The 56,971-nt window shown below is 43.7% G+C and overlaps 2 protein-coding genes across 3 annotated transcripts; one reads left to right on the top strand and one right to left on the bottom strand.

The window, feature by feature from the left end:
• Window positions 1-2,337: 2,337 nt before the first annotated feature.
• LOC115074684 (membrane-spanning 4-domains subfamily A member 4A-like) lies at window positions 2,338-41,921 on the bottom strand. 2 transcript variants are annotated; one of them, XM_029574375.1, is made up of 7 exons: window positions 41,703-41,921; window positions 37,379-37,549; window positions 34,957-35,085; window positions 28,011-28,067; window positions 22,704-22,859; window positions 18,191-18,313; window positions 2,338-8,470 (listed from the first exon to the last, which is right to left on the bottom strand). In XM_029574375.1, exons 1-7 carry the CDS (start codon window positions 41,904-41,906, stop codon window positions 8,378-8,380), a joined length of 933 nt encoding a protein of 310 aa, XP_029430235.1. In that variant the 5' UTR covers window positions 41,907-41,921; the 3' UTR covers window positions 2,338-8,377. The 2 variants fall into 2 exon arrangements, with proteins under 2 accessions (XP_029430235.1, XP_029430237.1); XM_029574377.1 differs by lacking the exon at window positions 22,704-22,859.
• A 6,583-nt stretch (window positions 41,922-48,504) lies between these two features.
• LOC115075185 (actin-85C-like) lies at window positions 48,505-49,764 on the top strand. The gene has a single exon (XM_029575421.1). It carries the CDS (start codon window positions 48,599-48,601, stop codon window positions 49,757-49,759), a length of 1,161 nt encoding a protein of 386 aa, XP_029431281.1. The 5' UTR covers window positions 48,505-48,598; the 3' UTR covers window positions 49,760-49,764.
• The last annotated feature ends 7,207 nt before the right edge of the window (window positions 49,765-56,971 follow it).

The following is a 56,971-nucleotide window of genomic DNA, read 5'->3' as shown; positions in this document are numbered from 1 at the left end:
TGTTAGTGCAATGAAAAGATATCACTTACTTGTTTGTTGATTCTACATACACCTAGAAACATGACTGCAGAAAAAGGCCATACAGTCTCTCTCATCTGCCCGTTCATACCAACTTCTCATCCCTACAGTCCTACCCCTCCTTCAGAGACCCTCTGATTACCCCATTCCTTCTTGAATTCCATACTCCTGGGGGAATTCTGCGCACAACAATTTAAAAATCTGCAAAATTCTGCACACATTATATTAGCCAAAATAACGAAATATACATCAACATTTGAGTCATTAATGTAAAATGTAATACAGAAACGTTTTTACTCAAAGATGCAGAGTTTTACATATTTTGAGTAGAATTCCCCTAGAAATACACGGTAAGAGTGTCCCTTTCTCCCTCTTTCCCTACTCTTCTGGCTGGACCCCTTTCACTCTGCACTCTCAAGCCCAAACTCCTCTGCTCCTCAAAATGATAAGGGGAATGGAACAGCTCCCCTATGAGGAAAGACTAAAGAGGTTAGGACTTTTCAGCTTGGAGAAGAGACGACTGAGGGGGGATATGATAGAGGTGTTTAAAATCATGAGAGGTCTAGAACGGGTAGATGTGAATCGGTTATTTACTCTTTCGGATAGTAGAAAGACTAGGGGACACTCCATGAAGTTAGCATGGGGCACATTTAAAACTAATCGGAGAAAGTTCTTTTTTACTCAACTGCACAATTAAACCCTGGAATTTGTTGCCAGAGGATGTGGTTAGTGCAGTTAGTGTAGCTGTGTTTAAAAAAGGATTGGATAAGTTCTTGGAGGAGAAGTCCATTACCTGCTATTAAGTTCACTTAGAGAATAGCCACTGCCATTAGCAATGGTTACATGGAATAGACTTAGTTTTTGGGTACTTGCCAGGTTCTTATGGCCTGGATTGGCCACTGTTGGAAACAGGATGCTGGGCTTGATGGACCCTTGGTCTGACCCAGTATGGCAGGTTCTTATGTTCTCCCTCACTTCCCCTTTCTCATTCACCTCGGTCACTCATCCTCCTCCCCCTCGGTTCTCACCCCCCCCCCCTTCCCTTCCCCCACTCAAACTCCCTTCCCTCAGTCTTTTTCACCCTCTTTCTCCCACTGCCTCCCTCCCCTCTCACTGAAACCCCCTTCCCTCACTCTCACCTCCCTCCCCATTCTCACTCCCATTCCCTCCCGAGTCACTCCCCACCCTCTCCCAATACCATCCCTCACGCTCATCCCCTCCCAGTCACTACGCTATGTGACTCACTCCTTCCCCTGCGGCACATCTGTCAGAGCTCTCGTCGTCCCTCCCGTCCAAACACCCCCCCCCCCCCCCCGATACTCCTTGTCCACGCGCTGAGCTTGCGCGGTTCTCGTCTCCATGGAGAGAGATGCACGGCACGTCGGTCAGAGCCTATCCTCTTCCCTTTCCTTCCCCTCTCACCTCATCCACAACCCCTTCCCTCTCCCTCAGCTCTCCTCCACTCCCTCTTTTTCTCTTCTCCACTCCTTCTCTTCTCCACAACTTTACCCTTCCCACGTACTCACTCACATCCTCTTCCTTCTTTCCCCTCTCATTTCCCCTTTCCTTCCCCTCTCACCTCATCCACAACCCCTTCCCTCTCCCTCAGCTCTCCTCCACTCCCTCTTTTTCTCTTCTCCACAACTTTACCCTCCCCACTTATTCACTCAAATCCTCTTCCTTCCATCCCCTCTCATCTTCCCTTTCCTTCCTCTCTCACCTCATCCACAACCCCTTCCCTCTCCCGATGTTGTCGCACCAGCGGCAGCAGCTGCTCGGGTCCCTCATTCTTGCTGCAAGATGTCGGCCGCTCGCCCGCCACCCCAGGGTCCCGTTAAGCGCGGCCCCGCTGGACGGTGCAGACATGGAGATGAGAGGTCTCCGGGAGTCTCTCTCTCGCACGCGCCTCACCACCGAGCTCGTTGCTGGCCCACCCGACGCTCGGATACCACTGCTGCCGCTGCTCCTCCCCACCACTTCCAAGGCAGCCCTCACACGGCTCCATTTTCTCCCAGCGCCATGTTGCTGCGCTCTGACCGACGTGCTCTCTCTCCCGTGCATGCTCGGTAAAGCTGCTCTCTCGCCCGTGCATGCTCGGTAAAGCTGCTCTCTCGCCCGCGCATGCGAGGTAAAGCTGCTCTCTCGCCCGCGCATTTGTGGGACGTCGGTCAGAGCCCATTTATAATATATTGTAGATGTTCTTTGTTATAGAAAAATTGTAATTTAACTGAGAATGTTCTTATAGGTTGTGGTATACACTGGCATCATGTAAATAATATTGTTCAATCATAAATAAATGAGACGTACACACTGAAAAAGGAATGTACAGAAATATTTTATTATTCATAACTTTTTTTTATAGTATAGTAAAAGGATACATTTAAACCTACAGTGTGAGTAGTGAGGTGATAGTTTGTTCTCATGATGTTCCCTGTACGTACCCAGATCAGTCCAGACCCTGGGTTATCTCCCTCTTCCAGCAGATGGAGTCAGAGCAAAAATCCGAGAGGCCACCCATATATAATAAGCAGGCTCCCTCTCTGCGGGCCCTCAGCATTTCCTCTGACTCCGCAGATGAGGGTTGCACCTGCGGTTCCCCCTTTGCTGTCAGAGAAGAGAGTTTTCTTTTCTGGTTGTTTCTCTCTACTGTGGATGGATCAAGTTTGATTTAAAAATAAAAAAAAAGGAAAAGTAGAGCATGAGAGACGCCTGCCTTCCTCCTCCTCTCTGCTTCAGTTTGCAGACTGATCTGATGCTGACTCATTTACAGCAATAAATAACTTTTAGCGCCTTGTATAGCGCTTGAGGTCGAAGCCCTTTTCAGTCGTGCTTGAGCGCTCCTGCTGCCATCTCCGGCAGTTTTCGGGGGCTAACATTTTTTCTCTGTGTGCCGGCGCCTTCCCCCATGCCGCGGTCGCCGCGATGTAGCGCTTGCAGAGAGCTCGCTTTGCGGCTCTCCCGGGCGGGACTTTGCTCGCGGTGTCTCCCCAGTGGGGAAAGACCCTCAAGCCCAGGAGCATGCTCTTCATCCCGCGGCCATGCATGGTCTGAGTCTGGTAGGCCAGCCCCGTCCCCGCTTTGCGTGGGAACAGCGGCCATTTTGCCGGCAGGGGATTCAGTCTCTCCTCAGCATGAGGAGATGGGAGATTTTGGCCGGTCGCCTTCCCCACCGGTTTTGCTCCCAACCAACCTCCCAGCCATGGAGGCACCTTCGGGGGACCCTCCTCGGATACCTCCCGCGCCCTTGCCCCCCACCCCCCCAGGGGTCCACCGGAGCCATTTTCAGCAGAGTTCATCCTGCTGATGCATAACGTTTATTTGGCTAGACAGAGCCAGCCACCAGACCTAACTGCCATCCCTACTCCACCTAAGATATCCAGGCTGGAGGTCTTGCTGCCTGTGCCACCCTTGCCGGTTCCACAGGACACCGCTGACTCAGTCCACATTCAGGGTGCAGGAGGCTGTCCGGGACCAGCGGACCCTCAGAGTCCCTTCCGTGTTCGGGTGGTGTCGTCCTCTGTCGTCCCGATCATAGATCTGGCTCCGGATCCTCTCGTGGACCCAGATCTGGATGATCTGGGGTCCCAGACGCAGTTGGAGGGAGATGATTCACGCGTGTTGTGCCTTTTTCAGCGGGACAAGCTGCAGCCTATTATCCCGCATGTGGTGCAGGAATTGGATATGGACCCGGTTCTGGAGACTCCGGGTCCACAGATGGGGAATAAGTGTGGAGACCCCATCCTAGCAGGCCTTCGGCCCCCCGGCCAGGTCATTCCCATCTCATGGTTTTGGAATTACTCTTTCGAGAGTGGGACACTCCGGAGGCTTCCCTCCAGGTCGGCAGGGTGATGAATAAACTGTATCCGCTCCCTGAGGACTTCCTGGAGTTCCTCAAGCTTCCAAAGGTTGATTCTTCGTTGATGGTGGTGACAAAGAGGACCACCATCCCGGTCACGGGGGGTGCCACCCTGAGGGACGTTCAGAATAGAAAGCTGGAAGTCTATCTGAAGAGGATTTTTGAGGTCTCCACTTTGGGTGTCCGAGCGGCGGTCTGTAGCTCGTTCATGCAGAGAGCAGGTCTCAGATGGGTACAGCAGCTCCTGGGGACTCAAGAGCTACCTCTGGAGGAGGCACAACTGGCTGAGCGCCTGGAAGTGGTCCATAGCATATGGGGTGGATGCTCCATATGACCTTTACGAGTACTGGCCAGATCCATGGTCTCGGCGGTCTCGGCCAGATGTCTCCTCTGGCTCCGTAACTGGTCGGCGGATGCTTCTTCGAAGGCTCAGCTCGGATCCTTGTCGTTTAAGGGCAAGTTACTGTTTGGCGAGGAGCTGGACCAGTTGATTAAGTCACTCGGGGAGAACAAAGTTCATAAGTTGCCGGAGGATTGGCCTCGTCCAACAAGAACATTTGGTGCTACCCGCAGCTGTTTACGGAGTCAGCGACGTTTTTGGCAATCCAGACTGGTTAATCAGAGGCCTCCCTCCTCTCAATCCCAAGCCTGGCCTTATTCTTTTCGGGGAAGACGGCCATCCCGAGACGCTTTGTCCCAAGGGTCAGCTTCCAAGCCTACCCAATGAAGTCTTGCCGGTCCACTCTTCGGTTCCTCGTATAGGGGGTCGCCTATCTCTCTTCTACGAGGAGTGACCAGGATAACTACCGACCGTTGGGTCCTGGATATTCTAAGAGAAGGCTATGCCTTAGAGTTTGCTCGACCCCTTAGAGACAGGTTTGTATTCTCTCCTTGCGGACCTCAGAAGTAGGCGATCGTGCACCAGACGCTGGATTGGCTCCTCGGCTTGGGGCTATCCGGCCGGTTCCGATGTCGGAACTCGGGTCAGGCATTTATTCCGTTTACTTCATGGTCCCCAAGAAGGAAGGCTCCTTCCGCCCGATTCTGAACCTCAAGCTGGTAAACAGGGTGCTCAAGATCCCACATTTTCGCATGGAAACGTTGCACTCTGTCATGGCTGCAGTGCATTGCGGGGAGTTCCTAGCATCCTTGGATCTGACAGAAGCCTATCTCCATATTCCGATTCTGCCAGAACATCAGAGGTTTCTTCGCTTTAAAATCCTCAGCCAGCATTATCAGTTTCAAGCTCTGCCATTCGGCCTAGCAACAGCACCTTGCACCTTCACCAAGGTGATGGTGGTAATGGCATCGGCACTCCGGAGAGACGGGATTCTGGTCCACCCGTACTTGGATGATTGGCTCATCTGAGCAAAGTCCGAAATCCAGTGTCAGCAGTTGGTCAACAAGGTTTTACATCTTCTTCGCTCTCTCCGCTGGGTCGTCAACTTGGCCGAGAGCAGTCTCGTGCCATCATAGGAGCTCGATTTCCTGAGGGCCCATTTCAGCACCAAGCTGGGCAAAGTCTTCCTCTGACAAGAGCGGGCACAGAGTCTTCTGGCACAGCTACGGCGATTTCTTTGCCTCTCACTCCCGACTGCGTGACTACCTGCAGGTTCTGAGTACTATGGCTTCCACTATAGATGTGGGCCCGTGGGCTTTTGCGCATATGCATCCTTTGCAGAGGGCATTGCTCTTCCACTGGAAGCTGGTCTCCCAGGATTATCAGGCACCCCTGCCGCTGCCAGAGGTAGCCAGACACAGCCTCTCCTGGTGGCTCCACCTGGATCACTTGCTGCAGGGGTTGGAGCTGGAAGTTCCACAATGGATCATGATCACCTCGGATGCCAGCCTCTCCGGTTGGGGGGCAGTGTGCGGGAGAAACTCAATTCAGGGTCAATGGACGGAGGGGCAGTCAGCGTGGTCCATCAATCGATTGGAGACTAGGGCAGTTCGCCTATCCCTGCACCAGTTTCTCTCTCTGATTCAGGGCAGAGCCGTCAGGGTGCTCTCGGACAACGCAATCACAATGGCTTACATAAATTGCCAGGGAGGCACAAGAAGTCGGCAAGTCTCTCTAGAGAAGGACCGCCTCATGGACTGGGCGGAGTGCCATCTGTCTTGCTTGGTGGCTTCCCACATAGCCGGGGTAGACAATGTCCAAGTGGATTTTCTGAGCCGACAGCGCATAGACCCAGGGGAGTGGGAACTCTCCCAGGAGGTGCTGGATCTTATTTTCGGCAGGTGGGGAGTTCTCCCACTTCGACTTCATAGCCACCCAAAGGAACGCGAAGGCTCCACGCTTCTTCAGCCGCAGAAAGGAGCACGGCGTGGAGGGCGTGGATGCCCTGGTTCTTCCATGCTCCAGAGCTGTTACTCTATGTGTTCCCACCGTGGCCTCTGATCGGGAAAGTGCCGCACAGAATAGAGTACCATCGGGGACACGTTATTCTAGTAGCGCCAGAGTGGCCTTGGAGACTGTGGTATGTGGACTTGATCAACCTAGCCGTGGACGGTCCTCTTCGGATCGGACATCTGCCTCATCTGCTTCACCAAGGTCCCATATTTTTCGACCAGGCAGATCGCTTTTGTCTTGCGGCTTGGCTTTTGAACGGCGCCGGCTGAGGCGTCAAGGATATCAAGAAGATATGATTGCAACGCTTCTCAAGGCTAGAAAGACTTTTACTTCCATCTCCTTTGTCCGGGTCTGGAAGATTTTCAAGGCTTGGTGTGAGGCAGTACCGGTTCTTCCCCATCAGGCATCTGTTCCTTAGATTCTTTCCTTTTTGCAACAAGGTCTGGATAAAGGTCTGGCCTACAATTCTCTGAGGGTACAAGTGGCTGCTCTGGGAGCTCTCCGTCCTAGTCTCCCAGGGTCTTTACTTTCAGCCCATCCGGACATAGTCCGTTTTCTACAGGTGTAAAGCACGTTAAACCACCGACACAGGCGCTTACGCCTTCATGGGATTTAAATTTGGTTCAGCGGATCCTTGCTGGTCCGCCTTTCGAGCCTTTAAAAAGGGCATCTCTGAAGGATCTCACGCTTAAGACTGTGTTCTTGGTGTCCATTTCCTCCACTCCAGGATTTCGGAAATTCAAGCCTTGTCATGTCGAGAACATTATCTTTGTTTCACGGACTCAGGAGTTTCTCTGACCATAGTGCCATCATTTCTACCTAAGGTCGTCTCAACTTTTCATTTGAATCAGTCAGTGGAGCTGCCCTCCTTCTCAGACGAGGATTCCAGGGAGCTCAGGCAACTTGATGTCAGGCGTGTCCTCATTCGATATCTGGAAGTGATGAATGATTTCCGCCTTTCAGACCATCTGTTTGTCTTATGGCATGGACCCAAGAAGGGCCACCAGGCGTCGAAAACTTCCACTGCACAGTGGTTAAAAGAAGCTATTCTTCGGCTTACATAGGAGCGGGTTCTTCCCCTCTGGAGGGTGTTAAGGCTCATTCGCTCCGTGCTCAAGTGGCGTCTTGGGCAGAAAGTCATTCTGTGTCTCCGCAAGAGATTTGTCGAGCAGCTACTTGGAAGTCTTTGCACACTTTTGCTCATCATTACCGGCTAAACCTCCAAGCCCTGGTCCTTGGGCCTCAGGTACTGCAAGCAGGGCTAGCTGGGGCCCACTCTAAGTAGGGAAGCTTTGGTATCTCCCAGGGTCTGGACTGATCCGGGTACATACAGGGAAAAGAAAATTATTCTTTACCTCTTATTTTCGTTCCTGTAGTACCACTGGATCAGTCCAGAATCCCACCCTAACGCTACCAGCTCAAATATGCAGTTACTATATGATTCAGTACTGTTTGGACATTGTTGTTTGTTCTTTTTGCAAGTTGCTGTTTCGGGATGTCTTGTTCTCATCCCAGGTTACCAATTATTATCTTTGATACCTTGCTCCATCCAATACTATCTTTTCTTCTTGCTTTGATATGCTTCATACTGAGGGCCCGCAGAGAGGGAGCCTATTTATATATGGGTGTCCTCTCGGATTTTTGCTCTGACTCCATCTGCTGGAAAGGGGAGATAACCCAGGGTCTGGACCTGATCTGAGGTACTACAGGAACGAAAATTAACAGGTAAGGAATAATTTTCTTATATGCACTGCTACAACAGATATATATTATATGTAAGCATAAAGCTGGTCAGTGCTTGCTACATACATTTTACACCAGCAAGCAGAGGTATCATTACTGAGATAAGGACAAGTTGGGAACCAATTAGAAGCATTCATGATTCTTTCTATGCTCCTCAGCACTTTCACAACTCAAGGCATAAAGTACAAGTGTGGGGTTTGGAGTGAGCAGTAAGTTCACATCCCCTGCACCTCATACATCTCATGTATATAGAACATTAACTGTAGAGCAGTCACAGTGGCCTGTACTGAAGACAGCTTTGGAATATGACTTCCCGGGATGAGAAAAAGCTTACAAAAGATGCTGGAGGTCTCAGCTCCCTGGGGATCTCCTCTATGGCTCCAGCATAGTGCCCCTCAAGTAACATCTCACAGGCTCTTTGCTTCTTCATAAGTAGGTGGAGAACTGCTGAGATTTGTGACAGCTGGACTGGGAGCAGTGTTCTGGTAAATTACTACGTTCTGCAAAACAAAACAAGAGAAATCAGGGCTCTGCAGGATGGCTTGCTTTTTACATCATGAAGGGAACAAAGATCTCAGGGCAGCCTGAATCTTTAGCATAGAGGCAGGGGGTTCTGGCATAGGGTTTGGGTTTATCCCGGTATTTTTCTAGGCACATTGATACCTGGTCTTACTTCTTTATGTTTTATATGCTATTTATCGCTGAATCTTGGCATTCAGATACAGATGATGTACTTTTGAAAGGTTTATGTCCTCCAGACTACACCTATACAGGGGTATCTTGCAAAGAGAGAAAGAAGGTGGGGTATTAGTATTATTTAAAAAGAAATTAGGTTTAGTCTCCTTCGATTACTATGATTATTGTGAAGGCATGTTATTAAGATTTGAAACATTGATATTTTGTTTACTGTATTTTACTATGTAAATGTTGAAATGTATTCAGAGTTATTGAATCTGTTTGCCTGTTTGCAATTACAAATTGGGAGATTTTCATTTGCAATATGATGATGAGTCATCATTAGTTAAAACTAAGAAGGGAAAAGAAAAGAAAGAAAAGGAAGGGAAAAGAAGCGAGAAGGGCAGGAGCACCAACAAGCCCCGCCCCCACCGACATCATCAACAGGAGTCGCTCTTTTAACAGTGACTACACCACGAACAACTCAGCAGCAGGCACCCGACCCCTTCTAATTCAAAAAAGAAGGGAAAAGAAAAGGAAGGGAAAGGAAAGGAAAGTGAGAAAGGCAGAAGTACCAACACACACCTGACCCGGAGCCCCGCCCCCACCGACGTCATCAACACCGGAGAACACCCTCTACCAACAGGGGTCGCTCTTCTAATGGCGACTGCACCGCAAAGAGCTCAGAGGCAGGCACCCGACCCCCTTCTAATTCAAAAAAGAAGGGAAAAGAAAAGGAAGGGAAGGGAAAGGAAAGGAAAGTGAGAAGGGCAGGATCACCAACAAACACCCGACCCGGAGCCCCGCCCCCCCACCAACGTCATCAACCCTGGCGAACACCCTCACCTGAATCTCACAATTCAAAAGAAGAGTGATACCTAGGTGTCGCACTCCCCTTTGTGCACCCCTTAGTGCAAACCTTAGGACTTCACAAACCAGAAATTCCTACTATCAATACCTCTTCGCAACCTTCCACCTAACCAAAATGGAAACCACCAGCTCCCTCCTAAAAATACTTCAAATGAAAAAAAACAGGATTTACAAGAAAACAAGTAAGTTCATTCTCTCAAATTCAACATACAGAAATCTAAATACATACTCAAAATGCATATTCTTATCATTCATCCTTATTAATGCACAATCAATAGTTAAAAAAATGCCTATCATCTCAGACTTACTCTTTGATAAACCAGATTTCATAGCTATCACTGAAACCTGGATAAAAGACTCTGACAATGTCCTAATTAACCAAATAGAAGACCCATCATACAAATTATTCACAATCCCCAGACCAAAAAAAAAGGCGGTGGTCTAATGCTAATCATCAAGAAAAGCTTTCAAATGAAACTTACCACAGCTAAGTCATGCTCCCCTTTTGAAATAGCCCTATTTGACTCTTCAAAACTACAAATCTGTCTAATCTACTGACCTCCCGCAACCGTGGAACGAAATTGCTCCCCATTTATTGAATTCATGATTGCCAACCTAACCCTCAATAAACCAATTATTATCCTTGGCGACTAACTTACACATGGATACATGCCCCCTATCAAACACATGTAAAACAATCACAGATGCTCTTTCAACAATGGGAGTAGAACAAATAGTCAACGGATCAACACACAAAGCAGGTCACACTCTTGACCTAATTTTCATTAACACCAACATCTGGAACTCACATCACATAAAAATCACCGAAATCCCATGGTCAGACCACTACCTCATCCATACCACCCTTACTCAGAACAGTATACCCACCACAACAGAAAACTACAAAAAAAAAATTCATATCGCCCGCCCTTTGATAGCGAAATACTGCAACAAAATCTCCAAGATGAACGCAAGAATATTGATCTTACAAACACTGAAACAGCAACAACATCATGGATAAACATTACCAAATCCATAACTGATAGAACAAACCCAATCATCACAAAAACATTTAAAAAATCCTAAATATAAAATCAATGGTACAACGACACCATAAAATCAGCTAAATGAGAACTCAGGAAAAAAGAAAGATTCTGGCGACAGAATAAAACCTCTCCATCACTCAATGCATACCGATCCCATTTAGCAAATTGCAAAAAACTCATCCATAATACAAAGAAAGAATTCTACTCAAACAAAATAATCAAATACCAACAGAACCCTAGAATGCTTTTCACCATAGAAAAAAACCTCATCAAATCACTTAATGAAACAAGAGCACCTCCAAACACATGCAAAAGCAATGACTTTGCAGAATACTTTACTGAAAAAAAAATCAGAAAACTATTAAACAACTCTAACATCTACACCACTTCACACACCCAATTTCCTATACCATCTCTGGAAATAACAACACGAATGAATGAATGAATGAATTCGACTTTGCCTCAATACTTGAAATCCAAAAAATAATCAGAAAAATGAACCCAGAAAACCACTCCATTGACAGCATCCCCATACAAACAATTAAACTACTTGATATCTCAATAATAAAATCATTAACGGACATAGTCAACCTCTCCCTCACTGAAGGGATATATCCTGAATGCCTAAAATCTGCAATCATCAAACCACTAATAAAAAAGATCAACCTAGATCCAGAAAACATCCAAAACTACAGACCCATATCTAATCTACCTTTCATTGCAAAAATCATAGAAAAAAACGTTCACTCCCAACTATCAGAATACTTAGAAACGAACAACATACTTCAACCCACTCAATTTGGTTTCAGAAAAAACTTAAGCACGGAAACATTACTCCTTTCACTTAAAGACACAGTTCTTTGAGGATTCGACAAAGGACAAAGTTACATTTTAATAGACCTGGATTTGTCAACCGCGTTTGACACAGTCAACCATGCCATTTTACTTGACAGATTGTCTGAAATAGGAATATCAGGCACTATTCTAAAATGGTTCACCTCATATTTATCCCAAAGAAGTTTCCAAGTAATATTCAACAACAACCTATCAAATAACGTGAACCTAAATACAAGAGTCCCACAAGGATCTGCACTCTCAGCAACACTTTTTAACATCTATCTCCTACCTATTTGTCACACACTGGATCATCTGGGTTTGACCCATTTCCTTTACTCTGATGACATTCAAATATTAGTCCCAATTCAAAATACGCTCGAAGAAGCCTACAAGAAAATAACCTCTTATCTCTAAAAAATCAAGCAATGTCTCTCCAACTTAAAACTCATAATTAACATTGAAACAACTGAATTAATCATCCTTGACAAAAAAATCAATGATTCACCCAGACAATCACTCAAAACAGAAAACCCAGAAACAATAATCTCTCCTGTTGACCATGCCAGAAACCTCAGAATTACAATTGACAAAGAATTATCCTTCAAAACCCATATAACTAATAAAATCAAAGAAGGTTATCACAAATTATTGACACTCAGACATCTCAAACCCTTCCTCAATCAGAATGACTTTAGAACAGTTCTGCAACTATTACTATTTGCAAACCTGGACTACTGCAACGCCCTACTCCTCGGCCTCCCTTTTACCACCATACGTCCACTACACATACTGCAGAACGCAGTCGCCAGGATTCTTTCAGGAACCAAGAAACAAGAACACATTACACCTACTCTCATATCCTTGCACTGGCTCCAAATTAAATACAGAATACAATACAAAGTTTTATCAATCCTCCACAAATTAATCACAGGACAACAAAACTATTGGCTAACTGAACACATTGAACTACATGCTCCACAAAGGAATCTTCGCTCAATGAATAAAGGCCTCCTTAAAATCCCTCACGCAAAAATCACGCATCTAGTATCAACCCGAGATAGAGCTATATCCATCGCCAGCCCATCTCTATGGAACTCATTACCCCTCAATCTAAGAACTCAATTTGACACCAAAACTTTCAAAAAAGACTTAAAAACCTGGCTTTTTACCAGAACCTTCTTAGATGATCTTAACTACCAATACCAACAAGCTCCCAACCAGACAACTCCAAAGAAAACAGACACACCACCCTATCAATCTATGATGGATCAATAAAACCACGAACTCTACAATAGACATCTAAGAACTTTTTTCCTTTATAAACTAACCCCTCTATTACCCTCCCAATGTTACCAAACTTTATCTTTGAAATTCTTTGTTAAAACTCTAATGTTACTCTCCTAATATTTCTTGTCCTGTAAACTGTTATGATGGCAAAACCGAATATATGGTACAAAAACATGTTAAAATAATAAATAAATAAATAAATAAAACTTTAAAATCTGCTATGTTAACACTGGGTTTACAACAACTAGTTTCTTTTCTGACTCAGAGTGGGACATATTATTGATAGGTTTTCAGTAACTAATACCCAATCTTCTGATGAAAAGTATTATTTTTACACAAAGCATCTTAGTACCATGGTCTGATCACCAGTTATTGTTGTTTATCATTTACCAGTAAAAAAATAGTAGCCGGATGCATTTGAGGCTGCTCCTATCGGGTCCTTGTTTTTTCCTGGATATGCCTCATTCAGCTAGGAAACTGTGGGCCAGAGAACAAGAGGCCTTGTCCATTTCTTCAATGACTCAAGTTCTGGGCCCGATGGATGCCCATGTGCAACGGAGAAATCACTGGAGAATGTTTGGGAGGAAGTTGGACCTGACACTCTCCCAAAGTTAGAAACAACTTTTTCACCAGAGGAATGGACAGCTCCGGCTATAAATGCTGAGGCAAGATCTTTAACTCAGCCCTGAGGAAATGAGTTGCCCAAAAAAGGGGAAGGCATCTGTTAGGATTTGTAGGTATGTGGGCCCTGGGCCGAGGTGAGAGATGGTACCACCCACAGGGAGGAGCCCTGTGAGCCTCACCGTCGGGAGGTGAGGTCTCAGCGGACATCAGACACAGCTGTGGAATAGAGTCTTTATTAGAGAGATAGAGAGGCACTGCCCGTGAAGCAGGGAGTGCAGGAGAAAGACACAGAGTCTGTGCGATGGGGTATACCCAAGGGGAATACCTCTGTAGTGAAGATACAGCAATGGTCCATGGAGCGGAGTGGATGAGGCTCCACAGTAGAGATGATAGAGTAGTGGTCCGTGGAGCAGAGCACACCAGTGAAGGGTCCTCAGAAGAGATGATACGGTAGTGGTCCACAGCTGTTATTTCATGTGTTTTATGGATCCTTGGGTGGTGTGGATGTGACCACGCCCACGGGGAGGAGCCCTGTGAGGAGCCATAGCATTGGGCTAGACTCAGACACAAACACCAGAATTAATTCTGTATTTATACAGCTTGTAGATGGCCACAGGGTGGCAGTAGTGAGTTGCAGTCTCAGGGACCTCGGCAGAGGGAGCCCTTCTCTCCTGGAGTGACATCATGAGATTCTGCAGCAGGTTACCCAGCGAGGAGATACTGTGGATGACACAGACTAAGCAGTTGGCGTACTCACACGGTGTTAGCTGTAGATATGCAATTCCTCCAGATACGTAGGAAGTCCAGGCACCAAGGCAGGGAGAGCAGGCCCTCGAGGAGCGAGTACCTGTTTCCTGAAAGGCACCTGAAATAAAGCAGAGGGCCCCCGAGGAGTGGGTACCCAGGTTAGTAGTTACCCCGAAGGGCAGAGGGAAAGCATCCTGCTTTCTTACCACAGAAGAACGCAGGAGGGTATTCCTCTATGTCCATGGAATCCTCGGTTTTCCCTAAGTATACGTTCAAGATGGCTGTGCCTCTGCGCATCTTGAATTCACAAGACGGGGAGGACGACTGGAACACAGACCACTGCAACCCTCCTGGGGAGGGCCTTGAGGAGAGGGTACTGTTACGTCAGTCGGCCACGAATGCCACAGCCGACCATGCTCACCTATTTCTCGAGCCTGCCTCCAGTTTCACTGCGGCCGGGGAAAACGCCTGCAGCGCGTCGCTTCTGCTCGCGGCCTACCTAGCGGACAGAAGACCTCGCTCCGCGGCAGGGTCGGCTCCACCCCTGAGTCTCCTAGGCGCGTGTCGTCTGCAAGTTATTTAAAGGGCCCAGGGCAGGAGCCTTCGGCCGGACTCAATTAATGTCGTCAGTACTGAGGAACTATATATTTCCTCCCCCCGCTCTCTTCAGATGAGTTAGCAAGGAGTTTCCTATTTGCCTAATTCCACTCCAAACCTGGACTTCCTGTTCCTGTTGCTCTTTGGGTCTCGGCGCTCGGAGTATCCGCTCCTCGGGGTCTCTTCTGCGTTCCTCGGAGGGCCTTCCTGCTTGTGACTCTGCCGACCCATTGCTTCGGAGCTACTCTGGGACTGCCATCTGTGAGTAGTACTTTGACTACAACCTTGCCACTTGCTGGTCCTTCTGCGGTGTACCCCGTGCCAAGGGCCATTACCGCTCCTCTTCAGCTTAGCCGCTCCTGGACATCCTGAGCTGAGTGATTCCACTGCTTCATCTACCGCATTCCTCGGACTGCCTACACCTCAGTCATCAACATCAGTGCAGACTCCTCGGCATACCCCGCACTGCGGGCCACTACCGGATCTGTAACCTGAGGTATTCCTACTGTCTGAGGGAACTTCCTGACATACCCCGCACTGCGGCCACTACCGGATCTGTAACCTGAGGTATTCCTACTGTCCGAGGGAACTTCCTGACATACCCCGCACTGCGGGCCACTACCGGATCTGTAACCTGAGGTATTCCTACTGTCCGAGGGAACTTCCTGACATACCCCGCACTGCGGGCCACTACCGGATCTGTAACCTGAGGTATTCCTACTGTCTGAGGGAACTTCCTGACATAACCCCCGCACTGCGGCCACTACCGGATCTGTAACCTGAGGTATTCCTACTGTCTGAGGGAACTTCCTGACATACCCCGCACTGCGGGCCACTACCGGATCTGTAACCTGAGGTATTCTACTGTCCGAGGGAACTTCCTGACATACCCCGCACTGCGGCCACTACCGGATCTGTAACCTGAGGTATTCCTACTGTCTGAGGGAACTTCCTGACATACCCCGCACTGCGGCCACTACCGGATCTGTAACCCTGAGGTATTCCTACTGTCTGAGGGAACTTCCTGACATACCCCGCACTGCGGCCACTACCGGATCTGTAACCTGAGGTATTCCTACTGTCTGAGGGAACTTCCTGACATACCCCGCACTGCGGCCACTACCGGATCTGTAACCTGAGGTATTCCTACTGTCTGAGGGAACTTCCTGACATACCCCGCACTGCGGGCCACTACCGGATCTGTAACCTGAGGTATTCCTACTGTCTGAGGGAACTTCCTGACATACCCCGCACTGCGGCCACTACCGGATCTGTAACCTGAGGTATTCCTACTGTCCGAGGGAACTTCCTGACATACCCCGCACTGCGGCCACTACCGGATCTGTAACCTGAGGTATTCCTACTGTCTGAGGGAACTTCCTGACATACCCCGCACTGCGGGCCACTACCGGATCTGTAACCTGAGGTATTCCTACTGTCTGAGGGAACTTCCTGACATATCCCGCACTGCGGCCACTACCGGATCTGTAACCTGAGGTATTCCTACTGTCTGAGGGAACTTCCTGACATACCCCGCACTGCGGCCACTACCGGATCTGTAACCTGAGGTATTCCTACTGTCTGAGGGAACTTCCTGACATACCCCGCACTGCGGCCACTACCGGATCTGTAACCTGAGGTATTCCTATTGTCTGAGGGAACTTCCTGACATACCCCGCACTGCGGGCCACTACTAGATCTACATCATCAGTGGTATCTCCTGGGTATACCTCACTGCTCAGAACTGTTACACTTCATTCCCGCTCTGGGGGTCCTAACATTCTTTCCCTTACCGTAAAGCCTCTCTCTGTAGCTGTCTCCTGTGCTCCTGAGACCAAGCCTACCGACGGTGAGACATCCCTCATCTCGGCCCAGGGTTCACATCCATACAAAAACATAACAATTTGTTACCAAAATCATCCATTGTACCTGAAGACTGGAGGGTGGCTAACCCCAATATTTAAAAAGGGCTCCATAGGCAATCTGGGAAACTACAGACGAGTTAGCCTGACATCAATGCCAGGAACAATAGTGGAAACTGTTTTTAAAGTGCAAAATCACAGAACATATAGAAAGACATGGTTTAATGGAACAAAGTCAGCATGGCTTTACCCAAGGCAAGTCTTGCCTCACAAATCTGCTTCACTTTTTTTTAAGGAGTTAATAAACTTGTAGATAAAAGTGAATCAGTAGATGTAGTGTATTTGGATTTTCAGAAAGCATTTGACAAAGTTCCTCATGAGAGGCTTCTAGGAAAAGTAAAAAGTCATGGGATAGGTGGTGATGTCCTTTCGTGGATTGCAAACTGGCTAAAAGACAGGAAACAGAGAGTAGGATTAATTGGACAATTTTCTCAGCGGAAGGGAGTGGACAGTGGAGTGCCTCAGGGATCTGTATTGGGACCCTTACTTTTCAATATATTTATAAATGATCTGGAAAGAAATACGACGAGTGAGGTAATCAAATTTGCAGATGCTACAAAATTATTCAGAGTAGTTAAATCACAAACAGATTGTGATAAATTGCAGGAAGACCTTGTGAGACTGGAAAATTGGGCATCCAAATGACAGATGAAATTTAATGTGGATAAGTGCAAGATGATGCATACAGGGAAAAATAACCCTTGCTATAGTTACACAATGTTAGGTTCCATATTAGGAGCTACCACCCAAGAAAGATCTAGGGGTCGTAGTGGATAATACATTGAAATCGTCAGTTCAGTGTGCTGCAGCAGTCAAAAAAGCAAACAATGTTAGAAATTATTTGAAAGGGAATGGTAAATAAAACGTAAAATGTTATAATGCCTCTGTATCACTCCATGGTGAGACCGCACCTTGAATACTGTGTACAATTATGTTCGCCGCATCTCAAAAAAGATATAATTGCGATGGAGAAGGTACAGAGAAGGGCTACCAAAATGATAAAGAGGATGGAACAGCTCCCCTATGCAGAAAGACTAAAGAGGTTAGGACTGTTCAGCTTGAAGACAAGACGGTTGAGGGGGGGATGTGATAGAGGTGTTTAAAATCATGAGAGGTCTAGAACAGGTAAATGTGAATCGGTTATTTACTCTTTCGGATAATAGGAGGACTAGAGGGCACTCCATGAAGTTACCATGTAGCACAGTTAAAACTAATCGGAGAAAGTTCGTTTTCACTCAATGCACAATTAAACTCTGGAATTTGTTGCCAGAGGATGTGGTTAGTGCAGTTAGTATAGCTGTAAAAAAGGATTGGATAAGTCCATTACCTGCTATTAAGTTGACTTAGATAATAACCACCGCTATTACTAGCAACGGTAACATGGAATAGACTTAGTTTTTGGGTACTTGCCAGGTTCTTATGGCCTGGATTGGCCACTGTTGGAAACAGGATGCTGGGCTTGATGGACCCTTGGTCTGACCCAGTATGGCATGTTCTTATGTTCTTATCTGAATTATCCTAACTCAAACATCTTGAGTCTTCCCAAAACAAAAGAAAAATGGTGGCAGAAAGTCATATGCAGAGAAATAGAGAAAATAAAAGTGATGACCATTACCACTTCACTATATGCAGTACGACAGACAGCTTTGCAGGCGAAGGCAGATGTGGAGATGGAGACACAGAACTCCAGGATCGTGAAGACCAAGAGCATGTACATGCTACCGATATATTCAGTCGTCTGTTAAAGTAACCAGAGAGAAAGTTACACCAGACCTGAGAACATATATCAGCAAGAGAAAGGGAATAGACAGATCATACATCCACAGAAAAACATAATACAGGAACTGAAAAAAAACTGAAATCATTAACCTTATTCCAGAGAGGTTTCTGGCTCCTTCCCTCCAGAACAGATTTTCTTATCAAAGATTAAATAGGTGCATTAATTTAAAATAGAAGAGAATAATACAAATAATAAGTCCATTTTTGGTTCAGTTCATTTCAAATGAAACATATGGAGGAGCCCTCTAAAAACATTTTTCAATTGCAGATACAGTAAAATCTATGAGGCAAGAAAAATTGAAGGATTTTTTTTTTCTTGAAGCTAGATAGAGCGGAGCTGGGATGGAAAGGTACAAGGAAGAAGCATGATCAATCGAGGTGAAGCACTCTTTGACTCAACCTATTCCAGTGTGATTTCCTCTTTCTAATGCTGATCATAAAGAATGCTTACAAATGAAACTTACCACAGCTAAGATATGCTCCCCATTCGAAATTGCCCTTTGACTCTTCAAAGTTACAAATCTGTCTAGTATACTGTCCTCCTGCAACCTTAGAATGAAATTGCTCCCCATTTATAGAATTCTTGATTGCCATCCTAACCCTCAATAAACCAATCATTAACCTTGGCGATTTCAACTTACACATGGACACATGTCCCCTATCATCCACATGCAAAACAATCACAGATGCTTGCACAACAATGGGAGTAGAACAAATAGTCAACGGATCAACACACAAAGCAGGACACACCCTTGACCTAATTTTTATCAACACAGACATCTGGAACTCACACCACATAAAAATCACCGAAATCCCATGGTCAGACCACTACCTCATTCATGCCACCCTTACTCAAAACAGTATACCCAGCGAAACATTGCAACAAAATCTTCAAGAAGAACTCAAGAACATTGACTTCACAAACACAGAAACAGCAACAACATCATGGATAAACATTACCAAAGGCATAGCGGATAAAACAAACCCAATCATCATAAAAACAATAAAGAATCCGAAACAAAACAATCAATGGTACAACACCACCATAAGATCAGCTAAATGAGAACTCAGGAAAAAAGAAAGATTCTGGCGCAAGAACAAAACCTCCCCATCATTCAATGCATACCGATCCCATTTAACAAATTACAAAAAAAACTTATCCATAATACAAAGAAAGACTTCTACTCGACCAAAATAATCAAATACCAACAGAACCCCAGAATGCTTTTCGCCATCGTAAAAAACCTCATCAAATCACCTAATGAAAGAACACCACCTCCCAACACAACCAAAAGCAACGACTTTGCAGAATACTTCACTGAAAAAAATCAGAAAATTAATAAACAACTCTAACATCAACACCACCACACACACCCAAACTCCAAACCATCTCTGGAAATATCAACAACCAGGCATGAATTCGACTTTGCCTCATCACTTGAAATCCAAAAAATAATCGAAAAATGAATCCAGCAAGTCACCCCATTGACAGTATCCCCATACAAACAATTAAACTGCTTGACAACTCAATAATAAATTAATAACGGACATAGTCAACCTCTCCCTCACTGAAGGGATACATCCTGAATGCTTAAAATCAGCAATCATCAAACCATTAATAAAAAAGAACAACCTAGACCCGGAAAACATCCAAAATTATAGACCCATATCAAACCTACCTTTTATTGCAAAAATCATAGAAAAGATCGTCCACTCCCACCTCTCAGAATACTTAAAAACGAACAACATACTTCACCACACACAATTTGGTTTCAGAAAAAATTTAAGCATGGAAGCATTACTCTTATCACTTAATGACACAGTTCTTCAAGGGTTCGACAAAGGACTAAGTTACATTTTATTACTCCTAGATTTGTCAGCTGCCTTCGACACAGTCATCCATTCCATTCTACTCGACAGATTGTCTGAAATAGGGATAACAGGCACTATACTAAAATGGTTCACCTTCTATTTATCTCAAAGATGTTTCCAAGTAATATTCAACAACCTATGGTTCACCTTCTATTTATCTCAAAGAATTTTCCAAGTAATATTCAACAACAACCTATCAAATAAAGTGAACCTAAATACAGGAGTCCCACAAGGATCTGCCCTGTCAGCTACACTTTTTAACATCTATCTCCTACCAATCTGTCACAGATTGGATCGCGATGACTGACCCATTTCCTTTACGCTGATGACATTCAAATACTGGTTCCAAATCAGAATACGTTTGAAGAAACTTACGAGAAAATAACTTTCTATCTCTCAAAAATCAAACAATGTCTTTCCAACCTAAAACTCATAATAAACATCGAGAAAACTGAATTAATCATCCTTGACAAAAAAAAAATCAATGACTCACTCATACAACCACTCGAAACAGAAAACCCAGAAACAATAATCTCTCCTGTTGACCATGCTAAAAACCTTGGAATTACAATTGACAAAGAATTATCCTTCAAAACCCACATAACAAATAAAATCAAAGAAGGTTATCACAAATTACTGACACTCAGACGTCTTAAACCTTTCCTCACACAAAATGATTTTAGAATAGTCCTGCAACTTCTATTATTTGCAAACCTAGACTACTGCAATGCTCTACACTTTGGCCTCCCTTTTACTACCATCCGTCCACTCCAAATACTGCAGAACACAGCCACCAGAATTCTTACAGGAACTGTGAATCAGGAACATATTACACCAACTCTCATCTCCTTACACTGGCTCACAATAAAATACAGAATAGACTACAAAGTTTTATCAATCCTCCACAAAATAGATGGACAAGTAGCACTTTTTAGACATCTTGGCTAAGTGCCGCTACTTAGCCGCATAAATCAGAATTTATTTGGATAAGTGTTATTACTTTTCCGGATAAGTCCAGATCTGTGTAGGTCATGGTTTTTACATACGTGAGCATGTATGCATTCATATGTACTTGGATTTTATTACCTGCACATATCATTTGTACACAGGTTATAAACTACAGTAGTACATTTTTGTGTGCCATATACACTCCTATTTATATTTACAGTTGGTCTGACCCAGTATGGCATTTTCTTATGTTCTTCTGAACAGCTCCCCTATGAGGAAAGGCTGAAGAGGTTAGGGCTGTTCAGCTTGGAGAAGAGACGGCTGAGGGGGGATATGATAGAGGTCTTTAAGATCATGAGAGGTCTTGAATGAGTAGATGTGACTCGGTTATTTACACTTTCGAATAATAGAAGGACTAGGGGGCATTCCATGAAGTTAGCAAGTAGCACATTTAAGACTAATCGGAGAAAATTCTTTTTCACTCAACGCACAATAAAGCTCTGGAATTTGTTGCCAAAGGATGTGGTAAGTGCAGTTAGTGTAGCTGGGTTGAATAAAGGTTTGGATAAGTTCTTGGAGGAGAAGTCCATTAATGGCTATTAATCAAGTTTACTTATGGAATAGCCACTGCTATTAATTGCATCAGTAGGATGGGATCTTCTTAGTGTTTGGGTACTTGCTAGGTTCTTGTGGCCTGGTTTGGCCTCTGTTGGAAACAGGATGCTGGGCTTGATGGACCCTTGGTCTGACCCAGTATGGCAATTTCTTATGTTCTTAAGGGGTTCAGGAACAGTTTTGTAGGATGAGGACTGAGAGTTCATTTTAAAACATCAGGACCTGGGAGGGGCACGAATGGGAGGTTAGATTGGTTGCAAAGACATTTTAAAACAATAGGATTTGGGAGAGGGAGAATGGGAGCCAGATTGGGACTGTGGACAATTTTGCATATCTGGAATTCAAAGGGAGGTGATGGAAGAGAGATTGGGTGGCCAGGGAGATGTATGGGCTATAGCTGACCAGATTTAGGCCTATTGTTCCTAAATTTCTCACCTGCCTAAGCCCATCCCAGAGTATGCCCGCAATTTAGCTGTTCAGTCTGGTAACTTCTAGCCAGTTAAGTCTACTTGGCAGGGTAAATCTCTGACATTGGTCCCCGGTGTGCATAAGAATTAATAAAGCACAGACATTGCTTTTTAATTCCCTGCTCCATGAAAAACGTATCAGGCCATCCAAAGGCAGTTTCCCCATTCCCTGACCAGAGAATCTGAGCTATTGTGTAACAGTGGTACCTGCTGTCTGGATCACCTCATCTGGGCACTGGAAGACATGTGCTATAAACCTCTCTGACTATTGATTGTTGCTGGGATGCTGGGACTGGAGAAACTCAGAAGACGACTGGAGAAATATCTATGTTCAGTGTAAGGACTAGCTTCTCTCTGCTCCCCCGTGCACATTTGTATCTGTCCTTTTATTTTCATTTTATTTTATTTTTATTATTCAATGTGAGGATGAGGAGGTTGACTACGTACATGGACGTTGTACATCTTGTTGCAGGCTTCTGAGTCGCTGAATAAGCTGCACTGGTAATATGACCTATACTCCAGGACTGTTGTGCAGGGGTATATGATGATGGCAATCCCTGACGCCACAGCACTGACAATGTTCATACCAAGGCTGGCCCGGATCTGGGAAAAAGAAAAGAGACAAATTCATCTTTTTCTGTGCCTCTGCAGGTGCTGGATGGGCTCATTCAGAAGCAGGCAGCAGATGCTGGAGGTAAGTGCAAATTAATGCACTTCTGCTAGCAAGAAAGCACTCTTGGAGACTTCGAGCTGAATCAGAAAATATATAATTATGGCAGAATAAATGGCAGCATACGAAAGCCACTGCAAAAGATGGAAAACAGATCAGCACCTGACAAAAGTTCTACAAAACGCTGCCGCCAGAATCATCACTAACAGAAAATCCTCCCACATCACACCCACTCGCTGCCCATCACACAAAGAATCCAATATAAAACCCTCACCCTCATACACAAAAAAATAAACAACAACAAAATGAACTGGCTAAACGACGCAATACATCCATACCCCACACAAAGAACCCTCAGGTCCACCTACACTGGCCTTCTCTCCGTCCCCAATCTCAAATCTGCACACCTCAACGCAACCCACAAACGAGCCATAACAATAGCGGGCCCTACCCTATGGAACTCCCTCCCCACCCGTCTCAGAAATGAACCCTCATTGCAAGTCTTTCAAAAACATCTCAAAACATGGCTGTTCTTAAAAGCCTTCCCACCTGACCCTTAACCTGCCCGAACGCATCACATCACTCCCCCCTACGCAGGCATCTCTCCCCCTGACACTCCCACCCCTCTCTTACCTCCCTCCAATCAACCCTGATACCTGAATTATTTTATCAACAAGTCATACTCTATATATGTTATATGCTATAATTTTATTGTTCCATGTATTTCTGTTACAATTGTTATCATGTTATAATGTAAAATAGGGCAGCTATCGCCCTATTCTCTCAGTTACCTGGAAACCGATGTGATATCTCGATTGAATGTCGGTATATAAAAAATAAATAATAATTATAATAATTATAATAAAAGGTTAGCTGATGTTACAGGAACCGCCAATATTAAATAGACCTCAAAACACTGATCAGAATGACATCAGCCAAAAGCCTGAGAGCACAATAGGGTTTTCAGCTGTTTTTTTAAAGACTGTTAAGAATGCCTCAGCTCCTAAGTTCCCTGGGAGCTTATTCCACAAGGAAGAGTCAGCGGCTGACGAGCTCCTCTACCGTCTGCCAATCTGACTGAAGGAATATTTCAAAGATTTGTTAAGGCCTGAGATATGTAAATCTTAAAACCTCCAGAGTTTCACTATTTAAGGTCTCATGGATCAAGACTAGAATCCTAAATTTAATACAATATTGAACAAGCAGCCAATGTAGGGATAGCAGAATAGGAGAGATATGTTAATGCATTCCAGCTCCAATTAAAATCTGGGCAGCAGCAATCTGATCAGTCTAAAGTCTTGAAGGTTGAGACAGGTAAGCCTATCTATACTGAGCTGCAGTAAATCTCTAGACAATATCGCAAAGGACTTTATTTATCTATTTATTTAGATTTTTCAATAAACTTTACACAAGGATCTTTTCCTGGGTGGTTATTCCCAAAGAAGAACCCAGCGTTGTGTATATAGGGTGGATTTTAAAAGGTGCACGCAGTTCCCGGCACTCGCACATGGATGCACCAATTTTATAACAAGAGCTCATCATCGCACACATTTTATAAAATACAATATCCCATGCATACATGCGCGCCCGGTTTTATAATCAGCACGTGCATGTGCAGGTGGTGTCTGTCACATGCGCAACAGGGGAGGGGATTTTTAGAAAATACATGCAACGGCGCAGGAAGGCCTTTCCCAGTTCCCTAACCCTATCCTTCCTCTCTCTTCCCCGACCCTAATCTAACCCTACCTGGCCCCTAATTTTTTATTTTAATGCTTACTGCTCCTCTGGAGCAGAAGTATCTTCTACGCAGCTGCCGGCATGCACTGCCCCAGGACAGCATTTCATGGCGCTGTTCCGGCCCATCCCCACCCAGACCATGTCCCCTGCCCCGCCCCTGCATTTCTGCATGCAACAGGGGTTACGTGTGTGGCCAGGCCCTTTGTAAAATGCGCATAGCGTGTGCAGGGCCCGGTCACACGCGTAATCCCTGATTTTTATACACACGGGCCTTGTAAAATTGTCCCGAATGTGTATAGTTGGGATTAGTTTCCCCCTATAGGCATCACACTTTGCACTTTTCCATATTAAATTTCATCTGCCATTCAGATTCCCAGACTCCTAGGCTCGCTGATTCCTTCTCCAGTTCCTCTTAATGCTTTTGAATAATTTTATTTTTTCTGCAAATCTAATAGTTCCCTTTTCCATATCATTTATAAATATATTGACCACTATAAGTCCCAATACCACTATATGTGGTACTCCATTAATGGTACTCAAATAATTTTGGTGTTGCTACTCTCTATTTACTGTGGAAGTCTTTGGGATGTTGGAATTTTTACAGACACCCCATTTTTGTGCTGAATAAATGTAATATTATTTGAACCTCCAATTCACAGTATTGGCAGAGTAATTTGTTCCAGGTTTAAGTTCACCGGAGGTGGAAGCACCTGTGAACTGTTATTGGCATAAATAAGAATATAAGGTTTGCCATATTGGATCAGAACAAAGATCCATCAAGCCCAGTATCCTGTTTCCAAAAGTGGCCAATCTAGGATTCAAGTACCTGGGGGTAGATAGATTCCAAGCTGTTTATCCCAAGGATAGGAAGTGAATTTCTGCAACTCTTCTTTAATAATGGTTTATGGACCTTTCCTCCAAGTACTTGTCTAAAACCTTTTAAAACATAGCTATACTAACAGCTTTCACCACATCCTCTGGCAATGAATTCCAGAGCTTAATTATGCATTGAGTAAAAAAAATATTTTCTCTTATTAGTTTTAAATGTACAACTTAGTAAATTAATTCTGTGTCCCCTAGTCTTTGTATTTCTTTTTGAAAGAGTAAACAACTGATTCATGTTTACTAATTCCAATGCACTCATTTTATAGACCTCTATCATATCTCCCATCAGCCGTTTTTTCTCCAAGCTAAAAAGTCCTAACTTCTTCAGCCTTTCCTTATAGGGGAATCATTCCATCCCCTTTATCATTTTGGTTGCACTTCTCTGTACCTTCTAATTCTGCTATATCTTTTTTGAGATGTGGTGACCAGAACTGCACACAATATTCAAGGTGTGATGACACCATGGAGCAATACATAGGCATTATATTCTCTGTTTTATTCTCCATGTCTGTCCTAATAATTCCTAGCACTCTTTTTGGCTGCTGCTGCACACTGAGCAGAATATTTCAATGAATTATTAGGTATGAAATTTAGGTCCTTTTCCTGAATAGTGACTCCTAATGTGGAACCTTGCATGCTGCTGTTATAATTTGGGTTACTCTTCCCTAAATGTATCACTTTGAACTTGTGCAAATTAAATTTAATTTTCCAGTTGCATGCCCAGTCTCCCAGTTTTACAAGGTCCTCTTGCCATTTTTCACAATCTTTTTAAAATTTAACAACTTTGAATAATTTTGTGTTCTCATTTCCAGGTCATTTATAAATATGTTAAAAAGCAGTGGTCCTAGAACAAATCCCTGAGACATCCATTAATCACCTTTCTCCATTGAGAAAATTTACCATTTAGCCTCAATCTCTATTTTCCCAATCCACAATAAAGACATTTCCCCCTATTCTATGACTTTTTAATTTCCTAAGGTCTCTCATGAGGGAATTTGTGAAATGCTTTCTAGAAATCCAGAAACGCTATTTTTATTTAAATTCTTTTAATATACCGATGCTCAAGACAAAGTCTTATCGTACCGGTTTACAGTATAACCAGGGGAAACCAATAACCAGAAGAAAGGAAGTTACAATGAACAGGGATTACAATACAGGACAATTGAAAGAGGAAGAATTAGATTAACAAAGTTCTCCTAAAAGTAAAAAGAAATAGTACACCATTGATTAGCACTACATCAGCTGGATAACTTTTAACCACATGCTGATTTACACAGATTGGTGAGGCAAGATTTCCCTTGGCTAAATCTATGTTGGCTTTGTCCCATTAAACTATTCCTATCTATATGTTCAGTAATTTTATTCTTTAGGATAGTTTCTGACATTTTACCTGGCACAGACTTCAGACTCACTGACCTGTAGTTTCCTGGATTACCCTGGATCCTTTTTAGAAAAATTGGCATTGCATTAGCAACCCTACAGTCTTCAGGTACCATAGATGATAGTTTACAAATTACCAATATCAGGTGCACAATTTCATTTTTCATTTCTTTCAGCACTCTGGGCTGTATTACCATCTGGTCCAGATAATTTGCTACTCTTATATTGTCAATTTGCCTTAGTACAACTTCCAGGTTTCACAGATTTGTTTCAGTTCTTCTGAATCATTACCTTTGAATATAATTTCTGGCCATGGGTATTCCTTTTATTTCTTTCTCAGTGAAGACTGAAGCAAAGAATTCATTTAGTTTCTCTGCTATAGCTTTGTCATCCCTAAGTGCCCCTTTTACCCCTTGATTATCTAATGGTCCAACTGAGTCCCTCACAGGAGTTTTACTTTGAATGTACCTGAAAAAGGTTTTATTGTGAGAGTTTTTGCTTCCTCTGCAAGCATTTTTTCAAATTCTTTGTCTTTCTTATCAATTTTTTTGTATCCAACTTGCCAGTGCTTATGCTGTTTCCTTTATTTGGATCCCTTTTCCATTTCTTGAAAAATGTTCTTTTAGCTATTATAGCCTCTCTCACCTCACCTTTTAACCGTGCTGGTAGTCATTTAACCATCCTTCTGCCTTTTCTAATGCTTGGAATACATCTGGTCTGGGCTTCCAAAATGGTATTTTATTCAAAGTCTATGCCTTATGCAAACCTTTGCAGCTGCTCTTTTCAATAATTTTCCTAAGCCATTTACTTAAGGACTTTTGTTAGGTGAGTAGTTCCCTGTCCAGTAAAGAAAAACGTTTGAGCCTGGTCTCCTGCACCATCTGCTTGACCACTTTCACAGAAGTGGACTCCCAGCCACTGTTTTAATTTTATGTACTCTGGTTTGGATTTCAGAAACAATAAAAGAAGTCTGAGGGCAAAGAGACAAAAAACCCAAAACTATTCTTTGGTATTTCCAGCTATTAGGAGGCCCCTGGACACTGGTTTAGCCCTCCCACCCTATGACATGAAGAAATCTTTACCAGACGTATGGCAGGGTTGCGGGAAGCTGCGACAGACAGAGATCCAGACACAATGTACTGTCAAGAGAAAGAGGAGAGAGGCAAGGTAAGAATCTCACGATTGAAAACTGTTCAAGAAATAGAAAAGATATTATCATTTTACATTCCCAGGGTATAGAAACGGCCAAGGAATTTGGTGTAAGTATCATAGTAATACATTAATACCCTTCTAATACAAATCATGTCAATTCAGTAACACCACACTACCAAGGCAGAGTAACCAGCACACACATATAGATAAATACCCACAATAAAGTACTGTACTATTCAATACATGTCAATAAGATTATTTATTTTGAGAGCAGCAAGACAGCATTTATCTACAAAATAATGAAAGGACATGAACAAGTTAATGTAAATCGGTTATTTACTCTCTCATATAATAGAAGGACCAGTGGGCACTCCATGAAGTTAGCAAGTAGCTCATTTAAAACAAATCGAAGAAAATTCTTTTTCACTCAGTAGATAGTTAAGCTCTGGAATTCATTGCCAGAAGATGTGATTACAGCAGTTAGTTTAACTGGGTTTATAAAAGGTTTGGATAAGTTCCTAGAGGTAAAATCCATAAACTACTATTAATTAATAAGCAATAACAGATTTATTTAATGTTTGGCTACTTGCGAGGTACTAGTGACTTGGATTGGCCACTGTTGGAAGCAGGATGCTGGGCTTGATGGACCCTTGGTCTGACCCAGTATGACAATTCCTATATTTTTATGTTCTTATGGTGATGCAAGATTTCCCTTGGCTAAATCCGTGTTGGCTTTGTCCAATTAAACTATAGGGATGTGAATCGTTTTTCTGACGATTGAAAATATTGTACTATATTTTCAAAGTCGTCAAATCAGGGGCTCCACGAAACCGATAGGAAAACCCCACGAAATTGTTTGTGGGGTTCTCTTATCGTTTTGGGGAGGGCGGGAAAAACAGCACACAAAAACAACCCCTAAACCCACCCCGACCCTTTAAAACAGATCTCTTAGCTTCTCCCACCCTCACGACCCCCCCAAAACTTTAAAAGTACCTAGTGGTCCCTTGGGGGTCGCGGCAGTGACCTTCCGCTCTCGGCCCATCAGCTGCCACTAATAAAAATGGCGCCGATGGCCTTTGCCCTTACCACGTGACAGGGTATCCATGCCATTGGCCGGCCCCTGTCACATGGTAGGAGTAATGGACGGCCAGCACCATCTTTAAAAATGGCGTGGGCCATCCAGTGCTCCTACCATGTGACAGGGGCCGGCCAATGGCACGGATACCCTGTCACAGGGTAAGGGCAAAGGGCTATTGGCGCCATTTTTATTAGTGGCAGCCGATGGCCCGAGAGCGGGAGATCGCTCCCAGGACCTCCACTGGACCACCAGGTACTTTTAAAAAGTTTGGGGGGTGGGGGTTGGGAGGGTGGGGGAAGCTAAGGGATCTGTTTTAAAGGGTCAGGGTGGGTCTTTTGTTTATCGGCTCGGGCGCAGCCGATAAAAAAAACAAACCAATTGGACTGCATGAAAACTTTCACCATGTGAATCAGAACCGGAATCGGTTCCGATTCACATCTCTATTAAACTATGCTTATCTATACTGTATATTGAGCAATTTTGTTCATGATCGTTTCTACCATTTTGCCTGTCATGGATGTCAGACTCACTGGTCTGTAGTTTCCTGGATCACCCCTTAATCCCTTTTTAAAAATTGGTGTTACATTGGCAGTCCCACATGGGATTTCCATTCATAAAGATTCAACTGTGCATTTAGTCTCCTGCAGGATCTTTGCCCTGTTGGACACTGTGCCAAGCCTATCATAAAATGCCTCTCCCCTCCACACCACCACATCAAGTTGATCCATCTTATCATTGCGATATAATTTGTACCCTGATATAGCACTGTCCCATTGGTTATCCTCCTTGTAGGTCTCTGAGATGCCAGTTATGTCTCTCTCATCATTCAGTGCTATACACTCTAACTCTCCCATCTTATCATTGCGATATAATTTGTACCCTGGTATAGCACTGTCCCATTGGTTATCCTCCTTGTAGGTCTCTGAGATGCCAGTTATGTCTCTCTCATCATTCAGTGCTATACACTCTAACTCTCCCATCTTACTTCTTAGACTTCTGGCATTAGCATACAGACATTTCAGTGTTTTTTCTTTATATTAGCAATCTGCTTTTTAGTAGAGAGGGATCATTTGGAATCTTAACTTAGCCTCTTCTTTACTTATAGGCACATGGACTACTTTTGCTTTTATTAGAACCTTTCTATTGGGATGCTCTTAGTCCCCTTTAAACCATCCCTCTGAACCATGTGCTGCTGAATGACTGTCAGATTTCCCCCATATTCTAGTTTTAAAAATGCGGTGTCCTTTTTAAAAGTTATGCCAGGAGCCTGGTTCCACCTTGGTGAAGGCAGAGCCCATCTTTTCAGAAAAGGCTCCCTCTTCCCCAAAAGGTTGTCCAGTTCCTTACAAAACTGAATTCCTCTTCCCTACATTATCATCTCATAAACACATTGAGACTCCAGAGTGCTGCCTGTCTCTTGGGTTCTGAGCATAAAACAGGAAGTGATTCAGAAAATGCTACCCTGGAGGTTCTGGATTTCAATTTTCTACTAGGGATATCACTTTGGGAGCCCTTCTCTGTACCTTCTCCATCGCAATTATATCTTTTTTGAGATGTGGCGACCAGAATTGTACACAGTATTCAAGGTGCGGTCTCACCATGGAGCGATACAGAGGCATTATGACATTTTCCGTTTTATTCACCATTCCCTTTCTAATAATTCCCAACATTCTGTTTGCTTTTTTGACTGCTGCAGCACACTGAGCCGACGATTTCAATGTGTTATCCACTATGACACCTAGATCTCTTTCTTGGGTTGTAGCACCTAATATGGAACCTAACATTGTGTAACTATAGCATGGGTTATTTTTCCCTATATGCATCACCTTGCACTTATGCACATTAAATTTCATCTGCCATTTTGATGCCCAATTTTCCAGCCTCACAAGGTCTTCCTGCAATTTTTCACAATCTGCTTGTGATTTAACTACTCTGAACAGTTTTGTATAATCTGCAAATTTGATTACCTCACTTGTATTTCTTTCCAGGTCATTTATAAATATATTGAAAAGAACAGGTCCCAATACAGATCCCTGAGGCACTACACTGCCCACTCCCTTCCACTGAGAAAATTGCCCATTTAATCCTACTCTCTGTTTCCTATCTTTTAGCCAGTTTGCAATCCACGAAAGGACATCGCCACCTATCCCATGACTTTTTACTTTTCCTAGAAGCCTCTCATGAGGGACTTTGTCAAACGCCTTCTGAAAATCCAAGTATACTACATCTACCGGTTCACCTTTATCCACATGTTTATTAACTCCTCAAAAAAGTGAAGCAGGTTTGTGAGGCAAGACTTGCCTTGGGTAAAGCCATGCTGACTTTGTTCTTTTGCCCTTCCTTTACTGCGCTGGAAAAGTGCACACAATTTTTAATGCTAAGATTCCTGCTTCTATACACTATTTTAATGATACCTTGAACTTACGTCACATGGAAAGGAAGCCTGAGCATTAAAGGAGGTCCTACGCTTCCTCCAGGTTGCATCTGCCAGGTCCTGGTTTCAGTGCCTTCCGGCCGGGAAAAACAGACACCTCTCATCAGATATTATAAGTTGTACCAGGAGTCAGACTTAGCCATCTGAAAAGTTTGTCATTCATCCCCGCAGCATTTTCCCATTCTCTTAGGTTCCACACAAAATTGAGGTCTGGGCAAGGGCGTGCTGAACGGGCGTGCTGAACGGGCGGGCGTGCTGAACGGGCGTGCTGAACGGACGGACGTGCTGAACGGACGGACGTGCTGAACGGGCGTGCTGAACGGACGGACGTGCTGAACGGGCGTGCTTGATCATGCACACAAAAGGAAAGCCTAGCTCTTGGCTACTTGGACGTTCAAATAATGTGTGCTCATTATATGCGGCATGGCCCTAAAAAGTTATCCCAGATTTGTGCGTCCTTTATGTGCATCACTAGGGCCTCGACTGGATATGTGGGGCCTGGGCCTCATTATCTAAGGACCTCTAGTGCACATGCAAAGGCTTGGGCAGTCATTATTTGCATCGCAAGGGGCCATGCAAACAGATGCACAAGTCCTGGACGTCAATGAAAAGCCCTGGACTTGGGCAGCCATTATGCGCATCGCAAGAGGATAGCTGACGTGCGGGACCTGGGCATGCATTAAGTGCCTGACAGGGGCCCTGTTAAAAGGATGCACAAATCTGGGACATCTATATAAAGGCATTAGTGGTGTTCCCTCGTGGCTTCCTGTGCATCCAAACTGACACAACAGGTTCTCAAGCAAGGGTGGCGTGAGATAGGCTGAGGGGAGGGATACCAATGCTGGAGGCTTGAGAGAGGATGAGGAGACTCACGCCAGCACTGGCAGCTTGTGATAGGGTGAGGAGATGCACACAAATGCTGGCAGTTTGTGAGAGGGTGAAGGGATATTCACCAGCACTGGCAGCTTGTGATAGCATTTGTGTGCATCTCCTCACCCTATCACAAGCTGCCAGTGCTGGTGAATATCCCTTCACCCTCTCACAAACTGCCAGCATTTGTGTGCATGTCCTCACCCTGGCAGTTTGTGAGAGGGTGAAGGGATATTCACCAGCACTGGCAGCTTGTGATAGGGTGAGGAGATGCACACAAATGCTGGCAGTTTGTGAGAGGGTGAAGGGATATACACCAGCACTGGGAGAGGACGCACGCCAGCACTGCCCACGCCAGGTGCATGGAAGGATGTTAAGGACATAGGGATTCCAGGTACGTTGACGCACACGACAGATATGGGTAAGGAAACTATGATTTTTTATTACTTCAATAAGAAAACTAACAAAGGGCCTTATTTTCCAATATCGCATTGGTAACGCATTAGGGGGCGTTCCCAATGCAAATGAAGCTTCTTTCGTGCAGTGGGGAAACATCGCGTGCGGCGATGTTTTCGCCATTTGCGAAAACATTAGCGCCGCACGCGATGTTTTCCCAGTGCACGATGATTCTTTCAGTCTTTTATCGCGGTGCACGATAATTGCCAGTTTTTGGACTTCAATCATCGCAGGCCACGATAGTCCCAGACAGCCCATTTCGGGGGGGGGGGGGGGGGGGGGGGGGGGGGGGGGGGGGGGAGGAAAGAGAGAGAGAGAGAGAGAGAGAGAGAGAGAGAGAGAGAGAGAGAGAGAGAGAGAGAGAGAGAGAGAGACTTACTATAGTGCCTATGCCCTACATAGGTATTTGAATCCCTATGGGAGGCTACCTACTAACTCGGGGTGGGGATTAGGTATGAGCGTCGGGGGCCACTTTCGCATTCCACATGAGACCTACGGACAGAACAGTGGTCTCTAGTGCAGACTTGCTGGCCGGAGTGAGGACGCTCACTCCAAGAGGAGATTTGGCCAACATTCTCTCCACCTAGCATGTTGTTGCCCAGGTAGAGTGTCCATCAAGCTAGGTAGAGAGAACGTTGCCCAAACCACTTCTTGGAGTGAGCGTCCTCACTCTGACGGCCAGCAAATCTGCACTAGAGACCACTGTTCTGTCCGTAGGTCTCATGTGGAATGCGAAAGTGGCCCCCAACCCCCGACGCTCATACCTAATCCCCACCCCGAGTTAGTAGGTAGCCTCCCATAGGGATTCAAATACCTATGTAGGGCATAGGCACTATAGTAAGTCTCTCTCTCTCTCTCTCTCTCTCTGGAACTATCGTGGATGGCGATAATCCTTTTCTGGCCCGTAGCGCAGTCCATAACGCGAAGTTGGAGTTGTAGTTAAAAACCGCGATAGCAGCCGCGCTAACACTGCGGCTGTTTCGCCGCACACGATACACAGGTTCCCGCTTTACATATGCTCCGCCCCAACTCCGCCCCCTGAATACCAAATGACTAATTTGCATTCGCGAATCGCGTTAACAGCTGTTAACGCGATTTGCGAATTTATCGCACGCGGTAAAGTGCTTTGAAAATGAGGCCCAAAGTATACAAAACAAATTTTCTGTGCTTGGTCCATCCATCGGCCTCTGATTCCAACTCCCGAAAAAAACACAAAACACTATGGATTTAACTTTTTGTACAATAAAGAGTTTGTTCATTCCAGACAGGATCAATATGTGAGCAAGAGCAGAGAGGCTGTTAGTAACAGTGGTAAGAACTTACACAAGAAATAATCATCAATGAGCTTTGGCCGAAACATGGAGCCTTGCACTGTTGTATATCCTCAATTTATCTTCATCCAGCTGACTTCCTTGTATTGGCCTTTTCCCTTCTGGGCAACCGTCCTTCACAATGTTCTTTGCATATTATCACTGTGGTCTGACCCCCAACAAGTGGCCCCTGTTTCACATCCGTCTACTTCCTCAGGGGGGACAATAACCACACAAAACGTCTGTAATTCAACTTTTTCCCAGGCTGTCCATATACTTCAAATCTGCCATCAAGTTTGTCTCACTTCTTCCGAAGCCAATATTCCTCATGACACAGAAAATATCTTCACTATTGATATTCCTCGTGAACAGCGATTTTCTGACGCAGTTGGCGTTTTTGAATCATTCTGAGCTGGATGGACTTGGAAATGAACCATTTTGGTCTTTATCTGCCATCATTAACTATGTTACTATGTAAACAGCCTGACTCCTTACCCCTTCACCAGTGAATAAAATCTTACCCCGACACCCCAAACAATATCATAACTTTTCCTGCTCAGATTCCATGGGATAACAACCTCAGCGACCACCGCACTCCCAAAAAATATTAGTTAGATCTACCAAGCCAAGGAATAACAGCCTGACTTTTCCCCTAAATCTTCCTAATCTCCTTCAGGTAAGTGCTTTCTAATTCTTTTAATTTGCTAAAGAAAGTCATATGTACTCACCATAATCCCACACCAGAAAGGAACCCCAGTGAATATAATTGCTGGAAGGATAAAACCTCTTTCATTTACTCCTGCAGTCAGAATGATCCCAAAGAGGATCTGTATAATCCCGGTCAGGATCTGAGTTACCTGTCAAGAAGGAGAACAAAAAAATATTATCCTTATCTCTGTCATCAAATGGGGCATTAGAATCTTCCTAGTGCTCCCCTGTAGCTAGGATATAATTGATAGAATAAGAACATAAGAACCTGCCATACTGGGTCAGACCAAGGGTCCATCAAGCCCAGCATCCTGTTTCCAACAGTGGCCAATCCAGGCCATAAGAACCTGGCAAGTACCCAAAAACTAAGTCTATTCCATGTAACCATTGCTAATGGCAGTGGCTATTCTCTAAGTGCTGTCAGAAACTCCAGCTCTTATCATTTTTCTGTTTTTAAAACAGATTGTATTTTCAAATTTAGTATAATTTATTATTTGTTTGTTTATTTATTTAAATGACACGAAGCAGGTGGCACCTTTTAGACTTAACCAATTTATTGAGGCAAGAACCTTTGAGGACAGAGTCTACTTCATCAGATGTGTCATGACTGAACCCAGGGCCTTGCATGTAATTCATATATTTAGAGGGATATTTGTGTTATTCTGGTGTAGCACCTTATAGACTAATCCACGTCAGACTCTGTCCTCAAAAGCTCATGCCTCAATAAATTGGTTAGTCTAAAAGGTGCCACCTGCTTCGTGTCATTTTTAGAATAGAACTGAAGGCTTTTTATTATGTTCAAGATACCAGTAGAAAGAGTGGATATAGATGAGGATTTTATATTTCTAATGATGTATTATCGTGTTTTGTTTTTCCCATCGATAGCAGGGCTGAATTAGCCATGCTGTTATGGGATCTGTCAATCAGACGTCAAAAACAGACTGCTATCTATCTACGGAAACATCGTTTACGGTAAGCAAACTTGGTTTTATGTGCTTGTAATATTATGGATGTTTATAATGTTTTATGTGCTTGTAATATTATGGATGTTTATAATGTAATCCATGCCGGACAAGTTGTTGGAGGCTGCAGATTCTACACTTGTTTAAATAAATAAACCCTCCCTCCAAGAACTCCTCTGCTCAGTGAAGATAAAAGTACTTACACTGTACATGTATAGTTTTACTCAGATACAGGCTGGGCAATTTTCAAATAGCGCTTTTACCCATTTAAGTAGCTGTTTACATGGATAAACAGCTTTTGAAAATTAGCTTCTGAGAGGTTCCATATGCTCCCATGAGCCTGCAAGCTTAGCGAGAGGGCTGATAATTGCCCTCCCCAAATCACAAATGCACAATTAGTTGCTTACTCAAAATACAATTTTTCAGGAAGGAAACGGGCCTTAACATTACATGCAGTGTCAATCTGGATCTGATGACAAACACTTCTGAGAGCAATGTACCTTCCAATCACTTGTGCAATAACACAGAATGATGTAGAATAACTTGTGAATGGTAAATGGGTGATAGAAGTGTGGCCAACCTATTATGTGTTTATCTTAAATACAAACTAATACCATTCAATAGGAAGAATGGATGGAGTTAATATGAATAACTAAACTGGTTGCTAGACAGAAGACTCAGAGGAGAGGGAAGAGGTGCAGGTTATTCAGAATTGTTTAAAACAAGGTGAGTATCCTGACTCATGAGAGACTGGGTGACATTCACATCAGTAACAAGCAACTTTCTTATTTACAAGCAACTGTAAATTGTGTTGTATTTTTAAATGTGATTTTATTATATTTTAATGTTATTGTGATAGAGTACATGACAGAAAGCCTCAGACTGCCTTAAGGGACCGGCTCCAGCTATCTGGCCTGGTCCACCTTAAGACAGACAGGAAGGGGATCCTTGGGTGGGGCGCTTCCCTGAGCTAGGGGATAAGAGGTGAGGCCCAGAGAGAGAGAAGGAGGCCCCAGGAAGAAAAAGGAAGCTGTAATTAAGGGATGTGACTGTTTTGCAAGCTTTTCTTTTGCTTGTCAGTCTGCTGAGCTAAGCAGCCATTTTTCTTCTGTTCTGTGATATAAATCTGAAAATAAACCATGAAAAGCAGTCAGAGTCCAGCCTGGTCTGTTCGCCAGCCTACCCTAATCCCAGGCTGCTCCAAGGGCATCACAGGTATACCCTGCTCCGATCAGAACTTGGAAATAAAATAAATGAAAAATAAAACTGAGGAAGCATTGCCTCTTCTGGCTAAGCTTTAAAAGCACAGTTATAGTCAATGGTTGTTTAATAGTAATCAAAAGCTACAGTACCTTTCTCCTGTTATTAGAATGATCTCCGCACTCTATTCCCAGCAGAGTGAGAACAGCTGCCACCTCCTCAGATACATCCTTTTAACTTTCATTCGTTTTTGCTTATAGCTATAAAAGTATTTCCTTACCCCTAGTGCCTTAGGCTCCCCTCTGAAAAACTTCTCCAGGGGCCGAGGGATAGCGGTAGCAGTCTTGGCTCTTTCATCTGCCTGTTCATGTGCCAGCAGTTTAGGCTGTGGAAGGACCTGAGTGATAACCACAATGCCACTATGGTCTCCTGCTGTTGAAGACATCCGGATCTAAAGAAAGATGGAAAAAGAAGGAATCAATTCAGGCGGATGACTGATGGGTAGAGAAACTTGATAAGTATCAAATAATGCTTCTAAGAGCTCTAGACCTATGCTGGAGATGTTCATCTCACAATAAGAACATCTCTCCGAGGTGTGTGCCCAGAAGGAAAGGGTCAGGACTGCCATGGTAGTTGGTGATTTTTTCATTAGAAATGGAAATAGCTGGGTGGCTGATCAGCGTGAGGATCACTTAGTAACTTGTTTTCCGGGTGCAAAGGTAGCATCACCTAGATAGGATTTTAGAGAGCACTGGGGAACAGTCAGATGTCATGGCACATACTATATTCAGGACTCCTCTGATATAATTACAGTTCTTGAATAGCATTCAAGTTCTTTTGATAATCCGATTTTAGTCATTTTTATATATCATCCCCCAAGAGGGCACAATAAGGGACACTGAAGAAGCAATTTTTGGAAAGCAAAACGATACAGGTTCCTTCTTCCTTTATTTGTAAATTAGATGAATTAGCATTAAAGAGCATTTTACAGTCAATGGACAGTTTTTTAAGCAGATCAAAGGGACAGCCATGGGGGCCACTATGGCCCCCAATGTTGCTAATCTTTATGTGGGAACTGTTGAGGCAATGTGTTTGCTCAATTATCCTTTTCATCAACGCATTCTTCTATGGCATCTATTTGACAGTTAGCCAAGTATATTTTAATCCACACATTGAGAATTGTGATGATCTTTTTATTAAAAGTGAAGCAGTCCATGTATAATACACACATTCACAAAGTCATGAGTCCCTCAACAAGTCCATGTTTCACTATGATGCCGCATCGGGAGGGACAAGAAACTAATAGAAAATAAAAAATGTATCTCAATAGCAAATTCAGCTAGTCAAAAAAACCCACCGGAACCCACACAACCAGAGCACATACCTGCACAGAGGAACAACTGAATGTATGAAAGATTGCTAGCCGAAACATATAGATAGGCATGCGATTGTGGTTCCCATCGCAGTGCCTTTTATTAGTTGAATAAAAAAACGTATGGACCCTAGTTTCTATCAAGAACTCCCTTTGCATCCCACTTCACATTTGCAAAATGAAATTAGGACTTTAGTTCCATCTTTTTTAGTGTCATCTAGTCAATCAGTTTTTAACACCAAAGGAAGCAGATTTTCTAATAGAAAAACGTCCCGTTATTCCCACTTTCTATATTTTTCCAAACATGCACAAATCCCTGCTGAGTTCATCTGGTTGCCCTATTCTAGCAAGCATTGGATAACTACCTGAACCTCTTTCCGGGTTCATGCTCTTTCACCTTGGAAACCAGTCCAGGGATGGCCTGGAGGGTGGACCTTTCCATGGAGTCCATGGCCTTGGCAGCCTTTTGCGCAGGAGGTGGACCCTTGCGCCGAGGTGGGGTTGGCGCTACCCACAGGGCAAGCCCTACGAGTCCCCACCGTTGGCAGGCGGAGCCGGCTGATTGACGGAGGCCGGCTGGAGCTTCGACAATACCAGCCCTCGTTCCCCGCAGGTTGAGCACTTGGGTGGGCCTCCGTCTGAGGTCTTCTTAGGGACGAAGAGGAAGTCAGCCAGGGACCAGCAGCGGTAGTAGACTGATCTGGATGAAGCAGAGTCCCGGAGACCCGGGCACCAATGAGAACAGGAGGCAGACAGAAGGCGCCCGAGTAAGAACAGGCTGAAGACTGAAAGGCCAAGTCCAGAGTGAGTTCAACAGGAGTGTCGTAGAGCAGGCTGAAGTCAGGGCAGGCGACAGGCAAGGAAGACTGGCAAGACAAGCGCAGATCAAACCAGGAATTGGCTGGAGAATGATCAGGCAAGGCAAAGGTCAAACCAAGAGATGGGCAGGAATGTAGTCAGACGAAGCAGAGGTCAAAGCCAGGAGTCAATAAGTAGCGAGGTCGGACGAAGCAGAGGTCAAAGCCAGGAGTCAATCAGTAGCGTGGTCAGACGAAGCAGAGGTCAAAGCCAGGAGTCAATCAGTAGCGTGGTCAGACGAAGCAGAGGTCAAAGCCAGGAGTCAATCAGTAGCGTGGTCAGACGAAGCAGAGGTCAAAGCCAGGAGTCAATCAGTAGCGTGGTCAGACGAAGCAGAGGTCAAAGCCAGGAGTCAATCAGTAGCATGGTCAGACGAAGCAGAGGTCAAAGCCAGGAGTCAATCGGTAGCAGACAAGCAGGGTAGACACGGAGCAGGAATAGATACCAGGATCAGAAACAGGAACACAGATGAAGCAGGAACAAGTCAGGAACCAGGAACATGAAGGAAACGCAAGAACAAGGAACTAAGCACACGACTAGCATGGAGACCTGTTGCCAAGGCAAGGAAGCACTGCCTCAGCCCGGCCTTAAGTACTGGATCCCAGTGACGTCATCATCCGGGGCCGCGGCCCCTGTAAAGGTAGAGCCAAGGGGCGCAGTGCGAGACGGCAGCATCTCCCCACAGACCAGCGATTCCTAATAATGTTAGACACCCTATGACTCGTGCTTGAAAAAGGCAATATGCAGTTTACTTGCCGACTAGAGTCTCCACTTTGTAGCAAAAATAATAAATCTCTATTGACATGCAAACATTTTATTACCAGGACTCAAGCTCTGTTCCTTTTTTATTTCTTCCTCTTCTTTCTCTCTTGCTTGCTGTTTTGTCTCTCTTTGTCTGTCTCTCAGATTCAGGAAATGTTACTGGCATATCAGTCTGTACATGTGGTGCCAATATAATACATAAAGGGGTAATTTTCAAGGTAATTTATGCATAAAGTGGGTAATTTTATAAATGTGTGCATAGAACTAAAGTCAATATCTAAAAAGTACTTGCAAACTTCAGACTTACATTTACACCTGCTCTGCAGCGTACTTCTGAACATCAAAAGTACACATGTCAATTATTTCCCTGCCCTAACATATACCCCCTTATTTTTTGGGGTGTAAAAATAAGAGTGCAAGTTATGTGCATAATTTTACATGCACAAACACCTAGGCAATTTTCAGAAACCCTTTTATACATGTAAATCCTTTTAAAAATCTGGCCCATAAAACACGGGTTTATGTACGTAAATGACTTGCTTTAAAAATGTCCATGGTCTGAGTACGCAAAAGTATGTGTGTAACTTGATTTAGATTATACTTTTATCCAGGGGGAGGGACAGGGTTGAGATTTATGTGTATACGTTTGATTTTCAAAATTATGCAGGTAAATTAACATGCTCAAGTTACTTCCAGCAACGAGCAGGTATAACTTTTGTGGGCAAGTTTGTACGCATTATTTTGAATAATTTTCAAAGTGGTAAAAGAAGAAAAATAAATGTAATAATAATATTACAAATACAGAAAGGACAATAAAAGGACAGTGCCAAGATTCTGCTGATCTGAATTGTCTCTGAAAATCTTCAGAGGGGCAGCTGTAGCATCTGATGACGTGGACTCTGCTCCTTGAAAGTTTATTGCTCAATAAATTAGAAAGGCTCTATCATACATCGTCTCTGATCATTTTAAATCCTGGTAGCAGGATGTACATTTTTTTTTGGCTATAGCTGCTGCTTTTCCTCTTTTCCCCAGGAGTATGTGAAGTTTTCCTGATCATCTTTAGTGGGAAATCTTTTTTTTTTTTCCAATCAGCTTTGGGGAATATGTATCTCTTTGCCCTAATGTATTTCTGGTTTGCTTAAGAGGAGGAAATGCATTTTTGTTTTTATTTCTCTAGTACTGTACTGCATGCTTCTTCAGGGTTTCCAGTTCAGATTTTGTCTGCAAATGTTTATTTTTAATTTATGGTCACTTATTATGTATTTAGTGAAAATCTCTCTATATTTTGTGTGTGTGCATGTAGTAGGGTATTCTGCTAGTGTGCGATTTCTATGCAGGGAGTGACTAACAGTCCAGGTTGTTTGGTTTATATTATTTGCAGGGCTGCCCTTTCCTAGGCAGCATTGTTTCTGTTGGGCTCTTGTGAGTCAGTGCTGTTATGGTATGGTAGGTTTGCTGCATATGTGCTGTCTCTCTCTCTCTCCTGTGCTCTCACTTCTCTCTTCTTCCTCCTCCTCCATTTTTTTCCTTTCCCTGTTCCTTCCCTTCCTTTTTCTTATTGTCAGTTTCCTACTGTCCTGGTGATGCGGAATTTCCTCTGTTTTGTACGTACCTCAATCCTCAAGTTCTTCCAAGTGAAAATGTATTTCTTGGATTCTCTTCCAGTTGCTGTTGCACAGCTGGCTCGGGATGGGAGTCTCGTGCTTTTGGTAAGCTCAGCCTGTTCCTGTGTTAGAAAGTCTCTGCTCAGGAAGTGGCTTGTTTGTGTAAGTTTGGAGCAGCCCCTTCTGATCTCTGATGTCACTTTTCCTGGCATCCCTTCCCCTCCAGAGAAGTAAGAGCTGCAGAGGAGCTGGCACAGACTCACTCTGAGAGGGGATGTCGAGGCTGTCTTACAAACTGCCCAGCAGCTCAGAGCCAGTGTAGCTTTTACCCGTGGGCTTTGCAGCACTTCTCAGAGTGAAAGCATGCATGTGCTTATTTGAAAAGTGTTGCAGCTTCTGAGTCCTGGTCGTCAGTTGCACCTGCCCTTGGTGCAGGAAGAATTTTGCTTGAAAAGTATTCATCTCCCCTGGCGCCTCCCCATGATCTGTGACATGAATGAGACCTCACACCGCCAGCTGCTGCTCCCAACATTCATTTAAATGTAATCTTCCTTGGCACTGGGTTCAATGCCTCTCCCTGGTTCCTGGGGGTTCTTTCAAACGTGGTCGAGCAGATGGTGCAGGGGACCAGGCTCCTCCCGGGACAGGAAGACTTCAGCTTTCCCGCTGAAGCCAGGTAATGTTATCATTTGGTGCTGGGTTAATTTATTTATACAATATTTATTGACTGCTGTTCCAATGGTCACGGCGATTTATAGATAAAACATTCATAATTCAAAGTCAATACAGCACGTACCCATCCTTAGAATAATCAAGTAAACAGTTACACAAAGGAATCTGATTAAAATAAAAACTAAAAATGAAATAACATTTCCTTACAACAATAATGGCTAAACACTAAAGAAACAGAAACATGATGGCAGAAAAAGACCATCTGCTCCGCCCATGCATCTAATTTTATCAATTCCCATCCCTTGTGTTTATCCCATGCATCCTTGAATTGAGAAACACTTTTGCCTGCACCACCTCCGCAGGGAGGTCTTTTCATGCATCTACTACCCTCTTTGTAAAGAAATATTTCTTAAGATTATCCCTATTTACTCTCTTCCCATGACACCTTGCTCTACAGCCTCCTTTCCATTGAAAGAGGCCACCCGCCTGTGCATGGAAACCTTCGAGATATTTAAACATCTACCATATCTTGCCTATCTTGTCTTTCCTCCAGGGTTTAGATATTTGAGTCCAGTCCCTTATGTTTTAGTAGCCAGCCTCTGGCCAGACTCCAACTGATTTATATCCTTTTGAAGGTGCAGTATCCAGAATTGTACAAAGTATCCTAAATGAGATCTCACCGCAGACCCATACAGGGGCAATATCTGCTGACCATTCCTCCCCCAGTGTAACCTTCTAGCTTTTACCATTGCGATATCCACCTGTTTTGGCCACCATCAGATACAATCACTCCAGATCTCAATCCTCTTTTGAACTTAGAAGAATTTCACCTCCAATACTGCACCTCTCCTTTGGGTTTTTGCAGCCCAAATGCATTGCTCTGCGTTTGTTGGAATTAAATCTTAGCTGCTTCACTAGATCCCCCCCTCCTCATGTTTACAACACTTTCCTGACTGACTAACCCTGTTGTAAATTTTGGTATCATTGGCAAACCTTTCCCAGTAATCCTTCTGCTATGTTTCTCACAAAAATGATAAAAGAAACCAGTTCTAAGGCACGCTGCTAGTAACAGCCCCTCCTCAGAGAAAACGCCATTTACCACTACCCTTCGTCACCTCTCACTCAGCCAGTTTCTAATCAACTCTACATTTCATACCCAGGATGATCAATTTATTTAAAAGTCTCCTGTGCAGAACCGTGTCGAAGGCCTTACTGAAATCCAAGTGTACTACATCTAGCGCTCTCCCTTGATCCAACTCTCTGGTACATAAAGAAATTGATCAGATTCATTTGACAAGATTTATCTCTGGTAAATCCATGCTGCTGTTGGGAACCCCCTTCCCTTACTGGGAGACACCGGGGTCAGCTGCTGCCTTCCCCGCTCCATTACAGGACGCCACCGATCTCTTCGGGGACTCCGCCCCCTTAGGCACCCATGCGCCTGAGCCTGACGCTTAAAGGGGCCGCGGCAGGAAACCTAGGCCCAGCCCCAAAATGGACATCAGATAGGGCCTATTTAAGGCCACACCAGACACCCTTTCCTTGCCTTGGCAACAGGTCAGCTCATCCTGAGTAGCTAGGTGCTTGTTCCTGGTTGTTCCAGTACCCGTTCCTGAGTTCCTGCTTCTGTGGTTCCGCTCCTTCTCCTGCTCCTCCCTTCGGTTGTCTACTCTGTTCTGACTTTGGCCTGGTATCTGGATTCTCCTGTCTTCTGCCGTGTTCTCTGGCTTCCGCTCGTCTTTTGCCTGACCCGACTTCTGGCCTGATTTATCATGTTGCATCGCTGCTACCCGGTTCGACTTCTGGACTGTCTTCGTTCCTCTGGACCTCCGCCAGTCTTGACTTGGACCACCTACTGGACTTCCCCCCACCAGGAGATCTTCACCTAAGTCCTGCTGGCCCTGGCACCCAAGGGCTCAACCTGCGGGGAACGTGGGCTGGTATAGGTGAAGCTCCTGTCAGATCTCCTGGTCCCCGCTCCGAGGTCCACATTTCCAACAGTTTTCCAAAGCCGTGGACCTCTCCAGCCACCAGGCCATTCCGGGTATGGTTCAATACTTGCAATAGCAGCAACATTGCTTGGATCTCTTGGCAGCCACAGTTAAACAACTGGCTAACCATGTGGACTCCGCTCCCCAGGCTGCAGCTCCGCCTCCTATTCTGGCACCGGTGCCCTCTACCTCTCTGCATCTGCCAGCACCACCCCACTACGCTGGGGATCCTAAGCAGTACCGGGGTTTTATTAACCACTGCTTTATGTGCTTCTCTCTTCAGCCTGCGCAGTTTCTATGTGACCAAATCAAGATGACTTACATCCTATTCTTATTGGATGACAGGGCCCTGTCTTGGGCCTCTCCTCTGTGGATGCGAGGCGATTCCTTGCTCTGGGATCTTCAGCGGTTTGACCACACATTCAAGCAGGTCTTCAACAAGCCAGCCTGACAGTCCATAGCTGCCACTGAGCTCCTCCATCAACGCCAGGGCCCTTGGAAGACTATGCAGTCGAATTCCACACATTGGCCTCAGAACTGGGCTGGCGGGAGGACAGCCTGCGAAGTATTTTCCTTGAAGGTTTGGCTTCAAGGATCAAGGACGAACTCGCTGCCTGGGAACTTCCTGATGATCTAGAGGCGTTGATTGACTTGACTGGGCAGATTGACCGCAGTCTACAGCAGCGAGCCCGAGAATTGAAACCCAGACGTAGACCAGTTCCACTGGCTCCTTCTGTCTCTCGACCTCTGGCTCCTCCTCCTGCCGAGCACAACTTGTCGCATGGAGAAGAACCCATACAGCTGGGCCGCAGTCCTCTTACTCCTGAAGAAAGGCAGACACGTTGCTCTCTGGGCCTATGCCTTTACTGCGGTGGCAAGGGTCACTTGCTGGCTCAGTGCAAGGAGCATCCAGAAAACTCCCAAGCCTAGGCGTTACAGGGAAGCTGACCCTAGGCTATGTGAATCCTGCTCCCCAGTGCATGGGGAGGATCGTTCCCTACTTTGGCTTTCATCGACTCGGGAGCCAAAGGGAATTTCATTTTGGTGGATGTGGTGGAACAACTACAGCTTCCAGTGCTGTCATGAACTCCACCACTGCAAATATCCTCCATTCTCGGCACCCCTCTTCCTGGCCGGGTTTCTGCCATTACCGCTCCAGTGTCCCTCCGCACCGGGATTCTCCATGAGGAGATCTCCTTCTTCATTCTGGAAAAAGCAATCCACCCTGTAGTGTTGGGGCTACCCTGGCTGAAAAAGCACTCCCTATGCAGAGACTGGGAGACTCTCCAAATTACTGCTTGGAGTCCGGCCTGCTTCTCCTCCTGCTCACCAGAACTACCTTGAGCCTGGATACCTCTGGCAACCACCTCTTTGGCTCTCCCAGCTCACTACACGGACTTCGCTGATGTATTTTCTAAAGAGAAGGACGAGACCCTCCCAGAGCACTGGCCTTTTGACTGTGCTATTGATTTACTACCCGACTCTACTCCTCTCCAGGGTCGAGTTTACCCCTTGTCATTGCCTGAGACTCAAGCCATGACACATTCAGGACAATCTGAAGAGAGGAGTCATTTGACCCCCGACCTCTCCGGCAGGAGCCGGATTTTTCTTTGTGGCCATGTATAGATTACCGTGGTCTCAACACCATCACCCACTGGGACAGGTATCCTCTTCCGCTCATCCCTGAGCTCCTGGACCGCCTGCAAGGGGCCAAGATTTTTATGAAGCTCGACCTTCGAGGGGCATAATTTAGTACAAATAAAACCAGGTGACGAACGGAAGACCGGTTTCAATACCCGCGACGGGCATTATGAATATTTAGTAATGCCCTTCGGACTGTGCAATGCTCTGGCGGTCTTCCAAAATGAGGTCTTTCAGGATATGCTTCACTCCTCTGTAATTGTCTACTTGGACGACGTGCTGGTGTATTCCAAGGATTTCTCCACTCATTGCAAGAAAGTGCGGTACGGACTACAACGCCTCAGAGAACACTACCTCTTTGAGCAAGAGTCTATTCCATTCCTGGGATACATAGCATCCACCACTGGATTCCATATGGACCCGAAGAAGGTCTCAGCTATTAAGGACTGGCCAAGTCCGGTGGGGATCAGGGCCCTCCAGCGCTCTCTCGGGTTTGCTAATTTCTTTTTTTTTATCAATTTTAACAATTTTACAAAGTGACAAGTTTAACAATTAAGCATAAATCAGTAAACTTATTTATCCACTTCTTTAGTTATAAAGAAACAAACAAAAGGATCTCTGGATAAAGAAAATGGAACAACAATTTGAAGCAATCAGTAAAGAAAATAGGAGGATAACATCAGCCTTTATCTTTATCTCCTGATATAGTTTTCAGGTTGAGCTGGTTTCTTCTTTACATTTATCCACATAGTTTTTCATCTGTATAGGATCATAAAAAAATGTAATTCTTCTCTTTATGTTGCATTAAACACTTACAGGGATACCTAATATTTACCTGGGCTCCTGTCTAGCCTCCTGAGCTAACCCTACAAAGATTTTCCTACGAATCTGTGGATCCTTCACAATATCTGGATAAATCCAGAGTTTTTGACCGTAATACAATTTACTACGATTTTTCAAAAATAGCCTTAAAACTAAATCCCTTTCTACAGGATGAACAAAAGATACCAATAAAGTTCCCCTTTGTTCTAACTGCTCTTCAGTAGGGGCTTCTAAATATGCTGTAAGATCGGTTTCCAAATTTAAATTAGGAACTCCTGTTCTCAAATCATTCCCATTTTTTAATATAGGAAGAAGATAGATTTTTGATATCTCTGACTCCTGATATTTATTTTATTTATTTAACACTTTTTATACCGACCTTCATAATGATAACCATATCGGATCGGTTTACATAGAACAAGGATAACTGAAGCAATAAATAAAGTGATTAACAATAGAGGAGAATAAGGTAAAGTTACATTTAACAAGGTGTAGAAACTTGGAAGCTAAAAATAGCTGGAAAAAATAAAGGCAGGAAGTATTGTAACATAATAGGAAAGGATGTGGGTTAAGGCTTAAGGTGCTTTAACCTGGAAGTGCCTGAGTCCATCTTTCGAGAGGATAGCAAACCATTCGTCTGGGAGGGGATAAATTCATCCAGGACCACAGCCTGAGACATCATGGTCTGGGGCCTAGGCAGTAATGACAGCTAGAATGGATGTCCAAAATGGACATTCAATGCCCAACTCTCCAACCTACCTGGAATGAAATAGCATTTTATCCTCTCAATCTCCGAGGGCCACACTGACCATCTGGGTATTCCCATCATACAAGTAAACATGGTAGAGTGGGATTACGGTGGTTAAATAGGAATCCCTCTTCATGTAAATCCCTGGGAAAAGCAGAGAGGTCCTCAGATTCTATCCAGTAAACCTAGAAGTCTCTTTGCATCGCTGTGACTCAAAGTGTGGGAGGGACTCAGAATTGAGTCCTCTTTCCCAGTTTACACTCTCTCCCACAGGTTGGTAAAGTATGGAATGGCATCATTATTCTTGCATGGCCCCAATAATTGTACCTTCCTTTTTTGGCTTAAACTCATAACAGGATTGCTTTTTTAAACTCAAGATTATGTGACCTAGACAGAGTCAGCAACCAGGGCTACTTATATCAAGTTGGTCACTGCTGGAAAATCAATTTATACATAACAAACAGGCAAAAGTACAGCAGCCAATCAAAAGCCAGAGAATTAGTGTTAAAGTGAGTTTCTACTGCTTGCTATAGTGTATGCTAGAAAACTAACCTAAGGAATGTTTCATCACATATGTTTTTCAAACAATATGTAGTAGTCAAGCAAATGTCAAAAAGCTGCAGAATTACAGTTCCAAGGCCACTAGCCTGAAGGAAAAGTACCCAGGAATAACTGTGCTGAATTTCTAAATAACTGAACAAGGGGATGAAGTAACTAATCAAAAGTCAGACATTTCCTGTGGAATTTTTCTCAAAGAAATAGCAATAAAAAAACAACATTTATACCAAGTTTCCTTCAGTTTCAGTAGCAAAGTGTATCTGGATCTGTGTCTGTGTGTAGGAGAAAGTACCAGGAAGGCCTGTCTATGGGAAGGTTTCAATGATGCAGACACATTGTGACCTCAGAGTCTCAACCAAGACTTCACTGTCACTATATCACTGTCCAACCCTAGCCAGCAGCAAAGAGGGAGTGTCACAGATCTCATCAGTGTCCATGTGGCTAAGAAAAAGGTAGGAGTAGTAGATGCAGCATGAACTGTGAAGTAAGATGTCCACTGATAATGCGCAATGTAGGAAAACTTCAGCCTGCTGTGGTTTTAGACAATGGTTCAGGTCTGATAAAGGTGGGACTCTCAGGGGACATGAAACCTCGATTCACATACTCCAACATCATAGGCCGTCCAAAAACCAAATGTGTCATGATAGGAGTCACTCAGAAGGATTTCTACATTGGAGATGAAGCCCAGGCCAAAAGAGGAATCCTGTCCATTAAGTACCCTGTGGAGCATGGGATAGTGACATCCTGGGAAGACATGGAACTGATCTGGAAGCATGTATACGAAAATGACCTGAGGATGAGATCTTCGGAGAGGCCAATACTGGTGACAGAGGTGCCCTTGAACCCTCTTTCTAATAGAGAAAAAATGACTCAGCTGCTCTTTGAGAACTTCAAGGTGCCTGCTATGTATGTGGCCATCCAAGCTGTATTGGCTTTGTATGCCTCTGGACGTATCACCGGCTGTGTGATGGACTCTGGTGACGGTGTATCCCATACTGTGCCTGTCTTTGAGGGCTACTGCCTACCCCATGCTGTTCTGCGACTGGACCTGGCAGGCGCAGATCTCACGGACTACCTCATGCGTATCCTGACCGAAAGCGGGGTCTCCTTTGTAAGCACAGCTGAGAAGGAAATTGTCAGGGACATCAAGGAGAAGATTTGCTATGTGGCTATAGACATTGAAACAGAGATAGCCAAGATGCCTAGTGAGGTAGAGAAAGAGTACAAACTTCCGGATGGGAGCCTGGTGAAAGTGCAAAACCAGAGGTTCCGTTGCCCAGAGATTCTATTTGCCCCCTCCTGTATCGGCATAGAAGCACCAGGCATTGACAAACTCTGCTCCAACACTATCATGAAGTGTGATATTGACCTCAGAGCTATGTTCTACTGCAACATAGTCCTATCTGGGGGGTCCAGCCTCTTCCCTGGCATGTCTGAGCGGCTTGCCAAAGAAATGAAGAAGATGCTTCCTGCATGCACATCACTGAAAGTCTTTGCTCCCCCCGAGAGAAAAATATCCACCTGGATGGGGGGCTCCATTCTTTCTTCCCTTTCAGCCTTCCAACAAATGTGGGTCACTGCTGAAGAGTTCAATGAAGTTGGACCGAACATAGTGCACAGGAAATGCTTTTAATATGAGGGAGGTTATATAAATATATTTACTAATGCTAAGGAATAAAAGAGAGAATTTGACAGGACACATATTTCTCTGTACTACAGATTAGTTACTATGTCAGTGTAGACACTCCCTGTTTCAGTTACATAGGTGGAGTGGGTGTGAGCTCGATTCAAGGCTTAATATAGATGATGAATGGATCCACAGTGACAGAAAACCCTGAATAATTAATTACAAGCAGGTGCTCCACACACTAGTTTGGGGTTTACAATGTTTTTCATATATTTTGAGATATAAAATTGTAACTATTTACTTACAGGCCGGTACAGAAAAACCCGCGGGAGAGCGGGCAAGCACCCGCTCTCCTGGGCGCGCGATTCAGAAAAACAAAAAATGCAAATGAGGGCCCTCAGTAAAAGGAGGCGCTAGGGACACTAGTGCAACCCTAGTGCCTCCTTTTTGACAGAAGCAGCGGCTGTCAGTGGGTTTGACAGCAGACACTCAATTTTACCGGCTTCGGTTCTCAAACCCGCTGACAGCCACGGGTTCAGACAAGAGACGCCGGCATAATTGAGCGTCCGTCTTCCAACCCGCAGGCAGATTTTTAATTTTTTATTTCTTTTTATTTTGGGGGCCTCCGACTTAATATCGCTATGATATTAAGTCAGAGGGTGTACAGAAAAGCAGTTTTTTCTGCTTTTCTGTACACTTCCCCGGTGCCGGCTGAAATTAACGCCTACCTTTGGCAGCAGTATAGTCTGGGGTGAGTGCAGCAGCTCACAGGGACTTCTCGTGAGCCACCCAAAGTAATAGTTGGCTAAAATCTAGCTAAATTCCACTCTAGCTGAAATTCACTCTAAGGAGAAGGATGTTAATAGTGAAATGCCACAGGTCTCGGTCCTTGGAATGTTTTTTTCAACAATTTTGTGAACAATATGGCAGAATGGTTATCAGGATAAGTTTGTTTTTTTGCCCATGATGCCAGAATTTGCAACAGGATAGACAATCAGGAAGGTGTGAAAAATGAGAAGGGATCTAGCAAAACTCAAAAGAATAGTCTAGAGCAGAGCTTCCCAAACCTGTCCTGGGGACCCCCAATGAATATGCACAAGAAAGTTTGCATGCATTGGGAGTGCATGCAAATTTATCTTATGCATATTCATTCTGGGCATCCTGAAAGCCTGACTGGCTGGGGGTCCTCCAGGACAAATTTGGGAACCACTGGCAGCTAAAAATTAATGCTAAAAAAATGCAGAGTTATGCATTTAGAATACAAAAACCCAAGGGAGAGGTACAGTATATAATATAGGAAGTGAAATTCTTCCAAGCACAAAAGAAAAGTGGGATCTGGGGGTGATCATATCTGATGATCATAAGGTGGCCAAACAGGTGGATAAGGCAATGGCATAAGCCAGAAAGATAATTAGGTGCACAGGGAGAGGAATGATCAACAGAAAAAAGGTGGAGATATTGCCCCATATAAGTCCTTGGTGAGACCTCACTTGGAATACTGTGCACAGTTCTGGAGACCGTACCTTCAAAATGATATAAACTGGTTGAAGTCTGTCCAAAAGGTGGCTACTAAAACGGTCAGTGGTCTTTGCTATAAAGCATATGGTGACATGCTTAAAGTTCTAATCAGGCATACCTTAGAGGAAAGGTGGAAATATGAAAGAGAGGGTGATGAAGATTTACTTCATAATGAAAATCTTGATGTTAAGATGGATAGTTTTGAGTTTCTTTCACTCTTAAAGGTTAAAACAAGTGGTTAGTCAGATTAAGTCAACTAATCCTGTTTTAGATGCTTGTCCATCCTGGTTACTTAAAGGTTGTTCAGATAAAGTCTTTGTATGTCTACAGAAATTGGTTCTGTGCCTACCCAAAGTAAAACTGTGATTGTTTCTCCTTTACTAAAAAATTAAAGTCTAGATCCTAGATTAAGCAGTAGTTATAGATTTATATCAAATCTTACTTTTGTAGCTAAGGTGATAGAAAAATCTGTAACTAAGTAAGTTTCCGAGTTCTTGGAATCAGCTGATCTTTTGGATCTAGCTCAAGCCAGTTTCAGGCGGCGTTGTAGTACAGAAACGTTACTGGTTTCCTTAATGGATGATGCTTTACCATTGATTGATAGAGGTGAGGGTACAATACTGGTAATGTTAGATCTCTCTAGTGCCTTTGACTTGGTTAACTATCGATTACTACTGAAACATTGTAAGGCCTTGGAAATTGAGGACGAAGTTCTGAAATGGTTACAAGATGTTCTATCTGGGGAAAGCAGTTGGTGAATTTAAGGTAATTTTTCTCTTGTTACCAATGGGAGCTGTGAAGTACCACAGTGTTCATCTTGGGTACTTGCCAGGTTCTTATGGCCTGGATTGGCCACTGTTGGAAACAGGATACTGGGCTTGATGGACCCTTGGTCTGACCCAGTATGGCATGTTCTTATCTATCTCACCAATTCTGTTCAATATTTTTATGATCAGAGTTGGTGAGATTATTCAGGATGCAGGTTTTGCATACATACATACATACATACATATATACATACGATATTCACATTATTGTTCCCTTGGGTTCAAACTGAGAAGAAAGTTACAAGCAATTGGGATCTTGCTTGGAAGCTTTGAATGAATAGTTAAATGAGAGTAGGTTGGTTCTGATTGCTAAGAAACCCGAGATTCTGGTTTTGGGTGAAAGTAGATGAGATTTTCCTCTGAAGTTAATGGGGGAGGAGATTTGTCCTAAGGAAGAAGTTAGATCTCTTGGGATCCAGCTTGACTCCTCTTTGAGCATAGAGAGACATGTTTTGGGCTTGGTTAGGACCTGTTACTTCAGGATTAGATTGCTTAGGCAAATTAAACCTTTCCTGGATACTGCGGTATTGAGAACACTTGTTTTTGCTTTGGTGTTGTCTGATCTTGATTATTGTAATGCCATATTTTTGGGTATGCCTGTAAAAATCTCTCATAAATTACAAATAATTCAGAACACAGTGGCCCGTGTTGTTACTGGAAATAGTAGGACAACTCCTGCTAAGCCATTATTATTAGATCTTCATTGGCTCCCAGTGAGTGCAAGATGTAAATCCAAAAATTTGGTCCTGGTTTTTAAAAGCTAAAATGAGTAGGGTCACCACAGTTAAAAAAAAATCTATTAAATTGGTAAAAACCCAATAGATGTTTTAGATCTATGTCAAGTCATTTTCTGAAAGTGTGAGAGGTTAAAGTGTTTTGACATTCTCGCCTGAAAGCAAGATCTTTTTCAGGAATGATTCCTTTACTTTGGAATGAGTTACCATCTAAAGTGAGAGAAGAGAGAAATTTGCTATATTTAGGAAAACCTTTAAAAACCTGTTTGATGAAAGAATGTTTTTTACTTTATTATTTTTAAGTTTATTTATTTTAAATTTTTTTGTATAAATTGTTCAAATCCATGTTGTAAATCACTTAGGAAGATGTATTCTGTTAGGCGATACATAAATGATTTTTAAATAAATAAATACCTTCAAGGTTTCCATGCAGAGGAGGTGGCCTCTTTCAAAGGAAAGGAGGTAGACTCAAATGTAATATAAGGAAATATTTTTTTTTTATAGAGTGTGGTGGATTCACCATAGAGGTGGTGGAGATAAGGACAATATCTGAAATCAAGACGACATGGGTGAAACACAGAGGATCTCTGAGGGAATGGTAGGAATTCTAAAGCTGAGTAGTTGATGTGGATAGACAGAATAGACAAGCCATAATGGTCTATTTTCTACCATCATGTTTCTTTGTAAAAGTGATCTAGGAAAGCTTAAGTTGTAATTGAATGCTTGGCAGTTAAGATTCAATGCCAAAAAGTGCAGAGTCATACAGTTGGGGGTTAAGAAATCCAAAGCAACTGTACATGATAGGGGTGCGAGACTAGAACTAGAGAGATGCTGGGCTACATAGATAGAGGAATAACCAGTGAGAAAAAACCTACTGAGCAAGGTCAATACTTAGACATAGCCAGATAAGTAAGTTAGTCGGATAAAGCTTAAAATACCCAGATAAATTTAAAGTTAGCTGGATAAGATAACCAACTAACTTTAGACAGACCTGCTCAATAACAGGTCTACAGTTAGCTGGCTAAGTTTGAATATCACTACTTATCCGGCTAACAGGATCATTTATCAAAATGCTTCATGGCGTTAACGCATGCGAAAAATATAGTAATGCATGGCGCAAATGCAAATTTGAGGGGGCGGGATCGGGGGAGGAGTTTGGGCAGGTTTTAGTTAAATTAGGGGCCATATCGCGCTGTGTGATAGCATAACGCATGCTATTGCACAGTTTTAACGCCAGAAATAACTACAGCTTTTTCCCTGGTGTTAAGCTGTGCGATATGTCCAAAATGGCCATAATGCAATTTGTGATACATTTTTGGAATTGCATTTTGGCCATTTATGGGCTTGGGGAATGAGAGGGATAGGGGATAAGGAGTGGAGTGGAGTGGTATTCAGATAGAGCGAGAGAGAGAAAGAGCCTCTGGGGAGGGCCTTAATGTGTATACCTATTTATATCTCTATAGGAGGGCCACCTGATAAGTCGAGGTGAGGGGTTAGTAGTGGTTTAGGAGCCAGTTTCGCATGTAGAAAAAGACATACAAACAGCACAGTACACCTTGGTGAAGATTTGACGTCATTTGGAGTGAGGAAAGTCTCAAAAAGAAGAAATTTTGTACTATGTTCTCTCACCCTAGCTTGATAGTAGCCTCTTATAGAGTCCATCAAGCTAGGGTGAAAGAACATAGTTGAAATTTCATCTTTGTGTGACTTTCCTCACTCCAAATGACGTCAAATCTTCACCAAGGTGTACTGTGCTGTTCGTCGTCTCACTCTACATGTGAAACTGGCCCCTAAACCACCACTAACACCTCACCTCAACCTATCAGGTGGCAGTCCTATAAGAGATATAAATACTTAACCACTACGAGGACCTTGTAGATAGTCTCTGTCTCCACCCCTCCTGTTAGCGCAGGATGTGAAAAATAGGGATTATCGCAGTGCTAAGTTATATACCTATGCAAAGCAGTAAGTTACGCGCGGGGCGATAACTTATAAATTTCCATAAACGCCACTTTTTGATAACGCATGCGTTACTAACGTTTTTGATGAATGATGTAGTAAGTTTGCTAGATAAGCAGCTCCTCCCAGTTACATCATCTGAACACCTCTTTTTTATATGACTAGATTTAAGCCAGATAATGAATTATCCTGCTAAATAAAATCAAGCTAGATAATAGGCCAAATAGACCTAAACATCATTTAGACAGAAAACTTTAAGTCATCCATCTAAATAGCTTTTGAATATCTATCTTAGGATGTATAAATCACTAATCAAGTGTCTTTTATCCAATCTGAAGTCTAATTATTGACCAGCCTCTAACTTACCTTCACTGTCTAACATTATAGAAAAAGCTGTCCAAAAATATAGATAATTGCATGGAGACAAGACCCTGATTTGCACCCAAAGCAGTCAGAATTCAGAAAAGGTATCAGCACGGAAACAGCATTCTGATATCACCCTTAATTTTGACAGCAGGAAGGTAGTATTTATGGTATTTTTAGAATGGAGTGCCACATTTGACATGATTGATCACCAATTATTAATCAATTGACTAATAGAAATAGTATTAATGGCACTCCACTAAATTGATTTTTCTTACAAACAGGACCTTTCATGTTGACGGGAAGCTTAGTTCCTTTGAGTCTTGCTCTATGACATGGGCTACCACAGAGATCTGTGTTGTCCCCTATCTTTTTTAACCTATTATCTATCTCCTTTAGCCACTTGGCTGGAAAGCTTACTTTTCACAGATATTCAGATTTTAGCTAGTTTTGACACATACTCACCTAATGATACCTTACATTTTAACCAGTGTCTTACTAATATAGCAAATAGGCTGTTTTCTCACAAACTCAAGGTAAATCCTGACAAATCTAAAGCATTACCTATTACACGACACTTCCTGTGCCTTACATGGCAGATTCTCCTATCGAAGTTAAAAATACTGTTATCAGTTTGAGAGTTATTTTTGATCCAACACTCTCTTTTGCTCTGCAGGTTTCTAGTCTTATTTAACACACATTTTCTTTTTTATAATTTATTTGTTTTAGACCAATTTTAGATCAGTGTGACCTGAAGAACTTGGTATAATCCAGTATTAAATCATTTAGCAAACTGTAATATCAACCTATAACAGAACTTGTTTAAAACATGGTAGCTAAACTAATATACAACCATGTTTGAACCTTACTACAGGAATTATATTGGCTCCCCATCATGGATGCATTCAATTTAAAATCAGCTGCTTGATTTTTAAAGCATATAATTGGAGCAATTTCTCTAAATTTCTGAAGGACCTTAAAACATGGCTCTTTAAAAAAATCTTTATTGATGCTCATCTCTCACTATTTCCAGTACCTCAAGCGCCTTAGATTTTTCTAAATTTTAGCTTTAGTGTACATTGTTGATTTGAGCTTTTTGGCTTTTTTTTTTTAGCATTTCTTACTTAGTTTTACCTACTCTCATTTCATTTATGTATATTCATGGTATATTTTTATGTCTCTTATTTTACAGTTTTTCTATTTTTTCATATATAATATTTCATTATTGCATTTTGTTTTGTATTTTTATAATTTTTAATTGTATATCACTTTGATTATTTTTAGAAAGATGATAATCAAATGTATTAATTTACTAAAATGTTACATTCAATGGAATAAATTTAAAAACTAAGTATTAGAGGAAAAAATACAATTCCCATCCTACATGCCCCCTCCCCACCCCCAAATAACATAGAACTTTTTTTTTGCAACTTCTGAAAAGGCAACAATTTCACATAACAAAAGTGCAAGCAAAAAATATGTTCAAAAAGAACTGTGATGTCTTTTGTCTCCACAGGTGAAATTTAAGAAGGTCTCAGTGTCCCAAACACATAATATAACTGAACAAATATATAAGGAAGAGACATGGTGCTGTTATTCCATTCTATAATGTTCTGGTGCTAATATTGGTGAGTGCCAAGGAGAAAAGGGTCTTCATTTTCTGATTTTATAAGGCACTTTGAAAGGGGCTACATTTCCACTGGTACCACCCACAGGGAGCATTGTGGAATCCCAACCCCAGGGTACGCTCTTGGCATTCTTATTGTTTTCAGCTACATGCACGTAAATAGGAAAGGTTTTCTGCAGAAGAGAATCCA

Source organism: Rhinatrema bivittatum, chromosome 13 (assembly GCF_901001135.1).
Source record: "Rhinatrema bivittatum chromosome 13, aRhiBiv1.1, whole genome shotgun sequence".
In the NCBI taxonomy this organism is placed as follows: domain Eukaryota; kingdom Metazoa; phylum Chordata; class Amphibia; order Gymnophiona; family Rhinatrematidae; genus Rhinatrema; species Rhinatrema bivittatum.
The sequence above is the reverse complement of the archived record's forward strand: the minus strand, read 5'-3'. Positions and strand labels throughout refer to the sequence as shown.

Bases quoted from the DNA above. Each gene is read 5' to 3' on its own strand.
- LOC115074684 (XM_029574375.1), bottom strand. From the start codon at position 41,906: ATGCCAGGAAAAGTGACATCAGAGATCAGAAGGGGCTGCTCCAAACTT. The intron at 35,086-37,378 runs GTAAGGAAATAC...CCTTCTTGACAG, and splicing joins GGGAGCCTAAGGCACTAGGG to GTAACTCAGATCCTGACCGG. The intron at 28,068-34,956 runs GTGAGTACATAT...TTCTCTTGACAG, and splicing joins CTTTCTGGTGTGGGATTATG to TACATTGTGTCTGGATCTCT.
- LOC115075185 (XM_029575421.1), top strand. From the start codon at position 48,599: ATGAACTGTGAAGTAAGATGTCCACTGATAATGCGCAATGTAGGAAAA.